This window comes from Electrophorus electricus, chromosome 2 (genome assembly GCF_041902795.1).
Source record: "Electrophorus electricus isolate QZ-2024a chromosome 2, ASM4190279v1, whole genome shotgun sequence".
Lineage (NCBI taxonomy): Eukaryota > Metazoa > Chordata > Actinopteri > Gymnotiformes > Gymnotidae > Electrophorus > Electrophorus electricus.
The window spans coordinates 21,654,065-21,722,500 of NC_137498.1; the positions used below are offsets into that span (position 1 = coordinate 21,654,065).

The 68,436-nt window shown below is 42.9% G+C and overlaps 2 protein-coding genes across 9 annotated transcripts; one reads left to right on the forward strand and one right to left on the reverse strand.

Moving 5' to 3' along the window:
* The first annotated feature begins 22,724 nt into the window (after window positions 1–22,724).
* Window positions 22,725–45,751, forward strand: swt1 (SWT1 RNA endoribonuclease homolog). Of its 6 annotated transcripts, none has more exons than XR_003411900.3 (19): window positions 22,725–22,827; window positions 24,697–24,777; window positions 24,904–24,968; window positions 25,073–26,087; window positions 26,195–26,251; window positions 26,379–26,508; window positions 26,711–26,806; window positions 27,142–27,330; window positions 27,619–27,712; window positions 27,843–27,997; window positions 28,269–28,429; window positions 29,644–29,782; window positions 31,208–31,356; window positions 32,848–32,993; window positions 33,381–33,524; window positions 39,353–39,419; window positions 39,749–39,816; window positions 44,672–45,114; window positions 45,217–45,751. XR_003411900.3 is itself a non-coding variant. In XM_027028385.3 (18 exons), the coding sequence occupies exons 1-18, from the start codon at window positions 22,810–22,812 to the stop codon at window positions 44,769–44,771; spliced, it is 2,874 nt and encodes a 957-aa protein (XP_026884186.3). In that variant the 5' UTR covers window positions 22,725–22,809; the 3' UTR covers window positions 44,772–45,751. The 6 variants fall into 6 exon arrangements, 2 of the variants coding, with proteins under 2 accessions (XP_026884186.3, XP_081551702.1); XR_014116661.1 differs by having other exon boundaries at window positions 45,245–45,751; XM_027028385.3 differs by having other exon boundaries at window positions 44,672–45,751.
* Window positions 45,752–47,135: 1,384 nt separating this feature from the next.
* On the reverse strand, window positions 47,136–60,581 carry ivns1abpa (influenza virus NS1A binding protein a). 3 transcript variants are annotated; one of them, XM_035528946.2, is made up of 15 exons: window positions 60,418–60,580; window positions 55,026–55,273; window positions 54,689–54,822; window positions 53,758–53,927; window positions 53,536–53,611; window positions 53,067–53,240; window positions 52,827–52,952; window positions 50,988–51,095; window positions 50,441–50,567; window positions 49,948–50,175; window positions 49,577–49,698; window positions 49,371–49,497; window positions 49,133–49,264; window positions 48,849–49,022; window positions 47,136–48,387 (listed from the first exon to the last, which is right to left on the reverse strand). In XM_035528946.2, exons 3-15 carry the CDS (start codon window positions 54,797–54,799, stop codon window positions 48,131–48,133), a joined length of 1,932 nt encoding a protein of 643 aa, XP_035384839.1. In that variant the 5' UTR covers window positions 54,800–54,822; window positions 55,026–55,273; window positions 60,418–60,580; the 3' UTR covers window positions 47,136–48,130. The 3 variants fall into 3 exon arrangements, with proteins under 3 accessions (XP_035384839.1, XP_035384840.1, XP_081551703.1); XM_035528947.2 differs by lacking the exon at window positions 60,418–60,580 and adding an exon at window positions 55,718–55,871; XM_081695577.1 differs by lacking the exon at window positions 48,849–49,022 and having other exon boundaries at window positions 60,418–60,581.
* Between the last annotated feature and the right edge of the window lie 7,855 nt (window positions 60,582–68,436).

Genomic DNA, 68,436 nt, shown 5'->3' on the forward strand with positions numbered 1-68,436 from the left:
TGATCCTAATAGAAGACAATAGAACCATACATAAAAGTGTAGATATTATCTGTAGGCTGCTACGTTTGTGTTCAATTAAGATAAACTGCAGGCCTGTGAGCAATAGGTTAGCTTCCAAGAGTTTGTTGGTGTAATGACAAATACATGTAATAAGCAAATAATAATTCTGATCTGAACAAACAGACAAAAATGATTTTCAGATTATAGTTGGACTATGGCAGGTTATACAAATGTAGCCTATGTCACATTCAAGCCTACTTAGCTACCAACCAGACCTCAAAAATGTTCTTCCTAGGAAAAAATTAAAATTAATAGATTCTTTGATTCTTGTTTCCTGGTGCTTTTTAGGTGCTGCTCTCATGCACTTCTCTGATAATTACCGGTCAAAATCAGGTTTTAAGATATTAATTTTCATGTATTTCTCTAATACTTTTCAGGACAAAATTAATTTCAGGATTAAAATATTGATCTCCATCCTATACAAAAGTGCGTATGGCTAATTCTACTACACTGTGACCTACATATTTACAAAATAGGTATGTATCTACAAAGCTGTATAACAGGTTCATAGATATCCATTGATAAGGAGGGGTCCTGATAGAGGATAGTGACGTCACAGACGACACCCCCCCCCCCCCCAATATATATATATATATATAGAGAGAGAGAGAGAGAGAGAGAGAGAGAGAGAGAGAGAGAGAGAGAGAGCACGCTCTCTCTACCATATTCGTTTTCTATAGCATACAGGCTTGAATTACGCAGATAGCACCAGAGCTAAGTCTGTTGGATGTATGCATTTTATGACTTTCCTTATGTATTGTATGATTTTTTTTTACAATTAAGGGTTTTTTAAATGTTGCTATAAATGTAAAATTTGTTTTTAAAAAAAGAGCGTCTCTCCACGAGTGACATGCTTCAGTCTAGTCCACGCGGTCGATTAGAAAATCTGGTAGAACTTTAAGAGAAAACATTTTATTGTATCCTGGAAAATTGTATCCAGGGATTAATGTTTGGCTAAATGTAGAAAAGTGCGAAGTTTGTAAAATTTAGTTGACAAGCGCAGTTGTGATATTCAGAAATTGTAATTTCATTAAGGCGTGATATACCATCATACAATCTTGCCATTATGGAGCATCATTCAGAAAAAGAGGAAAACGTGAGCTACGGTCGCGCTGTGCAAAATTAGGACATCGATATAATAGAGACCTATAGCGACACAAGTGCCGAAAAAATGCAGAAGAAATATTATTAGTTCGTTGGCTAAACAGAAGCGAAGAAGGCAACCCGAGGCTGCGCTCCGGGACAGCTTTCCTGTGGATGTTAATGGTGCTTGTGTGCTTTGCGTTGATGTCGTATGGAAAGCCAAAGTGGTCAAAATTTTCTCGACCGAAACACGTTTTATTTGTAAAACGCCGGGAAAAAAGTTTTGGACGCTTTTACGCCGTAAAATACGCCGCAAAAACGCAGTTTATATGTCAGTTGAAACGCCATAAAAAGCGCCGCTTTAAGTGCCCCCAAACGCCGTTTACGCCGTTTTGGCGTGCTTACAACGGCGTTTAAAACGCCGTTTTATAGAATAATAAGTTCCTCCAATTGACTTGAACTTTCTTCACCCAGTCACTCACAAACAAGGTCAGACCAGACCAGACCAGTTCACTGCAGATGTTAATCGGCCGATGAACCAGTGCTCAAGTTTGTTCATTTTTGGGATTTACATATGTGTTCATTTACTCATGAATTTATTTATTCATACGCTTATTAGCTAGCTAGGTTAGCTAGCTGGCTAGAAGTTTAGTAGACCTAGCAGTAGAGACCATGGTTAGATACTTCAGACATCGTACTTTAAATGGGCAGTTGGCTAACTAGTTAGCTAACTAGTTAGCAACATTTCCTACAGCTGAAAGATGGCAAGGAGGAACTTTTTGCCTCAAAGACGAGTACAGAATGACAGCACTCGACAGTCCAGGACCTGATGTAATTCAATCCAAATTAACGAGGTAAGGGCCATTTCAAACGAGTTAATCGCCAAGTCCGTTAAACTGGTAAAATACTAACCAGAGACAACTAGCTAACTGATAACTGGTTGCAAAACAAAGCTCACCCAAAGGTAGCTGTAGTTGGCGAGTCATGAGTTGCTTCTAGCTCTAGACTGAAAGCAAGTTTATCTTGCAGGAACAAATGCACGTTTGTGTCGAGCTTGTTGCCTAGCTAGCTATCAGAGGTGCGGGTTGGTAGTGCCATTATATCAACTGCTGACTTCAGACTTTTGTTCTGGTTAAAACTGAATGAAAGGGGAAGGGGTTATCGCAACAAACGCAAGAGGGACGCCAAACAGCGAATATGGACAACAACACTATTGGTCTTGGAGTCTTGGAGTATCCCTGTTTTGTACACATGTATCGGGACCCCCATCAAAGTTTCAAGAACTGCCTGGTCACAGAGCTTCTGAGTTTATTTGGTTATTTATTCAAATTTGAGCAGTGTCTGTCTTCAAATTGGAGCTACTGAGTATTCCCATCTTAGAAGATGCCTTGTAAGAAATAGCCTTGTTCTTTAAAAACTATACAGATTTTAAGAGGAAAAAAGTCTTAATTGTAATTATCTATATGACAATGATCATCTTAAAATTAAATTATTGGCACAGGCCTTGTGACGTTTGTTGAGAGAATCTATATAAAATGTCCTTAGCCCCATTCATTCTAGTTCATATGGCTTGTCTGTTCTTTTTCTGAGTTATAAAACATTACATTGGATTTTTTAAAAGAATGTTTGTTTGGTGTGCCCTCATTTGTTTTTCTGTTTGTCTCCCATTCTATGTGCTGTTCATGAGAGTGTTCTTGGTCAGGTTAGTCCTTACCACAGTGGAGTCACCTGCATGTCAGAGACACTGCTGCAGTTCCTGAAAACAAAGGCCTCACCTGTATGATCACTCACCCTGCTGAAGAGACTGAAAGACTGGGCTGGAGATTTTAGGAATTAGACCATCAGCATCAGCTTTATTCTGTCTGGTTTGGTGATTGTGTGTCCTCTGTGCACTCCAACTGCAGCAGTTTCACCCTCTGACATAGCTGTGATGGACTTAATTCTCATTGTCACTCTTTTTAGATGACCTCACTTTACTAGATGCTCACACATTGGTCTCTTCTGATTTATCTTAAGATTTCTGTTTAATGACTAAGATAGCTATCTCTCTTTCCTAATATATTACTAATTACTGTATGCTCCCGTCTTTTCTTAAATTGGCTCCTAACTCCCATTGCCTTTTTGCATTGCTTGTGATATCTGATGTCTACCAGAGGATGGGATGCACTTGAGTCTTGGTTGCTCTCAAGGTTTCTTTCTGATCTGAAAGGAGTCTTTGTTTACTCATGTTGCCTTGTAATTGGACTCTGACATCTTTACACCTGTAATGAAAAGTACTATACAAGTAAATTTGAACTGAATGATACATGGGCAAGCTCATGAAAGCTTAAACCAATGTTAATTAAATAAACAATTTTATTACTATGAGGAGTCTCTACTAAATTTTCCTAATGGATTACTAATTACTGTATGCTTCTGTCAGTTCTTTAATTGGCTCATAACTCAAATAGCTTTTTTTTTTGGTTAACTTCTGATGAATCCATTTAGAAGTCCTCCTGAAGTGCCCTGTAATATGGAGCCAAAAATCATTATAATAAATAATTTAGATTTAGTGTTTGATGTTCTGTTGAAATGCCAAGGTCATTTCAATTTGTTTTCAATTTACATTTTGAAATGCAAACTGAGTTGTCATCAATAAATATGACCAGCCTCATCACTTCAGCATGGTGACTGACAGTGGTAGGTAACACCTACCCTGGAGAAGCAGAATTCTAGGTGGCTGTGATGAATGGAACCTGGTGTGTTCATGCATTGTCAAAATCAGTAACATGATGCATCCACCAATGTAACCAGCTATATATTGTTTAATACTCTCTAATGTATAGACTACTGTAATTGTTATTGTAATACAGCAAATAACCACACAGTCAGGTGCATGTGTAAGGGACTGGAACGTATGGCAGTGTGGCATTTAATAGTGGTACTATGACCCAGCCTTGACCACAACTTCACAAAATGGGGGAGGGGGGTGTAGTTTCCATGGTTTTTAAACTCATCTGTTAATCTCTCTTGGGATTGAGGAAGGACATTCTAATATAATATTTTTGAGGTTTTTTTTGGCAGGAGTGAATGGTAGTTTAGTGCTAGACACCATTTTTTGTTTTGTACATTTTCAGACATTAATATATTCCTTTTATTGGTTTAGTTCATGTGTCTTGAACTTTGTGTGTTTGGCTCACACCCTGGCAGGATACATCACATCCAGAAGACTAAATGTAAACTAGCATGGATCTCCAGTTCTACTGTTCTACTCCAGTTCTGTGGAAGGAGGCGATAAGGTCGGGGTCCAGCACTGCTCCTCCGGCCCATGCCCCTCCCAGTCCACAAGGTACTGCAGCTGTGCACCTTGCCTTAGAGTCGAGCAGGGCCCTAACCATGTATGTCAGACCTCCTTCTACCATCAGGGGGGAGTTGGGGCACCTGAAGAACTAACGTAATAAGAAAGGGGACCCTCCATTACCAGCTTCAGTGCAGACACGTGGAAAGCCTGAGATGTCCAGCTGTTCCCGGACAGGCCCACGCAGTAGGTGACCTCGTTAATACACCGTGTGATGGTGTACGGATCCTCATACTTAGCAGCTAGCTTCCCATTGGATCCCGCACGACCGTCTGTCATTGACACCCACATCTTCTGTCCCACATTCGACGCATCTATCCCCACTACAAACAGCTTGCTCGGGTCTGGATGCTGCAATACCAGCGCAGTGGAAAAGGTGGCTTTTAGCTCTGCAAAGGATTTTTCTGCCTCCGAGTTCCATTTGATCCTTTTGGATGGTCTGCGCAGTAGGTCCGTGAGTGGTCTAGCCAAAGTACTAAAAGAATTGATGAGTCTGCGGTAAAAAGTTAGCAAATCCTAGGAAACGTTGCAACTCCCTTCAATTCTGGGGTCTAGGCCAGCTCATTACTGCCTCCACCTTGCACAGTTGCATGCATACACTGCCCTCACAGATGACATATCCTAAGAAACCCACCTCTCTGCGATAAAACTCACACTTTTCCACTTTGCAGTAGAGGTGCTTCTGCAGGAGGGTGCCAAGGACAGCCCGTACGTCATGCACATGTTGGTCCCAGGAGGGGCAGTAGATCAGGATGTCTTCTATATAAGCGACAACAGATCTACCCAAGAACTCATTGATATAAGCCTGAAAGACAGAAGGGGCTGTGGCTAGACCATAAGGTAGGACTAAGTATTCTTAGTGGCCGGATGACGTACTGAAGGCAGTTTTCCATTCGTTGCCTTCTCTAACCCTAATTAGGATATATGCACTACAAAAGATCCAGCTTTGTGAACCACCGGGCTCCCCTTAGCTGCTCAAGTGCTGCAGGGACTAGGGGAAGAAGGTAAGGGTACTGCACCAATAGCTCGTTAAGCCCCCTATAGTCCACACAGGGTCGCAAACCTCCATCCATTTTCTTTAAAAAAAAAAAGAAGAAAAGAAACTCGCGGATGCTGGTGAGGAGGAAGGACTTGCTGCATTGCCTCTTTGATGTACTGATGTACTTTGATGTATTGTCTGTTCCTCCTCTTGGGAGGGCGGGTAAATCTTACATCGGGGTGGAATAGCACCCTCTTTGAGAGTGATGTGGAGGAGTAATCGGGGTACTGGGAACGGGGCAGGTACAAGTTGTGATCCTTAGCAGGAGTGGGCGTGTTCCTCCTGCTATCTGGCTGACCAACTGTGACAACTCCTTTCAGATCAGAAAGAAACCTTGAGAGCAACCAAGACTCAAATGCATCCCATCCTCTGGTAGACATCAGATATCACAAGCAATGCAAAAAGGCAATGGGAGTTAGGAGCCAATTTAAGAAAAGAGGGGAGTATACAGTAATTAGTAATGTATTAGGAAAGACAGATAGCTAGCTTAGTCATTAAACAGAACTCTTAAGATGAATCAGAAGAGACCAATGTGTGAGCATCTAGTAATGTGAGGTCATCTAAAAAGAGTGACAATGAGAATTAAGTCCATCACAGCTATGTCAGAGGGTGAAACTGCTGCAGTTGGAGTGCACAGAGGACACACAATCACCAAACCAGACAGAATAAAGCTGATGCTGATGGTCTAATTCCTAAAATCTCCAGTCCAGTCTTTCAGACTCTTCAGCAGGGTGAGTGATCATACAGGTGAGGCCTTTGTTTTCAGGAACTGCAGCAGTGTCTCTGACATGCAGGTGACTCCACTGTGGTAAGGACTAACCTGACCAAGAACACTCTCATGAACAGCACATAGAATGGGAGACAAACAGAAAAACAAATGAGGGCACACCAAACAAACATTCTTTTAAAAAATCCAATGTAATGTTTTATAACTCAGAAAAAGAACAGACAAGCCATATGAACTAGAATGAATGGGGCTAAGGACATTTTATATAGATTCTCTCAACAAACGTCACAAGGCCTGTGCCAATAATTTAATTTTAAGATGATCATTGTCATATAGATAATTACAATTAAGACTTTTTTCCTCTTAAAATCTGTATAGTTTTTAAAGAACAAGGCTATTTCTTACAAGGCATCTTCTAAGATGGGAATACTCAGTAGCTCCAAATTGAAGACAGACACTGCTCAAATTTGAATAAATAACCAAATAAACTCAGAAGCTCTGTGACCAGGCAGTTCTTGAAACTTTGATGGGGGTCCCGATACATGTGTACAAAACAGGGATACTCCAAGACTCCAAGACCAATAGTGTTGTTGTCCATATTCGCTGTTTGGCGTCCCTCTTGCGTTTGTTGCGATAACCCCTTCCCCTTTCATTCAGTTTTAACCAGAACAAAAGTCTGAAGTCAGCAGTTGATATAATGGCACTACCAACCCGCACCTCTGATAGCTAGCTAGGCAACAAGCTCGACACAAACGTGCATTTGTTCCTGCAAGATAAACTTGCTTTCAGTCTAGCGCTAGAAGCAACTCATGACTCGCCAACTACAGCTACCTTTGGGTGAGCTTTGTTTTGCAACCAGTTATCAGTTAGCTAGTTGTCTCTGGTTAGTATTTTACCAGTTTAACGGACTTGGCGATTAACTCGTTTGAAATGGCCCTTACCTCGTTAATTTGGATTGAATTACATCAGGTCCTGGACTGTCGAGTGCTGTCATTCTGTACTCGTCTTTGAGGCAAAAAGTTCCTCCTTGCCATCTTTCAGCTGTAGGAAATGTTGCTAACTAGTTAGCCAACTGCCCATTTAAAGTACGATGTCTGAAGTATCTAACCATGGTCTCTACTGCTAGGTCTACTAAACTTCTAGCCAGCTAGCTAACCTAGCTAGCTAATAAGTGTATGAATAAATACATTCATAGGTGAATTAACACATATGTAAATCCCAAAAATGAACAAACTTGAGCACTGGTTCATCGGCCAATTAAGATCTGCAGTGAACTGGTCTGGTCTGACCTTGTTTGTGAGTGACTGGGTGAAGAAAGTTCAAGTCTATTGACCGTCAAACCCAATAGGCGGATCTTATTATACTATAATTTTTTTTAAACGCTTTTCAAACGCTGCTGTAAGCACTCCAAAATGAAGTAAAAAACGGCATTTTTGGGCACTTAAAGCAGCTCCGTTTATGGAGTTTCAACTGACATATAAATGGCGTAAAGCACAACGTTTTTGTTGGTTTTTGCGGCGTATTTTACGGCGTAGTGAAAACTTTCTCCGTATTTAGCGGCGTAAAAGCGTCCAAAACGCCGCTTTTTTTCGCCCTTTTACAAATAAAACGCGCTTCGTTTGAGGCGAATTTTGACCACTTTGGCTTTCCATAATGTCGCTCGCCCAGCACACGGGAGCATAGCAAGTTTTGTGTAATAAAACTGCGCAAGTCCCGCTGTGCTCTGAGGTATTTCGTGGACCCAACGGGCTGATTGAAACTTCGCGTGGTGCATATGATGTCCTCACGAGAGGTCACAGTGTAGTGTTATAACATGACTGCGGTGTGGTAAACCCTAGAGGATTAATTGTGAATGAGAAATGACATTTATTAAATGTATTCATTAATAAACATAGGGCAATGGTGGCATACGTTTAGAGCATTGCGTGTCAACAAATATCTGGTTAGACAGGCAGAGCCTTTGATTTGTTTCGTTTAGAAAGTATAGTGACTGTTAGCATGTGTTCAGTGGTCATGCATGAATGACTAAATTCAGTGAGACAAAAGATGGTAAATGACATTTCCAAAGCATGTTTTATGTCAAATGACGTTAAACCTATGACGTCATGGATACATGTTTGTCATAAAAAGAGAAATTGTTTATTTGTAATTTCCCAAATCAGAGCTCAGCATTCAGAGTGATAAGTGCAGAGAGAGTGCAGGACAAACCCACAGCCAGAAGGTGACATCACAGTCGAGAGTGAGAGGCAGCAGCCAGAGAAAATCCGGCAGAAACAACTGCATCTGAAAGTATTGGGTGGTCTGGAGAAACAGAAAAAAGGAGAATAAAAATGGTACAGCTGAAAATAATGAGATGTGAGGCACATGACACTATCCAGTTATTAATGATTAGTGGCAAAGGTTTGGAGAGGCTTAGGCTTACAGTAAGATTAGGGAGAGTTATTGCATCAGTTTTTGTATACTTAGATTAATTCAATCACTGTTTCTTGGCTTGTGCCCACTGTGTTTATAAGTATTCATGTTACATGTGTTGTTTATTGTGTGTTTTAGAAGGTGTTGACGCAGGGGTCTGTGAAAGAGAATGGCAGAGAAAGTCAGCAGTGTCGGACAGAGCCTGAGGGGCACATCCTCAGTACACTATATGCGAAAAAAGGTAGTAAATTTTTTTTCTGGACAAAAATACAAAGGTCCTGTGGAGGAGCCATCGCTAAAAAGAGATGGAGAAAATGGCAGGGGGAGAGCATCGCACTGAGAGGAAGACTCACAAGGGTGGAGAAAGTGAACACCCACTCTCACTTAGGACAACAGAGACAGACCTGGGTGGAGAATGAAAAGGCTCAGGAAACAGAGCTAGAAAAAAAAAAAAGGACAGAGTAGCTCCTCCGGAGAGATGTGTGAAAAGAGAGGCGGGGAGGACGTGAAGGCTGGAAGAGGCGGAGGAACTGAACAAAGAGCTGGACATGATGAGGGAGAGAATAGTATGGTAAGATTGTGAGAGAGAAGAGAGATGCACCCTGAATATACTTGAGAAAAATAAGGTGAATGGAGATGGAACAGAAAATGAGGTAAGGATGGCAAAGGAAACGGAAGAAGCTATAAGGAATCAGGAAAAAGGGAAAGAAAATGATGTGGGACAGTATGGGAAGAACAACAGAGAGAGAGATTTGCATGTTTGGTTGTTTTTCACTTTATAGCAGGTGGGTGCAGTTCTTTAATCCATTTAAAGAAAACTTGTATTAAAATATTACACCACTATATATTTACCATGTAGGCCACTGTATTTACCATAAAGACTTCCATGTGTGAAAATGATGTCTCATGCTCCCTGAACCACTCTTTCACAGTTTGAGCCCGATGAATCCTGGCATTGTCATCTTGGAATATGCCGTGCCATCAGGGAAGAAAAAATCCATTGATGGAATAACCTATTCATTCAGTATATTCAGGTAGTCAGCTGACCACTGACAAGTGGTTCTCTTAAGGCTACACAGCTGTTTAGTCCCAATCCCTTGAGTTCCCTTTGCACTGCATGTGTGGAAATGCTCTTACTTTCACTATTAAACATATCCCTGAGTTCTATTGGTGTTTTTCTCAGTTTTGACTTCACCACACATTTAAGTGATCGGCAATAACGATCATTCAAAATGTTTTTCCGACCACATTCCTTCCTTGAAGATGATGTTTCCCCACTGTCCTTCCACTTTTTAATAATGCGTTGGACAGTTCATAACCCGATCTTAGTAGTTCTTAGATGTTTTCTCTGCTTGATACATGCTAATAATTTGACCCTTCTGAAAGAGATTAACATCTTTTCCATGACCACAGGATGTGTCATTTGAGATGGTTGTTTAACAAAGGAGAAGCTACTCACTGCATCAGTTAGGGTTAAATAACTTGTTGCCAGATGAAACATAACCACCCATGCAGTAATTATCCAATGGGAGGCTCTTACCTATTTGCTTAGTTAAATCCAGGTAGTGACCTTTTTGTTTGGTCAGGCATTGTATATTTCTTAATCTTAAAGACTTGGCAGTATAGTTAGCAACTGTTAGCAAATAGTTAGCAATTGTTTTCTCAGATGGTTCAACTTAACATATTAGCTTGATCAACTTACCCCAATATGGGGAAACTTGAGATACAAGACCCTTTTTTTTGGCACCTCATATTTTGTTAAATATTTGAGTTAGGTACACTGCTCAGGTTTCGAACGATGGCACACATCCTAAACTTGTGTTGTGTGCAGTAGGTTTATTCCTGTCTCATATTCCCTTGGCTATTGGTCGACATATACAAAAACAGCTCATCTTACCCTGCTCTCCTCTGCTTCTGAATAATACATAAATAATATGTATGGTGAAGGGGTTTTTCTTTATTATTTAGAGATCCTAAATGAACAGAAATAAGGCAGCTAGTGGGAGCAAGTGTATACATGTTTGATATTTGTAAATGTGTCCCTGAATCACCAATAGAGTGAGCCAAGACATGATAACGGTAATTATACATTTACAGCATTTAGCTGAGTACAACTTGAGCAAATGAGGGTTAAGGGTCTTGCTCAGGGGCCCAAAAGTGGGAACTTGGCAGTGGTGGGGCTTGAACCAACCTTCAAATTCCAACTGAAGTATCATAACCACTGAGCTACCACTGCCAATAACATTACACTGGTTCTCCTGCCATGTACATAAGCATCCTTTGTGTGAGCAGCTAGTGAAGTGAGGAGGTAGTGAGAAGGTTCATGTGTATAGTAAACCATTTTTTCCTGCTGCTCTATCTAGTAAGTGAATAGTATTACTGTCACTTGAATTCAAAAGAACTTTAAAATCAATAGCATAGGAGGTAATTAAATGTATTGAGGACTAAATGTGTTACATGTGTGAGCAGTTCACTGAGACGTCATCATCTCGGTAACAGGTATTCATGGATAACATGGGCATATTCACAGTCAGATGATTAAAAAAAACAAACAATAAAACCAAAGAACACTGGAAATAGTTTTCTTACTACATGGAAACCTTTAAGATCATTTCCTATACATGTTACAATGTTTAAAAACATTTTTGAAGCAAACTCTTGTGCAAGTTAACTGAAACTGTTGTATTATTTTTTAAATGTACAGTATTGTATTTTGTGATGAATTTATTTGTCGAATCTCTTCTTAAGGTGTTATTTTAGCAGATTTAATTTAGATCTACATACATTCAAAAACCTGAACAGTATTCTGTAGCACCGCTCACTCCAAGTCATCATGGGCATTTGTGTAGTTTCAGTTGTAACATGATGTTCTTGTACTGAAAATCTCTGTCCAGCTACAGCACTCAGAGAACTTGGCTCTAAAGTAAAAGACTGACCATGTGAACCTGTCTGACAGCATGATACTGCTGTCACCATGTGACTGAACCACATAACCACAGGCTGTTCCAAAGGTGCCGACCAAACCTGAGCACTGTCTACATGTAGGAATACACAATAAAATAAACAGGTTCAATATGTCTGTCAATAAACAATTATATCAGTTAATTATTTCACAATTTTAATATAAAGAATGAAAGTGCAATAATATAGAAATTGTTTCCTGGAAGCAGTTTTAAAAGTAGCATGTAGGCAGCATGGTGGAGGGACACATGCAGTGTTGAGACTGTGTGTGTGTGTATGTGTGTTTCTCTCTGAGGATGTTTAGCTTTTCAGAATACTCTGCAATGATGGAGTTCTTATATCTTCTACTAGTTCTGTTGCACTTCACTGCAGGTGAGTACAGTTTAGATTTTAATTCACGTATTGAATTAAAACAGAGAGAAACTGCTACTCAGGTCTTAGTTCAGCATTGGGAGTTCACATTATTGACATGGTTTCTGTCTGATTTAGTTGTATTGCCTGTAAGAAGAGTATTAGACTGCTGAGTCTGTTGAATCTGTTCATTAATTAAATATGTCACAAATTCTCTCTTTCTCTCTCCCTCTTTCTTTCTCAAGCTCTCTCTAACACACAATCACTCTCTCTCTCCCAATTTTTATTTTATTTTTTTTTAAACATTTTTCTCAGTAGCAAATGTAATGAAAACATAAGATTTTTTAAACCTGCATTAGGAGGCTTATAACCTATAACAATGTAATATTTTCCCCACTAAGTGATAATAAGGTGGGAACATTCTGTCTTTCTGCAGTCTGCAATTTCTCTGGTGAAAAGATGATGGTGAGGGTCACAGGTCACACAGGAGACTCAGTACTGCTGCCCTGCTCCTGCACTGACCTGCAGAGCAAACAACACTCAGTCACCTGGAGGAGTCTTAGAAGAGAAGACTGGACTGAAGTGTTCAGTGATGAGCACTACAGAGGCAGAGTACAGCAGTGTAATGAGGGCTTTCCTAGAAATCTCTCTCTGCTCATATCTGAGAGAAGGGGATGAGGGAGACTACATATGTGAGACTGGGAAGGAACCCAGAGTCTTCAGGCTATATGTTAAAGGTACACCACTGAAATACACAAGAAAAACAAGTATAGTTGTGAAAAAGGTGAAATGTCAGTGCGTTAAGATAATTGGGAGATAAAGTTTACCCTATGTTGACAGTTTTTGTCATTTCTATAGGTTGGCAAAAGCTTTGTTAATTTTATTCAGAGTATGAGAACAGGGTGAAATATTTTTTTTCATAATGGAAAAAGGTAGTCATCTGGTATTTTTCATCCTAGGTTTTGTTCTTTTGTTAGCAAAATTATCACTGAACATAATTTGTCTTTCAGTGATGACGGTCATAAAAAATTGTGTTTCACCAAGAAAAATACTTTTTACTTTTTGTAGCACAGGAACTGGTGAAGAGTGGAAAGAGTGAGAGTGTTGATTATGTTAGTCAGTGCTGTTTTTGTTTTCATATGTTATTTGTTTGCATAGTGAGGCATTCTGAGACACATTTATGGATGTCAAGAATTTCCCCAGAAGTGCTTCCATGAGAGCAACAGATTACCGCCTGTCTTCTCCTAGGTCCAACCACTTTCCATTTAATCTTTTCTTAAAGAAAGATAGTCCTTCTTTTAAGTCTGTGGTGTGTGTTTTCACACAGTTCTCAGCATTTTAATGGCTTTACTAGCGCTGGTTATTGCACTAGTGGCATTCATCTGTTGGAGACACAAAGGTATTAAAAACACACACACACACACAGGGCCACATGCCTTCTTATTCCTTTCTTGAGTGTTTTAGTAAGTTTAGTGCAAATTTTTAAAATTTATTTATTTATTTATTTATTTGCATTTTTAAAATGATACTTTAAAGTTCACAGCTAGTGTTTAATATTGGATCACCTCCTGCCAAAACACATTAAGTCAGTGTTTCCTTACTTTTGAGGCACCCTGTATAAAAGTGCTTCTGTATAATCTTAATGGGATTTCTGTCTTTCCATTTAGAAGCGAGATGTGGACAGAATGTGGTCACTTGGGGACATCTGGACCTTAATGAAAAGCAGGAGGATCCGGTTAGAACACATGTGGGATTCAACTGCACTTCTGCCATTAAATCTTTTAATTTTTAATAATTTAATTAATCCCATTAAAGATCTTTACATAAATGTATGCATGAAGCAGGACTGTGAAATCAATGGACTGTGAAATTAATTTATCTTAAATTGTTCTTGAGAGAGGTCCTAAGCAAAAGTTTACTTCAGATTCCATATGCAGAATTGTTTGCATTTTTCATCTTATAATGATGAATCCTCATGAACTGAAAGCGCCAGTTCTTAACTAACATAAGCAAATACCCGGCCAAGCCCCATAAATGGGCACGAAACTGCAGGGCTGTGTACACGCACAGAGATATATGCACGCCCGTTTCGGGCACATTTATTAAATAAGAAAAAAAAGAAAAAAAGAGTTTGCTTAAATGCACCTCAAATTTCTCGAAATTCTTTTTTTCTTAATTATTGCACAATGGAGAGACAGATGCAACAATTTTTTTCTTATTATTTAGTTCACCGATTGTTCGATTGCATGGTTCCCTAGTAACATAATTGATGTGAATTGAATTGTTAGTATAGTCTTTATTTATTTTAAAAGACCATAATTCTTTCTAAAATAAATATTATGATTGATAAAACAATATCGTAAATACCATACTATATAACAAGAAACTGAACTAAAGAAAATTAAAGGAACAATAGTTTTGCACTGTCACTGGCGAAGAATGCACAGACAGAAAGAAAGAAGCAAACGTGAGTCTTCAGTTGAAGCGTTTACTGAAATGAATGAAAACATAAAAGTGCAATATCTCAGACAAAAGAAATAAACATAACGTTAATGACGGACAATCAATCATACGAACTAAACAGTCTTAAATAAGGCAAACCATAATGACATAACAACACCCGATATAGTGCGCTTACTGAAAGACAGCACACACAACCCGAGAGAGACGTTGGCATTTGTTCGATTAAGAACAAATGCCAAATTTAAGAACATTTATTCTAAAGAACGGTTGGTGAATGTGGTTGATTAATGTTGGTACAAAGGTCAAAGTTCAATAGTAATGGTTAGCATTCCTCCTGTAAGATTTTTATTCTAGTTGATGTGCAAATATAACACATGTTCAATAAATGCTTTGCTGTGAGATGCTGGAGTATTTCTTCCATATAAAACACATGATATAAAGAAACAGATCAGGATCAAAAGTAGCTGTAAATCTTATAAGATGGAAGCTCACATTTCCTGAGTGTATAGAGGCTATTACGAACATGCAGTATTATGTGTGCTGTACACATATTGTTCATGTTCGTTCTCTCTCTCTCTCTCTCTCTCTCTCTCTCTCTCTCTCTCTCTCTCTCTCTCTCTCTCTCTCTCTCTCTCTCTCTCTCTCTCTTCCCCACAGAGTAGGTCTAATGTGACATACTCTTCTATAGCCCACAGAAACAGAGCACATCCAGCACATGTCCAGATCAGCGCTGGAGAGCAAACTGAATATGCCAGTGTCAAAGCAAGCTAAAGAATTTATAAATACCAGACTTTAACCTAAGCTGACTATAGTAGTCCACACTTCCTGAGGTCTCTGTGTCTTGTGTCCTAAATTATGAATGTAGGATAGATTGTACACCAGTGGTTAATTAATGTTCTGAGAAAGGGGAAGTTGGCTGTCACTAAGAAATTGGTGTTTTTAATGTGCTCAAGGCATGTAGTTGAATTTGTACAGCAAATCAAGGGTAGTATTTTATATGAAGGGTGTCTTCATAACACATTCATAACATCTTCCACACATACTTAAACATGTTAAATCATCATTCATGAAAGGTGAGCAGTGTTCCCCATTAGAACACATCTGCAGTATTCTGTTGACCTCTGATCAATGATTTGACCCCCCACTTTTAACTTTGTCAGTGTAACATCACTGTACTCTCAGTCGTATGTGTTCTGGGAATCTACACACACTTGCTGCACAGGCAGGTTCACACTCAAACACCAAAACTGGATTATAAAGATAGGTTTTAGAAGAAGTAGAAGAAAAACCAAGAACCATGTCACAGAAGTGAAGCCCCACTGTTTCTTCTAGTTCCATGAGGCACACAAAAGCTGCTTGAGCAGTAATCGCTCCCCCTTGTGGAAAAATGTTGTGTATGTTATTATATTCTTCTTCCCTTTCGCCGCAGTGTGGGATGGGGCTGTACTCTACTACTCTAAACCCACAGAAACACAACACAGCCAACACATGTCCAGATCAGCTTCAAGGCTGAAATTTGTTAGGCTAATTAATGATTCCTTAATGATTTCACATGAGATCAGTCAAGGAATTAAACAATGCAATTTATGACTAACATAGTGTCTTTAGCTATTGTATTACTTGCATACCCTGTGCTGTAGAGCCTTTTTAGTGTGTCATTCCAAGATTACACTGAACCCATTTACCTTCTCATGCAATATTTTTCCACAGGTGCCACTGATCAGCTGATCAGCTTTGGAGAAAAAAAAAAAGAATATGCCAGCATCAAACTAAACCAAAGTAAATACACACAGACATGCATACAGATGATATAGGACAAGACTGAAAATATCTTGTAATTCCCTACTTTGCTGCTCATATTTAATATTATATTTATTACATTTCTGTTTTGCCTCTTCCACAGACAAAAAAATGCACTTCATGAGAAAGTTTGTGATCTTGCCTTTTTTTCACTGTTTTCATGTACTAAATAAATATCAGACTTTGACCTGTGCTGAGTATAGTAGTCCACACTTTCTGAGCTCTCTGTGTCTTGTGCCGTATATGATGTTGAACCACATGCCTGTAGATTGTACACCAGTGGTTAGCCGATGTTCTGAGAAAGGGGAAGTTGGTTATCTTAGTGTGACACTTGACTAAGGCATGAATGTGTTAGCATTTTTGGGTCATTTCAGACTTGAGGTGTGGGATGATTTTTGGGTGAATTTGGATTGCAGAACACAAAGATGTCACTGTATATGAAAGGTGTCCCCATAATACATCCATAACATCTTACATAAATACTTAAATCTTCATTCATGACTGGTGAGCTCTATGACCAAGTAAAACACCTTCAATGTGCTGTAGATCCTATTACTACATGTAACGCATGGAGGCAAAGCAGGATGCAGGGATGAGTCACGTAAAACAGAAACATACGTTTATTAATGTATACAACATGCAAGACGTAGCTAGCAGGCAATCATAGTCAAACACGGACAACAGTCACACGAACAACAGACTTTACATGCATACTAACCACACACAACGAGGAGCAGGTGTGGAACACAGGGAGGGTGTGACCACACACACACACACACAAACACATACGTGGGGAGATGTTTGGGAGGAGGGGCCGTACTGTGACACTACACCTCTGTAGCATTCAGGTGAGGGAAGGAGGAAAGACAAACACTTTGACTGATTCATTATCAATATTCAATAATCAGTTCATCATCACTCAGTTCGGGTTCTACTCTTAAGTGTGATATTCTCATAGTGAACTAAACTGTATATTAATGACTGGATACAACTCTTCATTTTCTAAATGTAGCATTACTGCACTCTAACGTAGTCAAGTGTCTTTTTAAGGAAAAATTTACAGACTTGCAGAATTTGGTCCCAGAATTGAAGCAGGAATCAATCTCATTATTACATGCAGGAGTGAAGAAACAAACAGGAGCAGGGACAGTTCAACCCTCAAAAACCAAAACGGACAAACAGGATTTTAAATGATGAAAAACACAAGAAAACAGTGACACTGATTTGAAACACCACTGCATTCCTCCATGTCCAAAATGCACACAAAAAATACTCAAGTGGTAATTGCTCTCCCTTGTGGACAATCTTCAGCCTGGCAAGCAGTTCATTATTACAATTATCTTGAAGCTTTACTTTGAACAGATGTCAGAGGCCTGGAGCATCATTTTACTATAAAAAAAACCCCCCTGTAAACACAAGCAGACTGTGGGTTTTCAGTAAAAAAAGTAATTTGTCTTGGCATGTGCAGCAGACACATGGAGGATTGGAAAAACTTTGCCTTTTCGGATAAACCCTGGATTGCAAAAACTTAGCCTTTTCGGATAAACCCTGGATTGCAAAAACAGCCTTTTCGGATAAATCCTGGTTTGTGCTGCATAAAGTGGATGCATAATGGAATATATGCAGGCAAACGCATGAGAACTGCCTCTAAGAGCCAACTGTGGGCCAAACTCAGGGTGGTGGTGGCAGTGTATGGGGATGTCTGGGGATATTTTCCTGGCATGATCTTGGAGCCTTAACACCACTGCATGAGTCTCTGGCTGCCAAAAGATACTTGTCAATCCTAGCAGATCATGTGTACCCGTACATGCTGGTGTTCCTCCCTGAGGATAATGGTACCTGTCAACGGATAACGCATGAGTGCTTTCAGGAGGATGAGAGTGGCTTTGGTATCCTTCCCTGGCCTGCTAACTCAGTCCATCTCAATCCAAACAGTCAAAATAGCAGAGCAAACGTACAAAGGGGAAACACCAGAGGCAAAAACAAGGGTCAAAGCATAGTAATCACAAGCAGGACTAGTACTCATGAGACGATGCCCTCTGGGGTGGGGAGGAGCAGTTTTGTGTACGTGTATGTATATACACGCACACACACACACACACACACACACACACACACACACACACACACACACATTCACAGCTCTGGAAAAAAATAAGAGACCACTACAAAATGATCCCTTTCTCTAGTTTGACAATTGATGGGTATGTGTTTGACCAGGCTGAGCAGTTTTGTTTTATTCTATAAACTACTGGCAACATTTCTTCCAAATTCCAGATTAAAATATTGTATTTTAGAGCATGATTTATTTATTTTTTTTCTCTCAACTTAGAGATTGTATTTAACGTGAAAATTGATTTTAAGATACTGTATTTCTGTGGTCTAAGCGTTCGATGTCTCAAATGCGAAGAGTCTTTGCTGAGTGTTATTAGTGGCATCCAAGAGGGCTCTGACTAGAAGATGGTTTGAGTGATCCACCAGTGATAACTGAATGGGTTGATATAGTGTATGACATGCATATTATGGAACGAATCACTGTTACATTAAGAATTCAAATATACAACTTTAATGAGAACCTGGATTACATGGCTTCTATATGTGTTTACAGTAAGGCTTGATTTTATAGAAGAGTATATTTCACCCATTTTGTATTGCTGCCCTCTTCCTTCTAAGCAAATTAATAATGATAATAAGTTCATCTACACACAGACTATTTCTTGTTTTAGAGATCAGTATGCCTCTGGTTCCCATGCCAATTTCTTGTATATTATATTGTTTAACTATATTTTGCTACTTCTCTATGAATGTTTGTATTGAATACAACTGTTATTTGATTTTGCAAATATGTTTTTGTACAATAAAATATAATTAAGATTAAAGAATTTAGAGGAGGCTATAAAATGAAATGAAATTATAATTAGTGTTTGTGTGTGCTATAATATGTTTTGGATATAATGTCTGAAACATCTTGATATATAAAAGTGTTTGTTTAGACTCTTAATGGGATTTCTCTTTTCCCTTTAGGAGAGTGGAGTGGACAGAATGTGGTCACATGGGGACATCTGGACCTTAATGGAAAGCAGGAGGATCAGGTAGCACACATGCTGGACTGGACTCAACTGCATTTCAGTTCTGCCATTACATGGCATCTTTAATCTCATTAAAAGATCTTTAGGGAAATGTATATGTACATGTGGTAGTGATATTCTCTTGTGAATTGGCTGAAATGAAACTCAGTTCACCAGGCCTCACAATCTTCATGTATTTCTCTTTGTAATGGTTAGCATTACCCTTGTAACATTTTAATGTTTGTTGATCTGCTTATATTATACATGTACAATAAATGCTTTGCTGTTAGATGCTTGGGTATTTCTTCCACATAAAAATCTCTATAAAAATATCACATGATGTAAAGAAATAGATTAGAATAAAAGGTAGCTCCAAATTGTGTAAGATGGAGAGTTTCATCTTTCCTGAGTGTATAGAGGCTATTACGAACATGCGGTATTATGTGTGCTCTACACATATTGTTCATGTTCTCTCTCTCTCTCTCCTCCCCACAGAGTAGGTCTGATGTGACATACTCTAATATAGCCCACAGAAAGAGAGCACATCTAGCACATGTCCAGATCAGCACTGGAGAGCAAACTGAATAAGCCAGTGTCAAAGCAAGCTAAACAAACGTAAATACACAGACATGCATACAGATATTATTGAACAAGACTGACAGTACCCTTATCTCTTGTTTCAATTCTCTGACTCTAATATTTATTATATTTACTTGTCTAATATTTATATTACACTTTTCATTTATAAATTTCTGTTTTGCCTGTACATTATTTATTTAAAATATACATTTCAAATGTGCAAAAATATTACAATACAAAAAATACATTTCATGAGAGTTTATGACTTTCTTCACTGTGTTTTCATTTCATCATAAAATACCTGTACTTACTATAATAGGACACACATCCTGAGGTTTATGTGTCTTGTGCTTTATATGATGTATTGTACACCAGTGGAATCAGCATTAATGAAGTTTGAACATTATGGTCCCTGAATATACTTTCAAGGGTCAGTATTACCCACTATAAAATATTTGTAGCAATCTGGTGAGTTAAAGGCCAATAATTTTGACTGAACATACTGTTAATAATTCACTGTCATTAAATTTGGGCTCCACCCTTAAGTAATCTTGTGTGGAATATTGAAGATTAAAGACTTAACCCAAATTTTAATTTTGTCAGTGTAACGTCACTGTACTCTCAGTCATATGTGTTGTGGAAAGCTATACAGACTTGCTGGATTGAGTTCCAGAGCTGAAAGCAGTTTGACAATAATATCCCATAAATAGACAAGAAGTGAAATGAAGTTATGGGCAGTTCTATTACAGGCAAGAATCAGGAGTCAGAAAGGCCATATAGTACTATGGTAGGTTTACACTCAAACACCAGTACTGAGAGAAGAAGACGAAAAAGAAAAAAATGAAAAAGAAGAAGAAGAAGAAGAAGAAGAAGAAGAAAAAGAAGAAGAAGAAGAAGAAGAAGAAGAAGAAACATCATCATAGAAGTGAATGCCACTGTTTCCTCTCTTTCTGTGATGCACACAAAAGCTGCTTGAGTAGTAATAGCTCCACCAGCTACACATATAAGTGAGGGAAACTGAAGAATCAGGGAGGAAAGGTCAGGACCAATGAGGAATGATGAGGCTGTTGTAGGCACTTGTTCAGGGAGACCAAGACTTAAGAGAGGGATATGGATCAGGGAAAACAACCAGGTAGGAAAGATGAGCCAACAGCACCAGAGAATCTCTGGGCATGGTGGCATACACACCACTGGAACTATCTCAGAGGTTTCTACCAGAGCCCAAGCCCAGACTATTTAAAGTGTAGTGCCAATAGATCTACAATATAGTGTCCCCAGTTTTTCAACTAACCCCATGCCATCAAAACTTTAGTATGGGAGCTGAAACCATTTTTATGGTAGTTTGCTAGTAACTTAAAATAAGTTACACAAATGTATATTTGTACTTTAAAAAAACCAAACATATTGGTAACAACTGAGAGCACTGTAGTTTGATGGAAAAGGTTTGGTCTTTGGTCTGGTGTTCAGAGTCCACATTCGCCACACGTCAGCCCTGGGTTTGAGTCCTGGGTAGGGTGGCTGCCTTCAACCTTTGTTACACATAGTGTCAGATGTGGGATGGCAGTGAGGGAGTGTGCCTCAGGTTGATGAACCCACCCCGGCTGTGAGGAGATGGTGTAGCCCAGTGTGAAGACCCCTGATGTGGGGTATGGGTATGGCCATGATGGAAAAGACAGGTGGGACATGTGGACAGTGGACACTTCATCTGGACCTGAAGGCAGTATGATGGGGACTGTCAGCCTCTGAAGGGAAGGAAAGGTTAAAGGGGTGCTCTGGGTGCTACACCAGAGAGCTGCACTTTGGTGTGATGTAACATATCTGTATATATATATTTATATTCAATTACCTTGTTACACAACAACTGTAGATATGTTATTATATGAAATGGATCTGTACATTCTGTAGATTTTGTACATATATACACACAACCATATACATTGTACATTGTGTATATAATCATAATATACATATATTGTACATACATTGTTAATGTATTTTGTACATACATAGAATATATATATTTATCTTGCATATATATATATATATATATATATATATATATATATATATATATATATATATATATATATATATATATATATATATATATCACATATATAGAATATATTTCTCTATGCACCCCTGTTTTCTTTTCCTCAGTTTGGACAGAGCACTCTGCACCATTTCACTGCGAGTTATACTGTGTATGACTATGTATGTGACGAATAAACCAAACTTGAAACTTGAAACTTGATCAGAGCTCATATTTACCTCCTGTCAGACCTGCGTTTGAGTCCTGGGTAGGGTGGCTGCCTTCAGCCTTTGTTACAACCCCCCCCCCATCAGTAAATAAAATAGCATTCAGGAAAGAATGTCTTTTTAATTTGAGGAAATGTTATTGTCTATTTTGATATTTTACATGTAACAACACTATCCACACTCCTATTATCTGAGATACTGCAGCCAGCAGAAACAGACACAGAAGAGAGGTGTAAATAGGACCTGAGAAAAGTGAATAAACTTATATAATATTAAATATGAGCATTATGGACTAAGACTGAAACTTTTGCTTTCACACTGCTGAAATATAAACAGTATGCCAATGCATAATAATATGTATGAGAACATCCCATCGAAATAACTGTTTCCTGGAAATCCAGTGACTTGACCTGTGTAGTAAAAGGTTTTGTTTGTTTGTTTTTGCTTTTTGTTTTTAATTTAGGGCTAATTAATTTAGTTCCGTACCTTTTCATCTACACACGCTGCGTAGAGCTACTCCATGATCTACGCACAAAAGAACAGCAGACCAATCAGTGTCCAAAAAAATACGGAAACTACGTTCATGGTCCTTGTCGGAAGTTGTATTCTGAATGAACAACATAAAAATATCTGGAAGATATTACTCACCCTGTGCTGTCTTTCGGATTTGATGCTCTGTCAAACTCTGGTAGGTTTTGTCAGTTTAATGTCATAGTACCATAAGGAATCATTATGTTATGTCTTAGTTGTCAGTAAGAATGCATGCTTATCGATGTTTGTTTTGCGCTTTGTAAGTTAAGCTAGCTAGCTTTAGCTAACCTAGCTAGCTAGCTAACGTAGTTGGCAAATACGACTTATCTTTTCATTGCTGTAAGAAGTATTGGAATGCTGGTTAGCAATCTAGCTAGCTACATTATATTTCCAATTAACTTGTTAACTAGCTAGCCAGCTAATGAGGGAGGAATGTGTGGTTGTCAGTGTCTGACGAATATATGGCTGCTAATATACTTTGCTAGTTGCTGGTTGCTAGATTGGTTGATTTCTGTGGTATGGTGAGAGCAGCTTTGAAATCTTAAAATGGTTGACATTGTATTGGCTTTTGAATCTGTAATTTGGGTAAATGAGTTGTTTATAGAATAGTAATTGGATTCATTTATTAATAGCTAGCCCCGACGATCTTTTGCAACCCATGGACTAACCCCGGAGCGAACGTGGGTTGGAGTTTGTTCCTGGGAGGAGGAACTACTGCGGCCCTTAACAAGATTAATGGTTTGGCATGGCAGGTACTTAATTTAGTCAACGGGACTGAAAATGTCCTGACCGTGCTCAGTGATGAGGTAGATAAGATCCTAGCCGCAGATCTCCTCTTGGCAAAGGAGGGAGGCATCTGCAAGGTCATTAATGAAACGTGTTGCTTTGACATCCCTAATTACTATAACAACATTACTGACATCATTTTGTACACGAAGGCCGCTATTTCTGAGCCTCCACCTGCTGATGATTCTTGGTTCAGTTGGCTGACGGGCCTTGTCGGCCCTTGGGTATCTTGGCTCATAAACGTATGCTCGCCCATAATCTTGATTATTGTGTTGATTCTTGTTTGTGGTCCCTGTTTATTGTCACTGCTGTCTTCTTTCATAACTCACAGCTTGACCTCTGTGGTGAATCATGCTTATGTTGCCTTGGTGCCTGCATATGAGAAAGGTCTATATACTGATATAATTTCTAATGGAATTAAAGGGGGGAATGTTAGACACTGGAGCCTTTCTCTTCTCAGGCACCCAGCGCAAGGTTTCTGCTTATCAGTCAAGACATAGCTGCTCAACCATGGGCTGCTTGCCCGAGGTCATCTGTGCCCTCTTCTTGTGTACTTTACCCCTCCCTTTCTCTTTCTGTCTCTCTCTACACACGGGAGCAGCTCATGGAGAGCATCCTCATCTTTACTTGCTTCTCTCTTTTCTTCGTAGACCCTTAGATTAGACAGTAGAACATGCCTCCCACTTTCCCCATCGTCCTGTAGATTAGATAGGATAGTATAGGACACGCGCACACATATATACACACATTGTGCTGTCTTCAATAAAGTGGAACTCGCTTGATTCACTACCCTGGTGTCAGTGTCTCTTGACTTCCCCGGATCAATCCGGCTACAGAGGACAGCGGGCAGAGGGTAACTTAGAGGAGATCGAACCTGAAGTTCTGGTCACTTTGGACCAGTTTCTAACATGGATGAGAACAGGTCTCCTGATAGTTTAGCTATCATAATACAGTTTAAACACAAACAAACATTGTTAGAGTGCTGTCGTCAGGTGAGTGACGCGAAGACGGCATTCTAACAGTGAACAAATGCAATGTTACAACCAATTAACGCTTAACAATAAATTGTAAAAAGGTTTGCTCCATAGCAGGGTTATACAGTTATAACTAGAATATGTATGCAGAGGATATAGTAAACTCTTTGATGTTTTATTTCTTTATTTCACATTCACTCATTGAGCAAAAAGAGAAGTTTACGCTCCTGTCAGATATGTGCTAAAATCTTTGTGTATCCATACAGACAGTGGAAATGTCCAGAAAAAAGACCAAGAAGCATAAAAAAGAAAGAAAGAAATCTTCCATGTGCTCCTGGGAGGATCAGGTGAGTAGATTCTTGAAACAGTGATTGTTTGAAATTCCAATGCCTTCATCTGCTGTTCCATGTACAGCTTGTTCTTGTTTGCATTTAATTGTTAGTATATTCATTCAGAAACATTTTCCCTTTCAGAGAAAAGGTGACACACAGACTCCTGGCAGTTCCAGGAGTAAAAACAAACATGAGCATTTCCCCAGGTGAGGCGTAACGTACTTCTGAGTATTTATCTCCCACTTGGCTAACCCTCTGATTTACTGTTTCATTTCACCTTTCAATATTCTTTCTCTTATGTGCTGTGCAGTCATGTTGGACATAAGCAAAAATGGGTTAAAGGCACACGTAGCCCACGATCACCCAGAGAAGAGAGATCAAAAAAAGAGACCTGGAAAAAATCAGAGGTTGAGAACAAGCAGCTGAAGCTCACAGGAAACAAAGCATCTCTGGACAGTGATCACAGAGCCCCGCGTGACCCAGTGAAACACCTCTCTTTGGGACATGACGTTCATGCCATGGGGAAGAGTAGCCAGACTTCATCCAGGCCTGGTCCTGAAACCAAAGAGCTGGAGGGGAGGAGGAAATCTCTGGTTAAGAGGAGATCTGCCCAGGAGGAGCCAAGACAGAAGCCAGCCAAGGCCTGCATTCTCCCTGGAGGGGAGAAGAGGAAGGAGGTTTTGAAGAGGAGGTCCTCCACACAGGAGGACTACCCAGTAGTCAAGCAAAGAACCACTGAATCACAGGTTGCTGTGCGTGAAAAATTGAGCCACAATAGAAAAGAACTGGAGATGAGGAGGTCCAGGGACTTAGGCAGGGAGGTTCACTCAAAAGCACAGCACATCTCCAGTACTAAAACAGGGGCTGTCCACTCCAAAGAGAGTTTGTCGTCAGTCAGAAATCCAGCATGGTCCCTTACACCAAAATTGCCCCAAAATGTCAGCCCTGAAATGCAGGGTAGTGAGAGACAGAAGGGGCAGGCTGGCTCCACTCATGGTCCAACCTCAGGAGGAGAACCCACCTCCTACACTCGTCTTCCAGTCACTTTCAAAATCTCAAAGAAGCATTGTGCTGTAAAAGCAAACACGGATGTTTGCATCATTGACAGCGATGACAAAATGACCGCAGTCGCTGGTTGTGTGGCCTCTCCGTCTGCAAAAACTGGCCCTGGACACATTGGACCGAGACCTGCCAAAGTTGCATCACCTGTTGGGTCAGCTCCGCGTCAGTCTTCCCGATTCCACCAAGCACGGGTGGTGCAGCATGGTCCAGTGACAGACAGAAGCGCCACAATCACAAGCAGTACTACTGAATGGACAGAGCATGTAAGTCTGTCTTCTCATAATACAAAAAATCCAGAAGCTCACTCTTGAAAGGGTGATCACGCTTGCTCCTCAAGTTATGTTCAGAACAGAAGCCTTTTCTGTTTCAGGCTCTTCATCAAGGTGCTTCCACTGAGTGCACAGAAGCTTTCCACATTGACCAAGAGGTGAGTCTTGTGAGAGAGTCTGTACTTTTTGATGAAGGCCTTGTGTGTGTGCATACGTGTGTGCGCATATGACTCATTTCTTTGTTTGTGTGTCTGTGCCTGTCTCTGCTTTGTGCTGCATTTGCAGATGCTACTGGTGGAGGAGCTGCACCTGGCCCGCTTTGACAGACGTCTCACCGTGAACGTGGCCGAGAGCTATGGAGAGCTTACTTGCATGGATGTGGACCTACCAGAGGAGGGCGCCAAAATGGCACTTAGTAATGTCACTATTAGGCAAATTAATGTGCATGTGCACACATTTTGAAATATACCCGCTGTCCGCAAAATATAGACACACAATTTTTCCAGGCAGATTAAAATGTTAATGTTTAGTCATTTTATCTTGATGTGCAGTTATCTGGTCTTGTCACTCCTCATGATGATATATGGCCAGTTTTTCAGATTATTTTAATACTGCAGGTGAGGAACTGCAGGACCTCCTTATTGTGCTGGACACAAATGTTCTTCTCAGTCATTTGGACTTTGTGAAGAAGATGAGGTCTCATGGGCTTGGAGGTAAGAAGATGATAAACTTTCATGGGCTTGGAGGTAACAGTTGAAGGTAATATAATTTAAATCACTTTTCCAGAACTGGAATTTAGAAATCTGAAAATATGGTTTGATAAAACCATGCCAATACTGTTATTGAAATAACATAGATTCCAAGATGCAAAGATTTTTAATTTGGCCTCAAAATATTTGTTGGTCTGACACATGCATTTTTTCTCCTCAGCATTAAGGTTTTTTGCTTGTTTGGTGGTACGTCAGTACATTTTTAAACAAACCAAGCGGAGTTCATGCTGCCATAGTCCGATCTATTCCAAGTGGCTCTCCCTGTGTTCCCTTTGCAGCCCTGGGGCACCCCACGCTGCTCGTGCCCTGGGTGGTCCTCCAGGAGCTGGACGCACTGAAGAGCGGCAAACTGTCGTCCAAGGTGGAGTGCAAGGCGCGGCCGGCCGTGCAGTACATCTACAACTGCCTGAAGCGCCAGGAGCCACGTCTGCGGGGCCAGTCCTTACAGCAAGCCTCGCAGGCAGCCTGTAGGTGCACCTGTATCTCAGACAGCAGCAGGCTTCTGGTTACCACCTCATAGTATTCATTCATATCAAAGTGTTATGATCACAGTTTGAGGGCTATGCTGTGTGCAGAGACAGTGGAACTTTTGATTGGGCTGCTTGGCAGGTTGTTCTTGTGTATGTTTTTGAATTTTAAATGTGGGGAAATGTCATGGAAAGAAAATAGGTTGAGCGGGCATGAATTTCTGTGTTTCACCACCTCGCCAACTGAGGGCACTGTGTACTATCACTATTGCGTGTGTGCTGTCTCAGGTGGGCTGCTCGTTGGGAATAACGATGATCGAGTGTTGCAGTGCTGCCTGCAGTACCAAGCATTGCGTCCAGAGGGCAGTCTCATCCTGTGCACGTAAGCGTATGCAGTTTGACCTTTTCTGTTCTGTAAAGCTCAAAACTCATTACATTGTTCGGAGTCATTTTCATAAGTACCCTTTTTTACTCTTTTGTATTCATTCTTTATTTTTCCTTTGGCACTGTAGTAATGATAAGAACCTGTGCAGTAAAGCCCTACTGAGTGGGGTCAAGGCCCTGAGTAAAGCAGACCTGGTGGAACAGGCAGAAGTAAACCCTGGGCTCTTAAACCACAGCTGCAGTCTCCACGCTGTTCAGCCCCCTGCAGGACCCAACGAGGAAGGTCGGCCCTTGACCTCCACATGCCTTGCATGCCATTCTGCAGGACAGACATGTCTTACTGAGACGAGGCTCGGTCTGCAAGGACGTACAATCTGACTTTAACTCTCAGAACTGTATCCAGAGGGGCATGAAAGAAAGAAAAAATGACTTACATATCTGCTGCTTTCTCATAATTATCTAGGCTAAAGTCTTTTTTTTTTCTTTTTTTTTTAACTATAAAAAAGCATCTGTATATGAATGTGTTTAACAGAAATAAACATTCACTACTTTAGGTCTCTTGCATAAGGGGGAGGAGGCGAACGGGTTGCAGGCACCTGGTGTGGAGGGTGAGCTGAGTGTGTGTGTGTCTGCGCTGGAGAGCAGCCTGCAGGGTGCGCTGTCTGCCGTGTTGGTGGAAGAGATGAAGGGCGCTTTTGGGGACCTATGGACAGAGGTGACCTCAACACACACACTCACAAGCACATTCATTTGTGTGTATGCGCACACACACACACACACTGCTTAAATAATACTGTGTCTTGTAGCTAATAGGTTCCTATAGGTTTATAGGTATATGTTGGGTTGCCCTGTCTGTTGCTCTAAGGCTCTTGTGCCCAACAGTGTGTAGCAGTAGACAAGTGAAAGGTGCTGAAGTGTTTAACAGTTACTGATGGGTATCAGGGCCAGTTAGCACGGTCCTAATTACATAGTGCTCACTGCCGTCTGCTGCCTTTCATGGCTTATTAAAGATATTAGCTTTGTCTGCTGACATACTCTTTTAATGGGTCTGAACTGGGACTAGAATAAATCAAATTCGTCTCCAGTAATTTGATTTTATACAGTAGGGGACCGTGCCACATATGAAACTTGATTTAGTGAAGGTGTAAATAAAATCCTTTTTCTTCCCAGTCACAAACTCTTGTGGGGGCCTGAAGATTAATTAACAAGGAAATGGATGATGTATTATTTTTAAGAATGAAGTCATGATCATGTTCTTCATTTTCCAATAACTGCCTCTTTAAAAATAACAATAACCCTCTCTAATAACAATAACCCTCTCTAATAACAAACCTCTCTATTTAATGTCAAATCCTGTGTGTTGTAGTGTTGTGTGCCAAGTGTATGCAATGCTGATTCATCTAAAATATGAAAAAAAAACTTTCCCGATTACTTCATAACTCCATATGTATTAGAAATGAGATGCAAGAAACGTAGAAAGATTTCTTGCAAGCGAGTGACTAGGTGCAGCCTACCATGTGGTTTGCACAGGAGGGCTGACATTGCAGCACCTTTAGACCATCTGGTCCTGGGAGTCAGACTCAAAGTGTATGACTGAATATCTTTTGCAGTTGAAGGATGTGAATCTCCCTGCTGTATAGCTTGTACTGTTCTGTCCAGATTGTTTGTGCTATCAGAGATGGTTATGCACAAACGACCGTCTTCTACCTGTAGCCATCCACTAGGGACAGTGACACACTCAATACCAAGATGGGCTGAGTGTGACTAAACAGATGGCATGTGTCCACACTATGCTAGGCTGCTGAGACTCAGTTTTAATATTAAAAGTTATTAAAAGACCTGTCTGCAGGGGCAGCACCAAGTTTCTGTTGTTTTGTGTTTCTGAATCCTTATATTCTGCTTAATTGAATTTGTGTATGTGTTTTGTAGATAGTGTATTTGAAGCCCCCATGGACTCTGCAGGCAGTGCTGCAGTGTTTCCGGAAGCACTGGATCGCTGTGTTTGGGAACATTATCAAGAGGAATCTGCTCAGCTGTGTGGAGATGCTCAGCACCTCTCTCTGCTCAGGTGTGTGTCTGCGTGTTTGTCTGCGTCTGCATGGGGGATTCTGGGTGCACAGTGATGGTGTCTGACCAGTGCTGAAAAGCAGCTGGTGCATGTTTGGAAGGGAGTGAGATGCATCTCTTTATCCCAGCCCAGCAGCAAAGACTTATATTTAAGACTGTGTGTGTGTGTGTGTGTGTGTGTGTGTGTGTGTGTGTGTGTGTGTGTGTGTGTGTGTGTGTGTTTGCCTGTTCGTGTCTGTATCTGTCTGTGTCTTTCTGTGTGTGTGTGTGTGTGTGCGTGCATGTCTTTGTATGTATGTGTGTTTCATGATCTGTTTTTTTCCATCGGTGCCACAGTAGAATGACTGTGCCTTTCCAGCCTACTGACTTTGGCTGGGAGCCAGGTCTGAATGAAAAAAGAAAGGGGAGAGGGAGGGAGGGAGAGGGAGAGAAAGAGAGAGAGAGAGAGAGAGAGAGAGAAGAGAGAGAGAGAGACAAGGAAGGAAAGAGAGAGAGAGAAGGAAGGAGGGAGGGAGAATGAGAGAGAGAGAAGAGAGAGAGAGAGAGAGACAAGGAAGGAAAGAGAGAGAGAGAAGGAAGGAGGGAGGGAGAATGAGAGAGAGAAGAGAGAGAGAGACAAGGAAGGAAGGAGGGAGAATGAGAGAGAGAGAAGACAGAGAGAGAGAGAGACAAGGAAGGAAGGAGGGAGAATGAGAGAGAGAGAGGGAAGGAAGGAAAGAGAGAGAGAGAGAAGAAAGGAAAGAGAGAGAGAGAGAGAAGGAAGGAGGGAGGGAGAAAGAGGGAGGGCAGGGGTGAAGGGGACACTGAATCTGTGGAGGAGTGGAAAAGTACTGCACTCCCTGTTTCTGTGGCCCTACTGCCTGTGGCTGGAGTTCTTATGGTCTGCGTGGGTTGGTGAGTGGGTGTGTCTGTGTCTTCTAAAGGAGTGCCCTTTAAAGGAGTCTGCACTGTTCTGTAAGAATATTTGAGTGCATGAGTGTGTATGCTCTCTCTCTCTCTCTCCCTTTTTCTGTTCCTATTCTGTTCTCTGTTTAGCCTGCTGTACTGCCTCCAGAAATAAGGAATAATTTGATATATACAATAAACCATCAACTTAAGAAATATCCTCCCCTATAATAAAGAATTCCACTAAAAGCTTTTTAAGAAAATGGAATATATTGAGTTGTAAATAAACCTTAAGAGTCTATAGTGTATTCAATATAATATAAAATTTTTCATGGAACTCCAGCACTTGGACAGCATTGCTACAGTTTAGTATTTGCTCTGCTCTAAGCTGATTTAGCTCACAGTGGGCTTTATAATTAATTGCTGATTTGAATCAGAAGTGTTAAGAATGTTCAGCAGTCCTGTGGGCTGATGGTTAGTGAGCTCTATTACCACAGTGTAGCGTGGTGAGTGTGTTCACGGTCCTCTTGTGCGTCCGTAGGTGTGATGGTGGAGCGCAAGACAGTCCTGATGTCAGCACGCGCAGCTGAGGAGCTGCTGGTGGCGCTCAGCTGCAGGTCCTCATATGGCGGCCATGTGAATGCAGCTCTCTTCCACCTCAGGGGTCTGAAGGGCAGGCCACAAACGCAGGTGAGTCCCAGCACCCCCACACACACACACACACACACACACACACTCACACTCACGCTCACGCTCACGCTCACACTCACACTCACACTCACACTCACACTCACACTCACCCACATACACATACACGCTCACACACACGCGCGCACACACACACACACATACACGCACACTCACCCACACACACACACACACACATACATGCACACGCACACACACACTCACACATACACGCACACGCACACACATACACGCACACGCACACACACACACGCACACTCACGCACACGCACACGCACACGCACACGCACACTCACACACTCACACACACACACACACTCACCCACACACGCGCACACGCACCCCCCCACACACACACACATACACGCACACACACACTCACACACGCACACTCACACACGCGCACACGCACGCACACACACACTCACACACGCACACTCACCCACACACACACACACACACACACATACATGCACACGCACACACACACTCACACATACACGCACACACATACACGCACACGCACACACGCACACGCACACTCACACACACACACACGCACACTCACCCACACACGCACACTCACCCACACACGCACACTCACCCACACACACACACGCACACTCACACACACACACACGCACACTCACCCACACACGCACACTCACCCACACACACACACGCACACTCACACACACACACACGCACACTCACCCACACACGCACACTCACCCACACACGCACACGCACACTCACCCACACACGCACACGCACACTCACCCACACACGCACACGCACACTCACACACACACGCACACGCACACTCACCCACACACGCGCACACGCACCCCCCCACACACACACACATACACGCACACACACACTCACACACGCACACTCACACACGCGCACACGCACGCACACACACTCACACACACGCACACTCACACTCACCCACACACGCGCACACGCACGCACACACACACACACACACACGCACACACACACACATACACGCACACACTCACCCACACACGCGCACACGCACGCACACACACACACACACGCACACACACATACACGCACACACACACTCACACACGCACACACACACACACACACGCACACACACATACACGCACACACACACTCACACACGCACACTCACACACACGCACACTCACACTCACCCACACACGCGCACACGCACGCACACACACACACTCACACTCACCCACACACACGCACGCACACGCACACACACACACACACACACACACTCTCACTCTCTCTCTCTTTTACATCCCATCCTCCTAGCTATAATTTTTAAAGTCTTGACTTCACATTCAGATTGTGGGAATCACCAGAAGTCATGAGATGTATCCTAACCAAAGATATATTATATTGTTTTATATTATATTATTTGATATTAATATTATATATTATGAATGTGTGTGCGTGCGTGTGTTTCAGCCACTGAAAATCCCAGTAGAGGACCCCAGTGATGATGAGACTCTCATGTCAGAGGCAGTGGAGGATACAGCTCCGCCTCCCCAAGCCTCTCATCAGGAGGTGTGGGCTTTGTTTGAGAGCATCTGGAACAACGTGTGCCAAGTCAGGTGAGAGAGGGTTCACACGGGTAAGTGACAAAGTCCTCAGCAATGCATCTAACCTTTTAACAAATGTGATTAATGTGGCCTTCACATGCTCTGTCCCCTCAATTATTATATTTTGAAATATACAGTCTTTGGGGGCATTTTTTGGAAGTCAGTGCTTAAAAGGTAAACTAGTGCACAAGAGCTGATGCCTTTTGCTTTCCCAAAGTTTCATCTGTTTCTTAAAAACTCGTTTGTGTGGAAGGATGCAATCTCCTCAGGTCCTGCCTGTGACCTCCCTGTAATCTCCCCATTCCCTCTCCAGTGTTTTAGCCCTGGCTGCTGCTGCATGCATGTGAAGGGCGTTGTGCCTCCCATGGTAAAGTACTTTAACATTACTGTTCTCCACAGCTCGGCTGTGTTCTCAGCCCTGCACTGTCCCACGGGCTCAGTAGGGCTGACGCAGTCAGGCCCCATGCCTCCCCCTCAGGATGCCCTCTCCTGCCTCCACAGGCTGTCTGCCACCCTGGCACAGCTGCTGGAGCACTTCCACAGGTATGCAGACAACCTGATGCCAACTGATGCACTTTGTTGCTCTGCAACATTCTCGGAACTGTCTGAACAAAAAGAAAAGTGTAAGACACTCAGAGATGATGCATAAACTTGTGTGTGACACACACACACACACACACACATACACACACACACACACACACACGTGGGCACACAAGCTGGTCTCGACTGCAGCAGTCGTGACTTCCACAGTCATCTGGATGTGACAGTTTTGCTTTGTTCCTGAAGTAAAGGACAGTGGCAGCTTTAGAAGAGCTGGAAATCCAGAATTCAAGGCTGCACGGCATCCACCTGCGGAGGCAGGAGTCTTTCATTACCCCTCAGTGTCCTGTTAATGGAATTACAGTTTTTCCTCGTCTGTCTCCACAGCTCATTGTCCTTGAGAGGACGACATGAGGTTTGCTAAACTTCAAAAGCTGCTCATTGCTGCAAGGCCGTGTTTGTGTTTTTGTGTGTTTGTGTTTTTGTGTTTTTGTGTGTTTGTGTTTTTGTGTGTGTGTGTGTGTGTGTGTGTGAGAGAGCCCCCGTGGTTCCAAGCAGCATGTACACACACATCAGAAGTACCTGTTAATTCAGAACTCGTACCTGTTTGTCATGCAGTATTTCCCATAGAGGGCTGCACATGGATGAAATCCTGTCCCCACCCACCCCGACATACGCAACACCATCCCCACCTAACCAACCCCTCACATCCCTAACACCATCCCCACATGTCTCACCACTGCCCCCACCCCACACCTACAATACCTAACACTTGCCCTCCTCCCTACCCCAGTGTACTATAATACAATTTATTTCCCAGTTCGTCAGAGCTGGTCTTGGGTAAGATATACATATTAGAAATTTCTCCTTATTTCAGCAAAATACATGAATACGTAGTTTTTAACATCAACACTGTCCCCATGTATCAGAATTAAGCACATACCGAGGTCCCAGTATGTGAGCTGCTAAAAGTCAACACCGATGAGTGAACACAGTACTAAACTGCCATAGTCAGCACAAATTTTGGCAAACTAAAATTTAATTAGTACTCAAGACAGTATGCCCATCCACTGATCCATGCAGACTGTTTCCAGACATCGCTTTCGGCATGTGTAACTGCGGTGATAATGTTTTCCCCATTCCTGTGAAACTGCAATTTCCCATAATGCCACAAACAGGCCACTCTACAACCTAACTGCAGAAACAATCAGATTGCTCTAAATCTTATCTGCAGCCATAATCAGACTGCTCTACATCCTAAACACAGCCCTAAATGCACAGCACTATTTATTACCTACAACCATAAATGGTTAGGATATGCTGGCATCCAACAGCCAGGGTGACAAAGTTATATGCTGTCATGACGGAAGTAATCCTTGATTATTGTTTATTTTCTTCTGCACCTGTAGTCTTGTCATAGACACCTCTCCCATCATGGCTTTGTCTTCATTTATATCTTATAGAAATGGCAGCATGTTTCATTCTGAAAATGTATAGACGGTGGTCTCCTATCCCCCATTAATACATGATAGTTAAGGGCATTAAAATCAATTTGGTACAATGGGCTCTCTGTGCAGGACAGTGTGTGCTCACTCACATGTACACAAATGTTTCCATGACTTGGCAAATGCTTGGTGATTTAGTTAATGAACAGAGTCATTCGCCTTGTTTCCAGGACCAAGAATGTAGAGTGTGTGTCAGGTCCGATCGCATTTTCCACAGCGATTTCCAGGCTTTTTGCGTAAACCGGTGCTGGAATTTCATGGTTCCAGAACCTACTGGCCCATCAGAAATAGTCTTCTAGCAAACGAGGATGTATTTCTAACTGAATGAAAAAGCCAGCATTATAAAAAATGATACCTGGCATGCCCTGGTGTCTGTCTAAACACTGGCTATGGAACTACTGTTTACTGAAATTTCAGTGACGTTAAGGAACATGCTCCCCCCCCCCCAACCCTTTGCAAAAATAACTGATATGACATCCAAAGCTGGCAAGCTTCAGTAAGAGGATATTCTCAAGAAAGTTCATTAATCTGTTTCAGCAGGTTTCCCTGGAAATCCAGTTTTTCGTTTCATAAGTACATTTTATATGTACAGTAGTTTGTGTGCAAGTTTGTGTGCATATGGGTGTTTTTCATGTTTGTCCTGTCTGTGCAGGGTGGAGGAACTAGGAGGAGGGGTGTAGAAACAAATTTCTTGCAGTTTCTATGGATACAGCTAGACTAATTTTCATGTGGGAGAAGCAGAGAGATGACTCATCATGGTTAACACACACACACACATACACACACACACACACACTTTTTTCCCCTTCTCTTCTTTGTCTTCTTTTTGCCCTGAACACAAAAAGAGGATTGCTTACATATATGCAAACATCTTCTGCTTTCAATCTGCCTCTTCTCCTGATCTCTTCTTGCCCTTCCTTCCCTTCTATACCTCCCTCTCTCTTCATTCCCTCTGTCATTCCCTTCTATTCCTCCCTTTCTCTCTTCATTCCCTCCTTCCTTCCCTTCTATTCCTCCCTCTCTCTCTTCATTCCCTCCCTCCTTACCTTCTATTCCTCCCTCTCTCTCTCTTCATTCCCTTCCTCCTTCCCTTCTATTCCTTCCTCTCTCTCTCTTCATTCCCTTCTTCCTTCCCTTCTATTCCTCCCTCTCTCTCTCTTCATTCCCTTCCTCCTTCCCTTCTATTCCTTCCTCTCTCTCTCTTCATTCCCTTCTTCCTTCCCTTCTATTCCTCCCTCTCTCTTCATTCCCTCCTTCCTCCCTTTCTCTCTTCATTCCTCCTTTCTTCCCTTCTATTCCTCCCTCTCTCTTCATTCCCTCCCTCTTTCCCTTCTATTCCTCCCTCTCTCTTCATTCCCTCCCTCCTTACCTTCTATTCCTCTCTCTTCATTCCCTCCCTCCTTCCCTTCTATTCCTCCCTCTCTCTTCATTCCCTCCTTCCTCCCTCTCTCTCTTCATTCCTTCCCTCCTTCCCTTCTATTCCTCCCTCTCTCTTCATTCCCTCTCTCTCTTCATTCCCTCCTTCCTTCCCTTCTATTCCTCCCTCTCTCTCTTTATTCCCTCCCTCCTTACCTTCTATTCGTCCCTCTCTCTCTCTTCATTCCTTCCCTCCTTCCCTTCTATTCCTCCCTCTCTCTTCATTCCCTCTCTCTCTTCATTCCTTCCCTCCTTCCCTTCTATTCCTCCCTCTCTCTTCATTCCCTCTCTCTCTTCGTTCCTTCCCTCCTTCCCTTCTATTCCTCCCTCTCTCTTCATTCCCTCTCTCTCTTCATTCCCTCCTTCCTCCCTCTCTCTTCATTCCTCCTTTCTTCCCTTCTATTCCTCTTTCTCTCTTCATTCCTTCCCTCCTTCCCTTCTATTCCTCCCTCTCTCTTCATTCTCTCCCTCCTTACCTTCTATTCCTCTCTCTCTCTTCATTCCTCCTTTCTTCCCTTCTATTCCTCCCTCTCTCTTCATTCCCTCCCTCTTTCCCTTCTATTCCTCCCTCTCTCTTCATTCCCTCTCTCTCTTCATTCCCTCCTTCCTCCCTCTCTCTTCATTCCTCCTTTCTTCCCTTCTATTCCTCCCTCTCTCTCTTCATTCCTTCCCTCCTTCCCTTCTATTCCTCCCTCTCTCTTCATTCTCTCCCTCCTTACCTTCTATTCCTCTCTCTCTCTTCATTCCTCCTTTCTTCCCTTCTATTCCTCCCTCTCTCTTCATTCCCTCCCTCTTTCCCTTCTATTCCTCTCTCTTCATTCCCTCCCTCCTTCCCTTCTATTCCTCCTTCTCTCTTCATTCCCTCCTTCCTCCCTCTCTCTCTTCATTCCTCCTTTCTTCCCTTCTATTCCTCCCTCTCTCTTCATTCCCTCCCTCCTTACCTTCTATTCCTCTCTCTCTCTTCATTCCCTCCCTCCTTACCTTCTATTCCTCCCTCTCTGTTCATTCCCTCCCTTTCCCTTCTATTCCTCTCTCTCTCTCTTCATTCCCTCCCTCCTTCCCTTCTATTCCTCTCTCTCTCTTCATTCCCTCCCTCCTTCCCTTCTATTCCTCCCTCTCTCTTCATTCTCTCCCTCCTTCCCTTCTATTCCTCCCTCTCTCTTCATTCTCTCCCTCCTTACCTTCTATTCCTCTCTCTCTCTCTTCATTCCTCCTTTCTTCCCTTCTATTCCTCCCTCTCTTCATTCCCTCCCTCTTTCCCTTCTATTCCTCTCTCTCTCATTCCCTCCCTCCTTCCCTTCTATTCCTCTTTCTCTCTTCATTCCCTCCTTCCTCCCTCTCTCTTCATTCCTCCTTTCTTCCCTTCTATTCCTCCCTCTCTCTTCATTCCCTCCCTCTTTCCCTTCTATTCCTCCCTCTCTCTTCATTCCCTCTCTCTCTTCATTCCTTCCCTCCTTCCCTTCTATTCCTCCCTCTCTCTTCATTCCCTCTCTCTCTTCATTCCCTCCTTCCTCCCTCTCTCTTCATTCCTCCTTTCTTCCCTTCTATTCCTCCCTCTCTCTCTTCATTCCTTCCCTCCTTCCCTTCTATTCCTCCCTCTCTCTTCATTCTCTCCCTCCTTACCTTCTATTCCTCTCTCTCTCTTCATTCCTCCTTTCTTCCCTTCTATTCCTCCCTCTCTCTTCATTCCCTCCCTCTTTCCCTTCTATTCCTCTCTCTTCATTCCCTCCCTCCTTCCCTTCTATTCCTCCTTCTCTCTTCATTCCCTCCTTCCTCCCTCTCTCTCTTCATTCCTCCTTTCTTCCCTTCTATTCCTCCCTCTCTCTTCATTCCCTCCCTCCTTACCTTCTATTCCTCTCTCTCTCTTCATTCCCTCCCTCCTTACCTTCTATTCCTCCCTCTCTGTTCATTCCCTCCCTTTCCCTTCTATTCCTCTCTCTCTCTTCATTCCCTCCCTCCTTCCCTTCTATTCCTCTCTCTCTCTTCATTCCCTCCCTCCTTCCCTTCTATTCCTCCCTCTCTCTTCATTCTCTCCCTCCTTACCTTCTATTCCTCTCTCTCTCTTCATTCCTCCTTTCTTCCCTTCTATTCCTCCCTCTCTTCATTCCCTCCCTCTTTCCCTTCTATTCCTCTCTCTCTTCATTCCCTCCCTCCTTCCCTTCTATTCCTCCCTCTCTCTCTTGTCTCTGTGCCCTTCATACAGTTCCTTTGTCATTTACTGTCTCCCTCCTAGCAACCACCCCCACTTCACCCAGGCCTCCTTGGACTCGCTCACTATCACATTTTTTTTGCCTCTCTGTTTTCTGTGGTTAGGATGTGGTTGCATACATATCCTCTTTGGTGGATAATATTATCTCAGCTTTCTGACTCTCTGTCAAACAGGTTCTTCACATCTGTTCGTTCTGACCTGTATAGCCTTAAAAACCTCCAGTAGGCTGTTTTCATGTGAACACACCTTTTTTACACACAGCTGGCCATTATATTTGCATTCCAGTCACGTCTGCGCTGCTCTACCACACTTAATTTAACTAAAGTGGAAAAGGCTTGTGTCGATGTGTAGTGATATCTCAGCGGTTAAGTTGTTTCACTTGTAATCAGAAGGTTCCTGGTTCAAGCCCCACCACTGCCAAGTTGCCACTGTTGGGCTCCTGAGAAAGGCCCTTAACCCTCAATTATTCAAGTTGTACTCAGGTCATAATTGTAAGTCACTTTGTATAAAAGCTTCAGCTAAATGCCACAAATGTAAATGTTAAGTGTAAGTGTTATCAAAACAGATAAGGGTAAGAGTTAGGGTCAAGGTCATGCTCGTGGTCATATTTTGACATAATGTTGACACTAATGTTGTCTGGGTAGGGTGTAGTACACCTAAACAAATGGTTGTGACGTGGGCATGCTCTGCTCTTCCAGGTTAGTGTCCGTGGACAGCACGGTGGAGGACGCCCAGGCCCTACTCACCCTTATTCACACCTGTGAGGTAAGACTGACACAGCCCAGTACACTCTAGCCAAGCCATTTAAGCAGCACAGCTGCGGTAGCTTTGACTGTTAGCTTGTCTCTAAACCGTAGCATTAGGATTGTACGTGCATTGCATTTAGCAAGCCAACGTTGGTTTGCAAAATATGGCCATGACTGTTGGTTGTACTTGGAACTGAAGGTGGCTTGGGGCAGAAGATTGCCATGATTTGCAGTCAATTTAACAGGCTCACATCTCAAGCTGTTGGTTGAACTTTCACCGAAGATACCCCTCATTGATCTTGATTGGGAGCATGCATTGTGTGGGTTCAAAAAAACTCTGTGTTTCAGATGGCTGTGATGGAGCCCTGCGTCAGTGCCTGGGACCTGTTTGAGTGCCTGTCCCTGCAAGAGTACAGGTTAGTTTATGGCCATGCATATCAGAGGCCTTAGGTCCAAGCCACTCGGTCCAGCCCCCCTTCTTCAGATCAGCGGTGGCAGCCTGCCGTCCAGTGTCTGCATTTGCTGAGGCATCGTTTGGCCATCCTGCCATGTCCCTCTCTCTGCGCCCACCCTTGTGGACATACCCTCTAACCGCTGGTCATCTGGCCTGCGGTTTCCAGCATGCATGCCGGTTTTTTTTAAGCATGAGTTGTATTTATTTTTTTAGTCCATCTGAACAGTCAGCTAAATTCTTCATGAGCCACCTCCGGCCCCCTCCATATTTTTTTCCCCTCTGGAAATTTCCAGAAGCTATCCTGGCTGGAAAAGATCATATCCTGTTTAAAGTGGTTCTCTGATCCAGATGATTGCAATTATTTGAGATGAGGTTTTTGTTCCAAACGTGTTGTTGTTGTTGGGAGGTTTCAGGTTACGTGTACTGTATCAAATTGCATGTTCATTTGTGTCTTTGTATGTCACCCATGTTGATTTAACCTCTATGTAATCAAGAATATTTTACATTGAAATGCAGGTGCTCTTAAAAACATGGACTCCATTTTAGTGATTTTATTGAATCTCTCATTTCAGCCTTCATTCAGTTGTAAAAGTCAGCATTTGGAATTCATCTGTGAATTGGACATTGAAAGTAGACCTCAGTCCAGAAAAATCTGAATTGTTTAGGGGAAAAAGAAGTAATGTACGGTGTTTGTAGAGATGGCTTTCTTGGTTTTTCATGTTTAGTCTTTGTTCCATTTAACTATGCTGAGCTGGCCCTGTTGTTATGGAGTTTTGCTGCTGTTAGTAGTTCTCCACCATGATTCAGTGTCAGAGGGGTGTGAGAGAACGTATGCTCAGACTGAGGGAAGGAAGAGGCATGAGAAGTGAGTGGATGGAAGCAGGAAATGGGGGAAATTCAAAATGGACGCTTCAGAACCGTCACTAGTGCAGGCTAGGAGAAGCTCGAGAAAGCTTCAGTGGGTTAAGACGTTCTGTTTCATTGGAGGGTTTTTTGTGCCTAGGCAGAGTGAAGTCCAGCTATTGTTTAACCTAGCTGTGGTGTCCTGTTTGTCCCATTCTGCTTGCTCTGCAGGGGGTCTCTTCCCACACAGCTGAAGTACAAAATCATTGACCCAGACACATGCTGTTTTAAGTGCTTTTTAAAGTGCATGACTTGTGCAGTATGATTTTCCTCTAATTGAAAATTCAACTTGGTTATTTCTTTAAAAATAGGTGAAAGGTTAACTGGCTCACACACTGGTAACTCATTGTGTTGATCACATATACACAATGTTTGTGAACAGCATGAGGTAAATGAGACAGGAGAGTTTACAATTGATCACCCCTTTACCTCCCCACACTTCATCTGTTTTTAGTCTTTCTAATATGATTCAAACATTGTCTCCAGACCCATTCTTGTGTACCATGTGTCTCCTTACACTTGCTGAGACACACAAACACACACAGGCCACACTGATGACCTCGTCATGTGCTGAAAACATGAAGTACGCAGGCATGTGACGTGCTGCTCTGTTTGCCTCTCTCAGCCACACGGCTGTGGCCTGTTCCCTAACGCATGTTTCTCATGGAAGATGGAGGTTTCTGCCTTTGTTGATGTGACCGTGCAGCCTGCTGGTGTGTTTGGTATTCCCAAGGACGGTGAGATAATTGTGGGGACACGGCCCTGCGTCCTTGGCCCACACCTGCAGAATGGCTGGCAGCCCTTTGACGTTCACAGAAGCAGACTTATCATCCAGGTGGCCTGGTTGGCCCACATACTGGAGGTCCAGTCTTGTTGTTTATTATTGAAGCATGTTGAAACAAAGGTATGCTTATGTATAAAGGGGGAAATCCATGTTAGTGTGTTTAACTGCATCTATGTAGGCTAGGTGGTGAGTGCATCTGTCTGGGGGTGTCTGTGTGTCTGTCTGTGTGTGTTTTTCCTCACACTCTCCATGTGCACGGGTCCTCTCCCTCACACTCTCCGTGTGCACGGGTCCTCTCCCTCACTCTCCAGCGAAGTCCACAGGGACGTTAACAGAAGGCTGAGTGCTCATGGGACGACGTAGTGTGCGGTTTGTTTTGGTCCTGCACTGTGTATGGAGAGCACTGCCATAAGGACGTCGTGACGGAAGCTGAGCAGCTCAGAAAGCTTGAGGCCAGGTCGGCAAGAAAGGCAAACACCCTCCCACCCACTAGACCAGCACCCCCCTTTCTTTTTTATGAACACCCCCCCCTTTCTTTTCATCACACTTCATTATTTCTTCAGCCACAGTTCTTTACTGTTCTTCACTGTTTATTGGATATAGTGCCTACAGAGGACTAAGCTGGCTTTTCTCTGGATGTAGTGGGCATTGTTGAAGCTAGATGTTTTAGTACAGAAAACAGAAGAAGGAGAAGTAGGTGTGTGTTTGTGCGCGCAAGTGTGTGTGTGTGTGTGTGTGTGTGTGTGTGTGTGTGTGTGTGTGTGTGTGTGTGTGTATTTGTGCGCATGTGTGTGTGTGTGTGTGTGTTATGAATGTATCCTTAGCAGTATGTGGTCACCATGGTAGCAGAAATATCAGCTGTAGTATGGGTGGGTTAGGTTTAATAGTGTCTCATGTTCATCACAGCTGCGGACTGCTGGATGTCTGTAGCCTACATGTTCTCAGGGTCCCATGTCCAGGGAAAGAACATGCCGTTGAAGGAGGCGCTCATGTATTTCAAATGCAACAAATACACTAGGATTTGGCCTACGATCAGCCTGGTTGGTGTTGCATCAAAAAGCCTTTCAGTATATGTGGGGAATGTCTTAATTCTTGTAAACAAGTTTAATGTATGTATGTCAAGAAATACCTTAATTTTTTTAAATGTAACATCATAACCCTACTGTTTTACTATTGATAACTCTTCATCAGTAGTAAAACTAAACTGTTTAATGTCAGTTTAATCCCAGCACATGTTCCTTGTTAGTGGGTGAACAATCCAAGTGAAGAGTCATGTGTGGACTTTGACCTTCTACCACCATTTGTACGCTTGTATTGAATACCCGCATTTAAAGGTTAAATTCCGTGGTCACTCAGCAAGGACAAAGAGGGTTGGCATCAGTTTATGATCTGCACACCTGCTTCGGGGTGCTGCGGTTTTGTGTCCCTTAACAGTCCTATTGTTGTCTCCCTCATGCTTCAAAGAAGGTGCAGTCAGCCCACAGGATGGGTCTCTGTCTGCTCATGTCCTCTGCCATGCGCAGAATTACATAAACAGCAATGGAGAAGTGAAGAAGAGAGAGGGAGTGAGAAAGTGGGAGGGAGGGGGGGGGATGATGGGCATGGAGGTTGAATAGTGTGCCTGGAATGTTATGTTTTGGGTTTTTGGGGGTGGGAGGGGGGGTTTGTGTGGGTGTCTGTGTGTGTGCGTGTTATGTAATGCTCAGCTGTGAACAAAAGCGATGGAGGTTATAAACAAGGAGAAACGGGCTGAGCAGGGGGGGAAGCACCCTGCTGACACCAGCGAGGTCTTCACGATTGTTTCTGAATCTGAAACCCAGTGAGAGATAAGGCGCGATGCGATAATCTGCGGCTCTCACAGTCCATCTGAAGAGCAGGTTGTGTTGTGGTACTCGGGCATTTAGTTTGTCCTTTTTTGTTTGTTTTTTAAAAGTGAGGTAAAATCTTTAGACATCGAAAGTTAGCACAAATGTAGTGGAAAATAGTGTAGAAGGAAAAACCTATTTGACTGTCCATCTCAACATAGATCCTTGCAATATAATCCTGTTTACCTATACAGATGAGAGTTTATGGAAGCGAATTCAGTGTAAAATGGTGAACACATTGATATGTCAATGACTCAGTTGAGAAATGATGAAATGCATGCCCACAGCATCCAGAGCTGGAGTTCTAATTTTACTTTTCCTGCAGTGCTGCTGCTGTTCTTATGCTTCCATATTGTTTATAAACTTTTTACTTATTGTTTGTCAGATGATGCCAAACATGGCATGTGTCAGAAACCAGCATGTATGTTAAACTGATTGCTGATTGGAGCTTTTGCCGCGAATTGTTTTTATTACCTTTAGAAAATGTAACGCAGTTATGAGTGTCTTTCATCGTGTGCAACAAGTTTGTTTTCAGATGGACTTGCAGAGTCTGTAATGACACTCACTTTGTCTCTCTGCCTTTGCTGCCAGCCACTTCCTGAATACAAGAGATCATTTCCTGTTTGTTAGGTTGGGCTCCGGAGTGGAAGTCATCAGAGGCATGTTTGTGTGGGAAACTTTGTGGCAAGCAGTCGGGGATGGGGCTATGGGACACCCAAATTGGGGCCTTTGAGAGTCTGACTCTGCTTTGACTCATTACATGCCATGTGCCACTCAGTATGGTCTTCTTGTTTGTACAAGCAGTGTAGTGGAATGTAGTTGTAAATTACCCCGCTCCTCCCTGCAGTAGAATGTGGCTGATGTGTAAAACCTAGACAGATTAGTGGAATGTTTTCCTGCCTTTGCCCTGAATTAGACTGCTCTGACAAAAAAAAAAGATTCATGCCCTCTGTATATTTACCACTGTCATTTCTCTCTGATGGTTAGCATCAAACAAGGCATATGAACATGGACTCAGGCTCTGCTAGTGCACTTGAGTCTGTGGATATCTCATTTATCTTCTGGCTATATGGTGTATGCCCTCTAAGTGATATGTAACTTTTAGAATATCTGGATGTCCCCTTTGGTATTTTGCCAATTGTCTGAAATGTCCCTAAATATATTTATAGAACTGGGAAATCCTGTAATGAAATTGCAGGGGGCAGGTTAAACCTCTACTGGTCCATTTTGTCTGTCTGTCTGTCTGTCTGTTTGTCTGTCCTCAGAGAGAAGCTGTGTGTAGGAGGTACCCAGTTGATGGAACTAAAAGCAAAACTGGACCAGTGTGCAGCTGCCGTGTGTGGTCAGGATGGAGGCAGCACGTGAACCTGGCGGGCAGACATGTCCACACTGTAAAACCATGTACCTTCATCGCATCCACTGCACTCCATGCAATTTGGGAAGCTTTAACATTCACTCGCCCTGGTGGACACTCACCATGTGTGACCAGAACCTCATGATCTTGTTGGACCTCTACTAAGCAGCTCAAAGGAATTTACTTTGATGTGGAACTTTTGAGGACTGGAGAACTTCTTCAGGTCCATAGTAGTTGTTGATCTGCATTTGATTTTATATGCCTTGCCTGTTGATGCTTTTGTCCATCACCAATATACAGAAAGAGAGGCTTCTTATCCTCTTCTCCACTGGAAATGAAGCTACCAAGGGCAATGTAGGTGGCAGGCACTTTGAATGATTTCTGTTAAGGCCCTATGCAGATTTGTTCATCATCAGCAGACATTCACTAAAAGTATACTCTGGTCGTCATTTTCAGATCAGACTTCTTGTGACTTTATCTTAAGGTCATAGAAAATCTACAATGCTGGAACATGCAGTAATTGTACAAGCTCTGGGATCTCCTCTGTGCTTCCAAAACCTGCGAATATGGTACCTGGTGAACATACAGTAAAGCAGAGAATCGAGGTTTTACCTCATCATGGACTGTCCTTCCGTCTTCGAAGATATCATGGTAAGGGAGGGTGATGTAATAACACTGCTGTTACTTCAGGGATGTCAGGAGCAAATATTTAAAACCATTATATTTTTCTAAAGTGGAGTGGCTTCCTGGACATGACACAACATATTTAAGATGGGAGGCTGTTAAATGAAAACTACAATTTTTCATTGAATGTGAACAGAAAGAGTAATGCAGTAATTACTGTTAAGATTTATTATTAATTGTTGTTTATTAATGTTTTTGTTTTACATTTTATACATTTAGCATTTTCTGTCTAAAAATTAGAAGCTTTCAATTAATTATTTGTTTGTAAATTTGATTTAAATTAAAACCTGTCCTTTATCAAGTGTCATACCTTGTCTGTTGTGGTCTACTGTCTGCACATTAATCTGTGCTCCTAGCCCAACACAGAAATCCAGGTACTGCTGCCAACTCTTGAGCTGACAATAGTTTCCTGAGAATACACTCACTCTCATTAACATAGGAAAGATAAGGTTTCCTGGCTCTGATGTAACTGTAAGATGAGGTCGATGTGGGATTTAGCTCAACATGCCTCTGACTCTAGTCCTTTGGCCTACAGTCTAATCAGCATACTGATAGGCAGTCACAGGGCAAAAAGACCAAGAGGAGTGAGGTATTCAAGAACACACACCATCAAATCTCTACTGCTGGACACAATTATTGACATAGTGATTTAATGACTATGTAATTGGCCTCGATTTCCAGCTGACGGTGTTACTTGGCCATTTCACAGCCCAAGGTGAAATCTGCTCTGCCAAGTTGGAACATATATGAAATATAATGACTCAATCATTTTCTTAGTGGTTTCTCTTTGCACAAGTGCAAAAATATGACAGGGAAGATTTACTGCTGAAAGCCAGTCCTCCTGCCATGGTGCATGCAGCAGTCTTTATCAGATTAGCGGTCAACTCCACAGTGATAATGTACTGGATCCAGGTGCCATTTCTGGAACTAAGAGCTCACATTTTATAATCTATGATTCCAGATATTGAGATTAAGATCATCATTCATGATTGGAGATAGTAATGAGCTTGCCTGCATACATCAGTGTGGTAAGTCTATTGAGGTAGCTGGATCTAACAAAAAGGTGTCAGCCCTGTGTGAACAGCTTCATTTTGGAGTGACTGATGCCCCATGCTGCTTATGGAGTTAAAATGAGTGAAACACAGGAGGAGCTAACATGGTCAGTATTTGCCATTTAACTGCAAATCCAGGGAAAGGTGTAAATTCATATGATCTATTTGACAGTGGAAGAAATTGCTGGTGAGCTTGCTGTAGGGGTTTTATTTGACTGCTGGCTTTGTCAAACAAGCAAAACATCAAATATACAAGTTACTTTGCCAGACTGAATTGATAAGTTAAACACAACAATATAGCCAATAGTTTTCTAGCTCTTCATGATAGAAAGCGTGACTGGCCATGTCTGTCCATCGCCTCTGATTCCCCTCTGTGCAGTGAAATGTCCCTACAGAGTCCAGATAATCTAATCCCACTAAGATTCAGGAACCAGAGTACCTATTAAAGGTGTTGGCAATATGTGCATCAGTATAGATGCCTGCAGTGCAAAGTATCTTCAGTACAGTCACAGTCTCCACTTCCTTTACATGAAACCCATGACCTGGCCAATCCAGTTCTCATCACAATATTGGCATGAACAACTACTGAAGGCTATACTTAAAACCAAAAAAAAAAAAAACAGGACATGACAAATGAAGTGGTTTCACAGGTTGAAATTATTTATTAGTTAAGAAATATTGGCTTGTAACAAATCTAATGCAGATTTCACTCCAATATTTAGTCTTGTGAAAACCAATCTATTTTCTCTTTCAAATTCTTAACACAGGATGAATAAAAAAAGAAATTATTCAGAAAGAGACATGCCAATCATGAGTTAGTCAAAACTGCAGATTCTAGCTAGCAGGAATGGTGAAACATGGTCATGTGTATACTTGTGTAACTAAACTGGCACTGATTAAGGCTCATAACTGAAGAGTTACATGTGTATTGTAGCTTATTGATCTATTGGTTAAATCAGCAGTGTATCAAAAATATAAAAAAGGCCATCATTAAAGATTGGTAAAGCAATCCTGCATCATGGCAAATACTAAAAGAAAAGCTATGCCAAGTGAACATTTTTTTTTAATAAGGCTTATAAAGTAACCACAAAGCATCAAACGTGTAAGCTAATATTACATAATGCAAAAGTAAATTTAAACCACATCACCACTGTAGTCAATTCATCAAATTAATCCTGCTAACAACTAAATGCTTGCAATAGGACTAACTGGAAAACCTTTCCAAAATCAAAAAAATTTCAAACTCCTTGCCTTATATATATATATATATATAAAAAGTATACCTCAATGTGCATTAAAGGTTGGCATTCTTTGTAAAATAAAGGCTCAATAAAGAAAAAGGGGGGGGAAAAAAAGGAAAAAAAGTATGCAATATGCAAAAGCTTCATGTTGCTTTCTGCAACTGCCCAATGAACCACCTCCCAGAGCCCACCCTCTAGCACTGTATAAGTCTAAGTCTTCACTGAAGACCCCCGTGATTCTCCACCCCTCCCCTTACCCAAACCCCAACACACCCTGCTCACATACACATCACGAAGCACGATTACATCACTAAGCCTGTTAGTTTGAGAGGTTGCGCCTAGCCCACACCCCACCCCACCCCCTGCCCCGCCCCACCCCACCCACCCCGGTGCTCAGGCCAAGGTGGAAGCCTCAGCGCCGGTGCTCCACTCATCCCGCCCCGGGTTGTACGCCTCCATGGTGTTTAGGAATTCATTGCCGTCGAAGCCGCCCACAGCAAAGACAAAGTCGTCCAGCACGGCCACACCTGCGTTGCTGCGGGCTGAAGTCATGCTGCCCAACATCCTCCACTCATTCCGTGCTGGGTCGTAGACCTCCACACAGCGCAGCGCGTGAGAGCCGTCAAAGCCACCCACTACAAACAGCTTCCCTGGAATGGAAATGAGAACAACCACTGAGAACCTCTTCTCATTTACCGCAAACAAGTCCAGGCCAGTAAGGCACAGTGTTGGTACAAACACAGCTGTTGCAACTACCCCAAATGAATGACTGCATAATTAGCTAATGGGTTCCATTAGGTGTGTTTAAACAGAGCTTCTTAGTTCAGTCTTTGGGGATGCTAGCAAGTCCAAACCCTTTTCATACATGCCAATGCCACATAATTGAGGGCTGCAGAATGCTGATTACATGGCTCAGACGTGTCTGGAGCTGGACCAGAGCAAAATCTGTGACTTAACAGTCCACGAGGACTAGACTCTGAACCTCAGTCTGGGAATAGGTATGAAACAGTTCAGGGGTCTCCAGGGCTTACAGGGCAGCTGCTTTGGTCCCTGCCCCATGCTCCTCTCAATACCTTCTACCCTCAATACCTGCCCTCTTGAAGGTGCTAACCTGCGTAGATGCCCACTCCGGCCCCTCGACGAGCCACATTCATGGGGGCAATGAGCGTCCAGGTGTTGTTCTCGGGGTTGTAGCGCTCCGCACTGTTCAGACAGTTCCAGGACTCTGCTCCACCAATCACATACATGAAACCATCCAACTCGCACACGGCTGCCTGGTGCCTCCCTACATATGCATGTGCACACTTTAGACATAGTCCAACACATCCGGCCTTAAGCCATTTCTGGAACGGCAACATGACAGCAGTTACGTGGGGGTCAAAAACAGAAACTCACTGATATTTAAGGGGGCACAGCTGGTCCACTCTTTGGTCACAGGGTCAAAAGCATCGCAGTTCTTCAGACCTTTCTGCCCGCAAGGGTCTGATCCTCCAACAACATACAGCTTGTTGTTCAGAGAACAGACACCTAGACCCAAACACAATGTCCTTTTAAGTCAGCGTCCATCACAAGTCAAACCAGCTGAGCTCTTTGGCTGAGCCCAATGACTGAAGCCCCTCCCTACTTTGCCTACCTGCATTGCAACGATTGGTCCGGAGTTCTGGCACCTGAGCCCACTCATCCATGTTCGGGTTGTACGTCTCTCCACAGCTCAATTCATCAGAATGGCCGTTGGAACCGCCCATCACATAGAGCTGACCCTAATTGGTCGCAGAAAGGATATTTATTCACAGGACATTATGCCAAGTCAACTGAGCTGCAAATTACAATGTTGCATACCATGAGAACAGCCATCTGGAAGCGAGCCCGAGGGGTCCTCATTGGTGCAATGAATCTCCAGCTGTCAGTCTTCGGGTCGTAGCATTCCACAGTCCTTAGGCACTCCTCACGATTATAACCACCTAAGCAACAGTCAGAGCCACAGTTAGAACTTACTTATTTTTATATATATCAAAAATATTACACACACACCTCAAAAGGACAATATTTCTTCAGCAAAAAAGAACATGGCCAGATGGGAGATATTGGAAACTGGCCAAACACTCCACAACATTGCTTACCCTTTCGAACAGGTTCAACATTAACACACGATTTCTTAAGCCAAGTCTCAACTGCAGCAAAACAGATCCATGCCTCAAAATTACACCAACCTGCAGCAATTAACTGCCCATTGAGGGCTGCGGTGCCCAGGCCGGAGCGAGCATAGTGCATGGGAGCCAGCAGCCGCTCTGGCTCCTCCTCCTGGGGTGAAGCCTCAAAGCTCAGGCTCTTCTGCAGGCAGGGCGTGGCCGAGGGAGAGGCCTGGGGGCTGCTCCGCCCATGCAGGAAGATCACACACAGCACGCCATTCAGCACTGCCAGGCACAGGTACGTGCTGTCTGTAAGGAATAAAGAGAGAGAACTGAGGGCAAACTTAGCAATACTAAAAATAACATTTTACATGATACTGCTAACAGAAAATGAAATCTAACCAGGGATCTATCAGCATGAACTCAATTGCATAATGCTAACCGCTCCCACTAACCTTCATTCATCATTACCAACTTTAGCATTGATTAGGTTAATTGATCTTGTAAAGGATAAGAGTTACTGGTTACTGCTGACCAACCTCCCTGGTGTCATCACACGGATCAGGACACTTACTGGTGATCTTCTCGGAGGCGATGTACTTCCAGTCATGCTTGCAGGGTTGTCTGACCGAGCCGGGGGAGAGACTGCCGGAAGAGCTGCTACTCAGCTGCCTGTGAACGTTCTCACGTGGGGGCTTCTTCTGAAAAGGCACAGGGCAGCTACAGACACCCAGCCCACAGCCAGCGCTCTCGCACTCATTCATACACTTGCACACCCCCACAAGGACACACCCTACAAAGCTAATTATGCTCTGCACTAATGCTGGTCAAACCCCCCTCCCCACAACACAGGGCAATGGGACTAACCACAGCAGAAAAGAACCTCAGTAGTCTAAATCCTGGTCCAAAAATCGTTAGAGGTACGCCGCAAGTAAAACTACTCTCTCATGGCATAACACACGTGTTAGAGCGATCGCACTACCCTCTCTCGCCAAGAGAAGCTCACGTCGCAAAGCAGCTGTGCGATGCTACCCGTTTATCGCCACGCTAAGCGCCCAGCCTCTTGGCTAGCAGTGCAGTGACGCAGGACTGGGAGGGGCTCGGTGCTGGTTTTGGTGTACCTGCACAAACTGAATGTGGTCATCCTCAGCGCCAAACACCTCAGCCTGGCCCTCAAGCAGGCCCCCATCGAGAAGCTTGTGATCGGCCGAGTAGTACAGCGTTTGCACCTGCAAGACACACAGCGACACAAGAACCCATGTGGCTGTCTCCATGGCAACAGGGCACCCAGCAACACCGGTGACAAGGGGAGTGGGGACTGGTGGGGGAGGGGAGACGCCGCAAGCTCGCCGTCTGGGTGCTAGACGCCGGAGAAAAAGCCTCTTTCAGACTGTGAACACAATGTGGCTTCTGTTCAGGCGAAGGGGGTGATTTAGAAGCAGAATGGCACAGAAAGCTCCTCGGTCGCGTCCTTGAGTCCTTCAGTGCAGCACATTTAGATTCCCGTATGGTTTCGTCAGCATCGCAGCCCAGGCACTGTTAAGTTTGAAGAGAAGAAAAGAAATGGGGTCCGCCATTCATCAGGGCAATTGAAGGTGTTTGGAGTCGCTGGCTGGTGGCCATCTTCTTGGCTGGGGAGGTTAGTGAGGCTGAAGTAAAAATCATACACAATCCAGAGAGACTCAAGCATTTTACAGGCTGCTTCAACAGCTCCTTCAAGAAATTTGACTCCAGGGCGTAGATTTCAGTTCTCCTCAAGCTAAATTTAAAAGGTTTTTTCACAATCCAATAAATGACGAAACCCCAAAACAGCCATAAATAAAAAGTGCAAAAAACTTCATCCAAACAGAACAAATTGAAGAGGTACTGAAGAAAAAAAGAAACCATCCAACATATCCATATTCACAAGGGCCTGAATGTTGTGTGAGACTCATGTTATGAACCCAATTTAAACAAAAAATTCCCGTCTACCCATTCCCAGTTACTCTGATGTTTCTCACTTTAAAATTATTATTCTGGTAGAGTGCACCAGGTGTGTACTAACTTGTGCAGGCATGTAACAGACAATAATGCTACACGGTCATCATTTCATTATGATTTGATTACAGGCCAATAGATCTTGTGTTTCTAAAATACAGACTATGCCAAATTATATGAATTCTAAAACTAGGATTTTTCTTAAAATGTGAATGTTTCAAAAATCTCAAGAGTCTCTCTGGAGTCTGAGCTCAGTCTGTGTGCTGAAGGCTGTATTTGTGCACGTGCGACTTGGGTTGCAGTGACAGATGGGAGCTCAGCACTCCTTTGGCTGGGACTCCCTGTTTCTCCTCTCTCTCTCCCCCTCTCTTTTTCTCTGACTCATTACCCTGGCGGGCCCAGTCGTGGCTTCTTCAGTCTGCTCAGTGTCCTGTAGTTGTTTGCTCTAATAAACCTAAAGAGAAACAAATCAATGGGGAGGAAGAGCAGTTAGTGCTGATGTCCAAATGTAAACACACACACACGCATGTGTGCGCGCACACACACACACACACACACACACACACCTGCTCAGGAAAGAGAGAGACATCAGTGAGGCAGCAAAAAGGCTCTCTGTAGGTTTGGAGAGGAGCAGTTGCAGTGACGGGTTACTGCATGACACCAAAACGCCAACGAGCCAAAACTTTTGAGTTCTGCTCACCTGGACTAATCTCTCAGCTTTGCAGTGTGTGTAACAGCCCCGCACTGTACCTACTGCAAAATATATACTGAAACACCTGAGAGGGAGGTTGTGGTAACGAAAAGGATGGGGAGGGGACACAACACAAAACTATTCGGCCATGGGCCGAGTGCGAGTTTGTGTGAACAGACCTGGTGGATTGGTGAAAGGAGGACTGGAGCATAGATGGGCAGGTGGAGGACAGACACAAAAGCAGGGACAGAAGGACAGAGGAAAGAGACTCGCAGGGGAGCACAGCACTGACCTCTTCCATCAGACTCTCCAGTGGTTCGCCATTCTCCCACAGGCTGCGCTGCACCCAGCTGATCACCTTGGAGTAGAGCTTCCCATTACCAGGGAGACTCACATGATCTTCCAGCATCACCTCTAACTGCATGTCACACACAAACATACCTAATTATTATGCATCATGCATTTAATGCATCAAATGCCATGAGGCACCTACTAACGAGAATGGCTCAGAGGTGATCCCTGGGGAACTCACCTTCAGGCGGGGCAGTTTGAGAAAGTTTTCCTGCTCAGACACCTCCAGGAGATGTTCCTGAATGTAGCAGTCAATCTTGGCTAGCAGACGAGTGTCCCCCATGCTACTAGCAAAGTTGCGGTAGGAGATGGCATTCTGGGAGTCCATTTTAGAGAGCAGGAATTCTCCACAAATCTGACAATATGACCATCCACACAGATCAGTTTATGTCTCAAATACAGCACCTACACATTTATTTCCAGCAGTGTTGACCAGTGTTGCTCCCAACATTAGTGAATCAAACAATGCTGAGGTACTCTGGGCGTGTTATAGCAGGAAATACACTAAATCATGCCTCAAGGATTGGAAACAATATCACACCAGTCAGGTACAATGGGAAGTTATGATGTAGGTTTAAAGTCATCACCAAAACAATCATCCTGGCAATGTTTTAAGAGTTCTGTATTCATTCATTAGCCCCAAACTTTACCTGCTTCACTCTTTCCATCTTGAGTCTTTTGGCTGCAGAGTAGACCTCCTTAACCATCTCCTTATCTGCCTTCAACCTCAAGAATGAAAAAAAACAATAGAATAGCACAAACAATAAGTCCACTTTTATGAGACTTGATGAACTGAAATTATTAATTGATGCTCCTGAATTGTAGCAATAAAAAAATAACCCCGGCCCTTCTCTATTTCTGAGTTAACATACTGGGCAGTGTAGGCATAATTGAGCAGGATCTCCACAGCCTCTGGGTCCAGATCTTCAAACTTCACATGGGAGACACCATGAGGCTCAAGGTCGCTGTTAAAGATCTCAAATAAGTATGGGCTGCAACAAGCCAGAACTGCACGGTGCGCCATCAGCTCATGACCACACACCTGGGGAAGACAAAGAGCAAAAAAGATCACCACCAGGTTACACTGCAAGCAAGCAAACATGCTCAGGAGGATTACAGCCATCGTTATCCATCGTTATCCATGGACACTACGGATCAGTTTAATAAAAAGCAGGGGGGGAGCATGAAGAAACATGTTCATGGAGTAACAAGGTCCAAAAGGTAAAACTATGATGCAACTTTGAAGGCAGTATTCCAACCACATATGCTGACAAAAGATTCAGTACTGTCTCCTTGTTGCTTATTCAATTAATGTTTACAGGAATCTGTGAGTGCACCAACAACACTTGGAATTGGATCAGATTCCCTTCAGCCTGCCAGCTCTGGTTTGTTTTTTGCCTACACATCTACAAAGCATGTCTTTCATTTTAATGGGTGCCACCTGGCAGGAGGACACTAGTAGTTCCTGGAATTTAGTCGTGTGAACTAGTGTTCCACCTTTGTCCATTAAATCATCACACTTCACACTGCATAACGTTTCGGGGTGACTCAGCCCAAATCCTGCCTAGAGATAAATGTCTCAAAATTCCACCAATATTTAACTGTTAAAAATAACTTTGGATAGATGGAAGATTGTATTGAAGATATGGAAAATATTGTATGGCTTCCCATTCACGTCTCACACTGCTCATCTATTGCACCGCTACTCAGTGTGATAATATCCGTTTATTATGATTACTCATGTTCTTGTTTTCAGTTACATTAACCCCCCTACCCCCTTTGAATGAGTGGGGATCAGTGTACCTGAAGTCTCACATCGCAGAACTGGCCACTCTTTCTAAGGGCATTCATTTTAGCAACGGTGGAATCCAGGAAACTCTCATCTTCAAAGATCAAATATCCATTGGGAATCATTTTTTCTTTTTTGAATGTTGGTCCTTTAATATCAAAGAAAGAAAACACATTGTTCAAAAAGTGAACTTTACCCGACTTGGCACACACACACACACACACACACACACACACACACACACACACACACACACACACTTTGGTGTCATCGCTACACAAATGTCAAATTAAGGGAATGTTTCTCCCCCTCACCCCCCAGGTCAGTCCCATGAATTAGTCATGTGCTTACCTAATCAGAATTTACGTAATTCAGAGCAAAACAGCTGTGCCAAGAAGCAGCAAGATGGTACCCAGGTCGTTCCTTCACTGCAGGTTGAGCAGCACAGGAGACGCCGAGTACGTAGCGGGCACGGAGCGGGATGGGGGGGGGCAGCCGCGCTAATGCAAACTCTCAGGCTTAGAGCGACTGTAATCAAGTCCTCGGATTCCCGTTGGCTATAGAGTCAAACCTTTACTGTGTTGATTGTGCATTATAACCTGTAAAACAGACAAGGAGACAAGTATTAGCATTTCTTTATTTTAGGATGGAAGCATGTGGGGAAAAATCACCACAAGGGCAGTTATAGGTACATCCCTCTAGATCAATACGCAGATCCAAGTCCCTTATGGCGCAATTCCCAATCTGCCGAGATAACACACAGGCGTTCACGCAGTCCCAGCACACAGAAGTGAGGTCACACAGAGGGCAGGCAGCGGAGCGTACAACTCGACAAGCTCATCGTCAGGCAAAGCACACAGAAACAGAGCTCTCCACTTCACACATGTGCCAAGGCTCTGAGTTTAAGAGGACTTTCTAGAATCAGATGTAGTATACAAGCACAGAGATGTACCAAGGCTTCAAATTAAACTGGATTTGAGATCACTGTTGTTGCCCTCCAAGACTGGACTTGCCCACCCCATCTTAAATACCCACATACATACCTACATATGGGCCCTGAGTCAAGGTCAGCCAGCACTCCACCAGCCTCATACACCAGGTCTAAGCTCCTAATGCAGCTCAAGCTGAGCTTCCCACAGTCCTGTGGCTGAGGGCTGCTGTAACACCTTTCCCTGTATAAGCCACACTGCAATTCTAGTTCCCCGCCCATTCCCAACAAGCATACATGTTCACGCATGCTTCGCTCCCACCAGTGGAGAGGTTGTTGCATATATAGATCCCGCCCAGTCAGCCCTGCCTCCTGCCACCTTACTAGGAGTTTCTCAAAAAAAAAAACTACCACTATTCAACAAGTGGCATGGTTTCAGATTCTTCCTGGGAAGCCAAAAAACAAAAACAAAACAACAACAAAAAACAAAAAAAATAAAGTCCTGATTTATCACCGCCATGTTCCCAAAAGGTTGTGCAAGCGACAGATGCAGAAGCCAACCCTGAGAGCATGGTCCACATGCTGGCCAGGTTGTCTGGGGGCTAGCCCAAAGCCCGCCAGCTCTATAGAGAGAGGTGTAGGATCAGTGCGCAGTGCCAAACACCTTCAAGACAAATTCTTGTCACAAGAGAAGCCATTGAGCTGTTTTCTCCAGCAGTACCAGACACCTTCCTTGTTCTTGCAGGCTGTACTCACATGCTAAAACTGATTAAAGGAGTGAAGCGTGAGCTCAAGCAACCTTTGGGAATACCAGAGATTCTGCACGAGTCACTTACTGGTGAGCAGGTCTCACAGCTTAGTGAGCTCCACCAGACATTCACTCTAGCCGCAGGTGGAGTTTACCCTTTACCATGAAAGGCAGCAGTGATCCAATAGACCACCAATGACCTTGACCTGAGAGCAGCCAGTCTGCTTGGAGCAGTCCTTAAAACCAAAGCCTTAAAGCACAATGCAAATAAAGGCATCGTGGGGCTTGGTATGTGCAGACAGCCATGATGCCCTCTACTGAAGGACGGCAACACCTAGAGACATAGCTATACAGCAGTTGTGTGTGTGTGTGTGTGGGGGGGGGGGGTTATGAGAAGAGACATTACAGGCAAAGAAAGTGGCAAAGAAAGATACTTCTGTTTGCGCTTCAGCGTTGTGGCTGACCTCTGTTGAAGTGCATTCTCAAATTGTGTGTGGGACTGAGAAATGGGGAAAGAGAGAAGAGGAGAAATGGCAGAAGACAGTGCAACAGTTGTTCTGATGACTGCTAAAGTATTTAACAGTGGGGCATTACTAACGTTCTTAGGAAAGAAAAAGAAATAATAATCGCCACACGACCCAGACATGCCCATCAGTTCTCTAACAAGTCATTCCTTTGCCCAAGTGCAAAATAGGGTGTTTGTGTATATATGCATGTTCATGAATAACCCTTCACGCTAGTCACACTCCCACACAGGAATCTTGGCCAAGCCAACCAAACCAACCCAGCAGACTACATATCCCAGCTGTCCTCACTCTGAAGCTATTTACTTATTTGGTGCAAAATAAAGTGGTCTCTGTAGTCTTTGAGGTTTATGTAAGGAGATCAGATGAGCTCAGACACACTGTTCTCAACACCCCCCCCCCCCCCCCCCCCCATGTGCTTTTATGAATTTACTAGGCTTACACAACTTTACAGGAATGGGTCCTAAGGACACAATGTAAAGGGAAGAAGAAAAAAAGAAGAAGGACAATTTGTTTCACAAATGACAGAATCACAGCTCAAAAGTAGAGGAGACGTTGGTTTTGTTGGGTGCAAATGGACTTGCTTACTTTGCTTCAGAAGTGTAAGTGCATGCTGATGGGTACATGTAGTGAACCACCATGGTAGAAAAAACTCACCTGCATGTAGTGTTCATTTGGACAGCATAATTTTCAAAAGGTTGTGTAACATCTGGCAACATCTGCATCTGCTCAGGCACCACCCCCGTGCTTTCCATTTGTACAAAAAGCCAAAAGAGCTAGCAAGTCGGGGGCAGTCTAACTCATTACTGTCTCACTCCATCCACAAAACAATAAAATGAAAAATGTAAAGGCACAGTACACTAGATCCTCTCATTTTAACTATAATGTTTCGCATCATATTTACAAACGTAATTTTTCTTAAAGGGGCTTGAAGGGTCTCGGGTCTTAGTAGATTTACTTATTTTTTAAATCAAAATCTTGGTCCATTACAACTTCTCTGAGATGGCAACAGGCATGAAATCTTTCAGTCCCTAGACTAGGATAATCTGAAGTATTTTTCCTAATTATCTTCTATTAAAAACTCCAACTTAAGAGCAGAGGTTAACAGGAAAATACAAATCACTATTTAGACTAACTTTACCTGGATGTCCACATAGGATATTCATTATAGTCAAAGATTAACATTAAACATGCTGTGAAGCACTGTCTGGTTTAAAAAAAAAAAAAAAAAAAAAAAGCTAGAGCGAGAGAACATGTCATTTTTTCTTCTGAAAACTCACTGAGGGGAAAACAGCAATAAATCCAAAGTCCCAGCACTGGGTGAGGCTAGTCAGGAAACACCTACCACATCTTAGTAGTACCTTCTTGGGGAAATTTGTCACAGGGTTATTTCAACTTACTTTCACTTCCTCTAGAAATACGGAAAAAAAGAGCAACTTGACCAAACACAAGTCCCATTTTTGTATACAACCACCATGTTCTTTACTGAATAATTAAACGCACCCCCCCCCCCCCCCCCGACTTAACACTGTGCTGAATGGCACTCAGTAAACAACAGAGAAACGGTGCTTTTCAATAAAGTATCTGATGTACCATTCTTCTAACCAGAGCAGCTGACCGTTACACCAAATCAGTATGGTGGTACTAAGAATGTACAGCAGAGGGCCTGATTACAAATCACAGGGTCTCTTGCACTTTCACAAAAAAAGTCCGTTCTATTAAATGTATTACCTTTACCGCACTATGGCATCTGGATGTTTTTTACAGAATAAAAGGAATAACATTTAAGAAAAACTCACATTATTTCCGAAACGTAGCCTTGCCAGCAATGCATAAGAGGGCGAAGAAGAGGAAATGGTGACTTAGGAAAAAAGTATGTGCTTCCTGAACGTGGTCGGAATTGTAAGAAGCCAAGTTCGTATTCAACAATAATATGGGGAAGGGTGCATGAGGAGTAGCCTCACGTTGTCTTGTTAGAGGAATAGGCGAGGAAGCAATTTTTGTGCCTATAGTATGCAGTGTGTAGCATTAAAAAGGCACCAATGCCTCCACCGTAAGATATTTAAGCACCTCGTGCGGTAACCGTTTTCTCGCCGCAAGACTTGTACTCGGACGTCGCGTTACCGAGCATGACCGCCAGCCGAAACCAAGAATGCCGTTCTTCCCTGACGTGCGATTAGACGGCCGCTTAATGTGTCCTTACTATAAAACAGGACTAAATAAAATTCCAGCCCTACAAGTCTAGCCCACGTCCTGAACACTGACTTTCAGGCTCCGCTTTGAAATTAAACGAACATAAATTACACGGCCACGTTGTCCGGACATGCACGCGCTTTCGTGGCCGTCGAGAGCAAGGCTGCTCAACTGATCAACAGATTAAATGTCGGTAGAAACACGTTATTTTAAAAAATTAATTAAATAAAAAAATACGGTTCTCCACTGCATACCAGCGGCCTAAATGTGGAAGAGACGCGGTAGTTTTCTGACAACACCCGCTACCAGCCTTACGATCGCCACAATGTTGCTGTGTGGACTCTAGTTATTGTGTTCGGGCAATAGACCACAACTTACTAATGAAAGCGATGCTACTGGATGCTACAATGGTTTACCGCAAATAGCAACCCTCATCACATTTATCCATCTTACACGAAGAGACCAAAAAAAAAAAACCCTTAATAATCAGAAACCAGGTCAGTAGGTCTAAAAAATAGGGTGTTGGCCGTAACTTCGTATGACTATCACAATGTAGCCTACTGAAGGCTGACACCTTTGTCCACTGATGATGTCTTGGTGAACCGAGGGAACTCTAGAGAGGACCCGACAATCCTTTCTTAAATTTGAGCACGATATATTTTTTTTTTCATTCAGAAGTGAGCGTGTCCTGGTGTAGAGAAAAAAAATTTAAATTACGCACATTAACATCCGTCCGCGTGGATTTAACAAGTATCTTAACCTAGCTAAGTTAATTAGATATACTCAAATGTACAAGTATGAGATCGGTCATTTAATGTAATCTAGTTAGACCACCGTCGTCCTAGCTGCGTTACTGCGCAGTATACACGCTTCTCTCATCCTCCAGTATTCACCTCATTTAGAGATTTCAGCAGTGATTTAAAACGTGTTTCGCTTTTCCGTTGTCTTAATAGCATCAAATGAAGTAAAGATGGTAGCTTGCTATCAGATCATATATAAAATAGGCAGTACCTATATATTTTCTCAACCTACCGGGATTTATTTTTGTGACCATCTTTGAACTCAAACTGCAGCCACATGACAATCACACCGACACGCGCGCAAATTCAGAGGCTCGCGGGCTAAAATGTTGCAACGAGCCAGCAGAGCCACAATAGACAACGCTAAACCTTTCAGGCTACAGTAACACTTAAAAAAACAAAAAAACAAAAAAAAACAAGGGATAACAGGAGTGTTCCTATACTTCAGTCGCGATGCAATTAATCAAAACTATGGACAGCTAACAAGCTAGCTAGCTAGCTAGCTACCGCTTTACCAAATTTACTGAAATAGACATACAAGACATTTTACCTGATCCGTTTGACAGTAGACGATGGTAGACATATTTAAGGTAAATTCAAAGCTGTCTGACAAGGTTATTGCCAAAACAATTGGGCTAACACGGTTTTGGGGTCCAAACTGAGATGTCGGTAGTAATCGCGTTGCCGTGGGGTCTGCGCGAGCTTTGGCTGGAGGACTGAGCCACCCTCAACAAAAGACTCACCGCCCGTGACGTGGCCGCTCGAGCTCCGCCTGCGGAAAAGTACCGAATACCAGCTGGAGAAGCTGTGCACGAAACTAGTTTAACGAGGCATTGTGTGACCGCCTCGGTACTTAGATTTCACATATTGTTCGATTTATATTTAATGTAGGGCAGTAGTATAGAGGTTTGCAGTGCTTGTATTTTCATAAGTTATAAGTTTTGTTTTGTTTTTTTCGCAGAAGCAGGCTTACTGTAACTACATTTTAAACGATTGCTATCCTGATGCGCGGAGGAAAGAGCTAAACGTATATCGGCACGAGGCCTTAAGCAAAATGTGAAATGGTACATTCCTGTTATTGAATTGGCACATTTTGACAGGATCTTGGAGGCTAAAATACAACATTATGTGTTAGTGTCTGCTTTAGAAGAGCCTCATTAGTCATCAATTTCCAGTGAAAAAGGTTCTAGGTCCTGGGTTGCGAAGGAGATTATTCATGGTGCATGGAACGTGTAAGATTCAGCTGGTTCATTATGCTGGTGAGGGCCTATAAAATTGTGTCAAGTTCATGAGATATCTGTCTCCCACATAAGTAAACTCTCTCTCTCTCTCTCTCTCTCTCTCTCTCTCTCTCTCTCTCTCTCTCTCAATGAGAATTGTAAATGCTAATGACATTAGCGTGTCCACAGTGTAGAAACTGAAGCTAGGCAGTGCTAATCCCTTCATTCAGAGACAGCAAGCTTCCCTAATGTTGTGACAGCCAATAGGTGGCAACAGGCTGGTGGAAACATGCAGGGCCATGCCAAACCCCCCCCCCCCCCAAAAAAAACCCCCTCACAGTCAACGAGTATATCTGGTAACTTGTCAACGCACAGAAACAAAGGTCACCCCGGTAATATAGTGTTGACACCAGGGGAAGCAGCCCAGGAGTAGATCAATTCACAAACATTCTCATATATATATATATATATATATATATATATATATATATATATATATATATATATATATATATATAATAATTTGCACATTGGCCAAATGCAGGTATTTCCGAGTATTCAGTGAAGATCTGTTCCTAAGCAACAAGGCATCATGGATTCCCCTCTGAAATGGTTTGTGTCGTGTTGGATGGCACAGGGGTCTTGCTTCACCCTTTGTGTGTTAACAGGTTACATGGGGGAAAGCTACAGGTCAGGCACCAGGGACATTGAAATGTCTCGTGGTCCTAAAAAGAACAGTCCTCATCTGATTTTCAGTTTGGTTTTCAGTTTCTCTGGGAAGACAAAGATTTCAGGACATTGCAACACATAGCATCACATGCCCTTATTAGGCTGTGCGTCTAGTCTGTATTAGCACCAGTGTTGAATTAACACTGTTGAGGGGACTCATACTGTGGTCATTTCGTGTCCTGTAGTTCTCTCTCTCTCTCTCTCTCTCTCTCTTGCTCTCTCACTCTCTGTCTCACTCTCACACTCTGTCTCTCTCACTCTCACTCTCTCACTCTCTGTCTCTCTCACTCTCCCTCTCTCTCACTCTTTCACTCTCTCTCTGTCTCTGTCTCTCTCTCACTCTCTCTGTCTCACTCTCTTTCATTCTCTCTGTCTCTGTCTCTCACTCTCTCTGCCTCTCTCTCTCTCTCTCTCTCTCTCTCTCTCTCTCAGGTCGCAGACACTGTCACATGGAGAAGTGTGGGTAGGTCATCTCATCTTACATAGGCAAAGCACACAATGTGCTTCTAAGACAAGCTTCCAAAGCAAAGTAGCAACATCTATATGAACACTTCCAGGCTAGAATATTTATAGCTACTGTAGTGGTTAGGGTCTACAGAGCTCAAACCCACAATCTGCTGCATTATAAGCAAACTCTTTATTAACCTTAAAAACAGTAATAAGTACTTTGTGCTATTGTATATTCTTGAGGATGGAACTTTCTGTTGCTACTTACTGTAACAAATTGAGTAAACATCCAAACAAGGCACTCTGATAGACACGAGTGCTGTGCCATTGATCAATGATCAGTTAGTCCTAACAGACCAAGGTCAAATCTTGCTCTAAATGGTGTTTGTTATACCTAAGCTGACTTCGCTTTCTACTTATTGTCCTTATCTCACCAACATCTATATAGGATTCCCGCAGGTTGGAGTATGTCACGCATGTCAGCGTGAGGGAGCACAGTTACTGCACACACAGCATTCTGCCCTTTCTAGTGAAGCATACCACCTGGTGCAAAAACATGAACAAAGGCTATAATCAGGCAGCAACAGAATGCACTGATAACGGGTGGAAACAGGCAGTTACAAACGTGTTGACTTACACACGCATGCACATGTACAGTACACTCCGGCGCAATGTGACCTTGTCTTAAGCAAGGCAGAAGGTTTTTGTCTCACTGCACTTTGAGCCAAACTTAAAGGGGACCACTGTTTCTCACTGACAGTTTGGAACCTAGCAGTAGTGCAGTGAATTCATCCCCCCTGAGTTACCCTGTGGAAGGGATGACTAATGGCACATAATTATAATAGTCATCCCTGTGCTGTCCCACAGATTTTCCCATAAATTTATTTTTGCTCCATGTTTGTCGTAAATAATTATCTTGGGAAGACAAAGGCATTTGCAATCAATTGCCTTCATCCTCCAGATCCCGCAGAGTCCTGGCTTACAAACAGTTTCCTTTGATCATCTTCTTTAGCATGCCACACTGCTGCGTGGCCTGTTCAGTAATGTGTCCTCATTACCGAAGGCAGCAGGTGCGAGCCTGGGCGAAGCGTGGTGAGCTACCAGCCAGCTGCGTCGCCTCCCTTGCACGGCCATGGCTTTCCCAGCGGCCGGATGGCCATGCACAACATGTTTTTAACAACATCCCCTGAGCACGACACCACACCACTTGGCATGGCTCGGCACTGCATCCACATTTGTTGCCTAGGTCTTGAAAAAAACATGGTTCTTTGCTGCTGTTTTGTAGCCTATGACCACTTGATGCTAAAAATCACACGTGAGCTGGCTGGAAAATAAAGTGATCAGGAATGGACCTGGTTCTTTTACACTTTAAATAGCTCTTTGAGCAAGCAGGTTGCTCATCAGAAGACACAATAAGACCATATTCAACATATTTAACAAGGGTCATTTTTTAATGGGCAGTGGTCTGTAATGCCGTACTGCAGTGTATCTAGCATCAGCAAAAATGTCTGGCTTTGAGCCAAATGCACCAATAAGATATTTATATGGACTTATATGGGTTTCAGTTAGGTTCAGTGCAAAAGTAAGACCATTGCTTTTGCAACCCAGTCAGAAGTGACAAGACGAAAGCTAGAAATTCATGCATTGTTTTGGAAATAAGAACAGTGGAAGGAAGACTGGAGGTCATGTAATAACCTGCAACGGGGGGGGGGGGGGGGGGCAACACAGTCCGAACCTTTTTTAATGATGATAATAACATGCTGTTGTGATAACTATATCAAAGCTATGGCAATTACTTAATACTGTGAAAAGAATCATTAGGGAGTACATATTTACAGTGTGTACACAGATATCATCATATTAGCATATTGTTCATGGATATACCTTGTGAGATTTTAGGGACATAGGTTACACTCATTAACCAGTCCTCAACAAGCTAGTACTGCTCTCAGCAAGTCAATGCTTGTTTCAATCAGACGTTCTTGCTGCTGATTCACTGTGTTGCCACCTTTGGCAACAGTTCCTGATGTGCAGCGCAGTCTGTAAATAACCAATCGGTGACACAATTTTGTTCTGTACAAGCGGAAATAAAACACTGACATTAAAGTTCAGAATGTATTAAGAGTTGGCTGCAAATCCTTTGCGATCAATGAAAGCCTGAATGTCTCCAGCCACATTTGAAGACATTCAGCCTATTGGCAAGGGCAGCACTGTGTAACCTTGCAGGAAATTCCATGGGACACCTTTCCATAATGACCAGAAATATCATATGTACTAGGATTTGTTTAAAAGTGAAGCATGACGTTTAGGCAAGCCATTCACAGAAAAGGAACTGAAAACATGTTCTTCTCATGCAGTGTAAAGCTGCAAGGGCAATTTGAATGGGAAGTTTCCAAGATTAGACAATAACATTTCTTCTACTGTGTGTGTGCATGTGTGTATGTGTGTTAAACACCCTGCAATGTTGAACATTAGAATCCATTTTTCCATTTATGCCCAATCCCTCTCTCACACACACACTGGTTTAAGAGACAATAACAAGGCTTTGTGTTGACACATGCTCTCATTTTCATATTACAGAGCAATGTGCATAGCTGACAGACAAAAACATGTGACCCTAGCCATGTGTCATGGTTTCTGAAGAACATTTTTTGTGTGTTGACAGTAAACAACTCTTCTGTCTATTAGGAAGCATGTGACATGCAATATGTGTATGAAATGTGTGTGTGTGTGTGTGTGTGTGTGTGTGTGTGTGTGTGTGTGTGTGTGTGTGTGTGTGTGTCAGTGAGAGGGAAAAAGATTAGCGCTTTAAAACACTCCAACATGCCACTTTGCAACTATTGTGCTGAATTCCAATTCTGTAGGGTCAGAGCTGATTGCTCTACCAAGAATTCCATCGCCTACAGCTTTCTGTATGGACAATTTGAGGACAAGACTGGAAGAAAACACTCCCTCCCTCTTTGTAACTGGGAAGATGATGTAGCATCAGGGGATGACGTGAAATGGCCAAAAGAAAAACAGCAGTGGAACCTGTTTGCATCTCTCTCTCTCTCTCTCTCTCTCTCTCTCTCTCTCTCTCTCTCTCTCTCGCTCGCTCTCTCTCTCTCTCTCTCTCTCTCTTTCCTTTATATGTATCTAAGGGAAGTGGCTCAGGCATAAGCCCACACACTGCTGAACTCTGCTGTTTTGCTGTTGCTGCTGAATGAAGCCCTGTGTGCTTCTCACTGCACGTTTTTCACAGGTTAGCAGAGCTCCACATTGGTGCTGGCGCTGACATTGTGACCCAACATCACCTCCTCATCTCCTTTGCCAGTAGTTTGATTAAGTGTACTTATGTAACCAATCACACACCCACTCACTCCTTTCTCCCGCTTTCTCTATTTCCTCCACCTCTTTGCACTTTTGAGTCTCTCTGAAAGTCCTCTCTTCTTCCTTTAACACGCAGTTTCCCTCGGAAGGACCCGCCCCCCTGACCGCCGCGATGGCTTGTGGGGACAGCTGTGCCCCCTCTATGCTGTGCCTGTGGTACAGGCGTTTTTCCGGTACACAACAATAGTTTTACTATTAACATTTCACTGAATATAATTACACACAGAGACATACACCTCAGAATGCACATCTGGCTTTTATTATAGTTATTATGACTTTTATTTAGGCACTTAACTCAGATATCGTTGCAGGACTGTACATGTGAATTCAGGGTTTCTATGAAGGCTGATGAGATAACATGTACAGTAACTAATAAGATAGAATCCACATACCATGGTGTGGGTTTAGAAATTCAGTCTATGGTGGTAAATAAGGAGGTCCTGTTTTAAATGCAGGTGAGCCCAATCCTTTGTTTAACCCTTCATGCATTTGATGTTCATTGTATTTCACTGTTGCAGCATGGAGCATGGAGCAGATTCTGTTCAGTAAGGCTATTTCAGTTGCCATCACATGAGCCCTGGTGACTGTGGGTGGGTGACCAAATGATTAAAAGACCACAGTGTTCTCTTCGAGGGTGTTTGCTTACACACTCTCTCTCTCTCTCTCTCTCTCTCTCTCTCTCTCTCTCTCTCTGTGTGTGTGTGTGTGTGTGTGTGTGTGTGTGTGTGTGTTTGTGTGTGCATGTGTGTGTGCGTGTGAATGTTCACCTGATTCTAAAATTGTTAAAAGTTGAGGACATTTACACATTTGGTCAGTGCCTGCTCTTTCTCAGTCTCCTCACTGGCCTCCTAGAACCCCCATCCCCACACATATTGATCAACAAAAGATAACAAGAGCATTGCCTCTGTGCAACCATAAGAAACTCATCCATCTTTATGTTATCACTATGAAGGCTCATCTGTCTGCCTCTCTCTCTCTCCATCTTATGCACACACACACACACACACACACACACACACAGATGTACGCACAGTGCTGGGCAACCCAGACATCATTGATCATGGACTCAATCGGGGCACCAAAGACCTCCTCTTTATTATCTCACAATCAATCACAGAGTTCAATCAGCAGATTGGCCATTGCCATGGTTACCATCTCTGGCCACGCTAAGCTGTCGGGATCTGTCTCTGACAGCAAGGATGTGTAACAGGATGAGGTAATAGTATCTGATAGGGAAATTATGTAATGCATGACAATACATGTGGATGAATGCAAGAACAGTACCCCCCCCATTCCCCCCATTCCACCCATACCACCCAGCTGTGGATATTACCCATGGCCATAGCATCCCACTTCCTCTGGAGCTCTGATATTAAACGTCACTTATAGTTGCTCCGTGGTGAGTAAACTCATGCGATGACTGTTACCTTAAATAATTTTGGTAAAAACACACCTGCCCCTGGTATTACACACTTAATGTCACAGCACCCGGTGGCAATCTCATATCACAAAGTGAATTTTAAATCGCAGTGAGCAGCTGGGACTCACTCACATGAGAGGTATTCAGATAAAGTCACAATGCCCCAGCAGTTGTCACAGTCTAAATCAGATCCTCAGAAGAGCGTCCACAGAAGAAATGTTCTGAAGCAGAGGCTGTGAGCATTCTCATGGGCCTGTGTACTCTGAAATGAACATACCTTACTAAATGTGTTCAGCGTGTAGCCTGTGTACCAATTAGTCTCTTCCTGTGTGAGCCCCCCCCTTTGGGAAGATCAGAACCCTCCTCCCGCCTTCTCCAAACCGTCTCCTAATTCAGACAGTGTGTCATCATTCCTGTGTACTGCTGACTGAGCACTCATGAATTAGGCATTAGACAGATCATAAATAGGACCAAATAGGCTTGTTATGTCATGCTAGAAAATATGTTCTTTAATGCTCTTCACCATGTTATGGTTCAGAGACAATACACACACCTCCGAATGTGCCTCTCTGTCTTTTATTATTGTTATTATGACTTTAATTTAGGACATGACAGCACTTAACCCAGCTGTCCTTGCAGGGTTGTACATATGAATTCAGTGTTTCCACAAAGGCTGATGAGAGAACATGTAGAGTAGCTAATAAAAAAGCATCCACATACCATGGTGTGGGTTTATAAATTGTCTACATGGTGTTAATGCAGGTGAGTCTAACCCTTTTTTACTTTTGGTATTCAAGTTAAATTAATCAATGCCATGCAACTTACCCACACTCAGGTGCTGTTATCGGAGGAGGTAAAACTCTGAACAAACCTCAGGTAAACCCACTTTGACTTGGAAGGGCCAGGGGCATCGCCAGAGTCCACCATGTTTCCCATTGATTTGTGCACACAATGACACTCCTGCAGCAGCCTGCACCCAGGCCGGAACCACATCAAGCCTGAGATGAGCCAAACAAGGCTGTCCCCCACCACGGCGGCAGGGAAGGATGAGAAAGTGCTCAGTGGCTGTGCTGTTTTGGTTGTGTTTGGATGGGCCGTGAGGAACGTGCTTCAGCAGGGGAAAATGTGTTCAGTATTTGCATCTTGTCTTCAATATGTAAAACTATGGTTCAAAGAGCAAGTTCAGTGGAAAGTTACCTATGTGTGAGTGTGTGTGTGTTTGTGTATGTGTGTGTGTGTGTGTGTGTGTGTGTGTGTGTGTGTGTGTGTGTGTGTGTGTGTGTGTGTGTGTCCATTGCCAAATCAGAGAAAGAGGTACAGAATTTTATACCACTTTTATACTTTTATACAACTGGTACAAGATTGGTATAACATGCACACTAGC

What these genes read in the sequence shown, in the direction of transcription:
- swt1 (XM_027028385.3), top strand. An exon ending in CTACTGAATGGACAGAGCAT is followed by an intron (nt 26,088 to 26,194) that starts GTAAGTCTGTCT and finishes TTTCTGTTTCAG; the next exon opens with GCTCTTCATCAAGGTGCTTC. An exon ending in CTTTCCACATTGACCAAGAG is followed by an intron (nt 26,252 to 26,378) that starts GTGAGTCTTGTG and finishes CTGCATTTGCAG; the next exon opens with ATGCTACTGGTGGAGGAGCT.
- ivns1abpa (XM_035528946.2), bottom strand. Translation starts at nt 54,799, where the DNA reads ATGATTCCCAATGGATATTTGATCTTTGAAGATGAGAGTTTCCTGGAT. An exon ending in CGCCTCCGAGAAGATCACCA is followed by an intron (nt 50,176 to 50,440) that starts GTAAGTGTCCTG and finishes TATTCCTTACAG; the next exon opens with ACAGCACGTACCTGTGCCTG. An exon ending in CTGTGCCCCCTTAAATATCA is followed by an intron (nt 49,023 to 49,132) that starts GTGAGTTTCTGT and finishes ATGCATATGTAG; the next exon opens with GGAGGCACCAGGCAGCCGTG.